Raw genomic sequence first — 64915 nt, forward strand, 5'->3', positions numbered from 1 at the left:
GTCATTGCACAGGCTGGGGCGGGGAGTGTTGGGCAGGAGGATCAGGATGAAGGCTCTACGTCGTCCTGGTGGGGGCTCCTCACTGGCAGGTGAGCCAGTAGGATAACAGCAGTGATAAAAATGTGTGTGGGAGGAATTAACAACAACATTGGGGAGAAAAATGGGGTAAACTAATTATTGGCTACTCGAAGAGAAGAAAGCAGACCTGTCCCAGAAAACCTGAGAATTCTGGATGGTTCATGATGTATTGAAGGCTATCACTTGATCAGAAATGTAATAGGGCCCAAACCACATCATGGTTGGTAAACCAGCAACAATAAAATAATATTTTAAATCAATTATTATTTGACAGATAGGCCTATATAGGACCACTGTATGCCTCTATTACTGTAAATTAGATACAAAGATGATGATCTAATTTTTCTTTATTCCACAGTATTGCATTTGGTATTTCTCTCTTAGCATCATACAAAAATGAGAATTGTATTTCCTTGACACAGTTCCAATTATTATTTTCTCCATAAAGTAGTAACATGTAGTGTAGTGTGTGTGTGTGTGTGTGTGTGTGTGTGTGTGTGTGTGTGTGTGTGTGTGTGTGTGTGTGTGTGTGTGTGTGTCACTACTATATTTTTATTTGATCAGATAATAATCTGCTTCCTTTTTTTTTTCCCTGCGTGCGAGTGACGTCATCGCGTGTGTACTGCCCCAGCCAAGATGGCTGACAGCATCCCGTTGAACCCGGTGCGGAAGAGCTCGAAAAGAACCCCGTATTACAACTCTTCGAGGCTTTCAAGGTAGGCAGGAGCGAGCCCGAGTCTTCGGAGAAACACTTTAGGTTCGTGTGTTCAATGTTTGAATGTCGCAGGGCTCGGTGACTTGATGAGAGTGGCTTTTTGATGCACAGTTTACCTGGAACCGTTAGCGCTAGCTTGCTGTTGTTGTCATCGACACTGAGGCCCGATACTTCGTCGCCGACGGTGTCTCGCGCTGAAAATAGCGGATCCACAAGCTCACGCTGGGTCGCGACGCGATGCGGTGTGAGCTTGTAGATCTGCTATTATCGGCCGGACTGCCTGACAGTCAGCCTGACAGGTCCCCTTTCTTGTTTCACTTCGTATTTTCTCTCCCTCAACAATGTTGAAGCCACGATTTTAATGTCACGTCTGTCTTTATTGCTTTTGTCGTATTATTATTTTTTTATCTTATTCGTGACGTGTAAAATATAGTAAATTGTCACAAAGGCTTTTTCTAAAGTCACATGACATTCCTTAGCCCCATTTTTGGACTGTTTATGCCTAGTTAGATATATGGGTTATTTTATTTTTTCATCATCATATCCCAGCAGAGAGCAGAGTCATGCATTTGTCAGATGAGACCAAAGAGCACATGACTCTGGCAAAGCTCCGAGTTGTAAATACCAAACAAGTTAATTGCAGTTATCGCATGACCACTTTCTTCTTGGCCAATAACTACACCCACACCAATAACTTGAAAGAACAGCAGCTGTCACTGTTATACACTGTGTAAATGTCTTCCCTTTTGACCACCCACAACTAATGGCTTTACCAAACTCTCATGACATCACATTGGCAGTACTTGGGTGTGTACAGACCTTTTCCACTGTTGTTGATGAAGTTCACACCCACGCACTGCACGTCTTTGTTGGAGCCACCTCAGGGCAGACATTGTATGTAACTACTGCTCACCTGACCTGAATTATACCACCAGTGGTTTTCAGATTCAGACACTGCAGAATAGACAGTCCTCTCCTCAAGTTACAGGAACTGCTCTAGAACTCTAGAAACACTTGAGTTGTGAGTAAACGCTGTGCGTATGCCTTGAGAGAAGCACTAATGTGTTATATTTTGGGGGCTTTTTATGCATTTATTGATAAGTATATACAGTCGGTTGACGGGAAATGGGGAGAGAGAGAGGGGGGGGGGGGGGGGGGGTGACACACAGCAAAGGTCGTCGGAATCGGGACTCGAACCCGCGAACCGCTGTCAGGCTGGTTTACCAGCCTAGAAGCCTTGAGCACTATGCCAGTGGCCCAGGCCATGAGAAGCACTTGTCATTGTTTTTGTGTCAATCAGGGCACTGTCTGTCTGTAGTGTGAGCCTGTTTGATATTGTGATGTGCTGCCAAAATAGATTTATCATCTAAACAGTCCAAGTCACCCAGCTCAACCTCAGTTCTTGGTAAGTTGAGAGTACACTTAGAATCCCTTCAGTGGCCAAGTACAATGAATCCCAGGAAGTTATCTCAGCGCCACTCAGGCTAAGCCATATGGACAACTTGTAGGGTCTGATTGCAAGGAATGACTCCGTTTTAGCGAGCATGTTGTTGTTGTGTGACTGTGACTCAGTGCCTCCAGAATCACTGGCGTATTATTAGCTGCCAAACAAACGTTGTTGTGTTGTAGGAACTCTATTGTTTGTTCAAGTTACTCAATTCAAACTACAATGTTAGGCATTCAGCTGATATTTCTATACAGCATAACATGTATAAAGTTGGTTGATCACCGTTTTCCTCAAGAACATGAGATTTAGCTGTTGATGGACACACTTTACGTTGGCTGAGATCAAACCTGGTCTGGGACGTTCCATTACAGTCTCTGTACCTCTACAATTTGCTGCCTGTTGACTTCAGCACAACAAAATATCAGTCAGAATCATTGTGAAAGGATGGTCCGTCTTGGTCTCTTAAGCTCGCAATCCCCTTAAAGATAGTTTTATGTTTGTTAATAATCACATGTCCATGTTGTTTTGTGTGAGTGCAAGACACGCTGGTTAATTTGTATAGTGATCTGTTAGATATAAAGTACTTAATTATCAATTTAGAGGTGGAAAATAGGTGGAAAGGCATTGAGTATGTTTGGTTAAGTTTCAGTCCAGTCAGTCAACTGTCTGTGACACTTACAGTACAATCTGCAATATATTAGTATTACTAGCCCTTACCCGTTCAAAGATATGAGCTCTGAAATGATGTGCAGTGTGTGGGTTATGGGGTGCACTCTGGGTACACAGTATATGAAGGATGGAAGGTAACTTTAACTGGTGCTTACATGATAATATGTAGGAGCATCAATGTAAGAAATACCCGTTTCGTTTGGCTATAGAGATACTGTGTACTACTACTGATCTGCATGATTTTTGGACAACATCTGTAACAGGGCCATGACACTCCCCCCCACCCCCCCGCCTGCACACACACACACACACACACACACACACACACACACACACACACACACACACACACACACACACACACACACACACACACACACACACACACACACACAGCTGGTTAAACATGTTGCCTCATGCTAGATGCAGAATAGATAGGCCTCATGCTAGATGCAGAATAGATAGTAGATGCACCATAAAAATGCTAATATACAGCATACGATTTGTGAAAGTGACAAACGGGCTTCACAGTTAAGTTAGGTGTGTTCATATGCTAATGGTGATGCGATTTCAGATCAATTGCTCCAGCCACTGAGGAGAAACGCTGTTTCAGACAGGCACTCAGACAGACAGACAGACAGACAGACAGACAGACAGACAGACAGACAGACATTTGGAAAATTATATGTTTGATATCAGTGATATTATGATATTGTCTGAGATTTTAGATCGTAATATGGATCATAATATTGTGATATGGCATAGCCTAAGTGTCTTCCTCGTTATAAAGGCTGCATTACAGCCTCACAATATTAATATCACTCTATATTGTCAAATATATTGTGACAGATTTGATTGTGTCCATATCACCCAGCCCTACTGCATAAAAGTTTGGAGAACCTAGACAAGCGCTTGGCCCATGCAAATCCAGTCAAGAATGTGTGACCAGAGGAGAAGCTGCTCTCCTTATAGTGAGTCTAATTCTGATATCTCCCAGGGAGTCCGTTTATTGTGCTTGGGGCTGACAGCACAGCCTATATATCTACTGTATCACAGTTTAGCTGCCAATGCTTTGGGGGGGCCTGCAGAGTGCAGACTCTTCCTGCATACTACTGTATGAACAATACAATTTAGCCACTTAAATGACGACTTCACCACTTTTCAACCTATCTTCATATAACTGGTCCTCACTAATGTTCATGATAGAATAGCAAAAATAAATCTACTCTGTCTCTCACAGGAGGGATGTGGGCAGTTCAGAAACCTGTCTGCCAGTGACATCATCAATGGTGAATCCAAGCTAGAATCCAGGCTATTTATTCCTGAAAAGTTGCAATGTTATAATGGAAGCCATTGTTCATGTGATCAAAAAAATTTAATTATATATATTTTAAATTGTTTAAATGTAACTGATCTGCCTAACGATGATGTCACTGGCAGACAGGTTTTTGAACTACCCACAGCTCTCCTAAGAGATAGAGTAGAAAAAGAGTGTGCTATTTTATCTTGAACATTAGTGAGGACCAATTGAAAAGTGGTGAAGCCGTCCTTTAATAAGCCTGATTTGACAATTATCGCCTATAATGAGTAATGACATGACCAAAATTGGGACCCCAGGCTGATAATGAATTAGTTTATGCTTATTTGTGTTGTATTTATCTTGGTGAGTTTTTCTACTCTGGGTGAGTGCTTTACCTCTAAAGACCTGTTCTCTTCCTCAGCAGGACTTCATGAATAAGACATTACATGCTCAAGATTGTTTGCCAAATTGCCATCTGCCTTTTAAAGCTGTCTCACTGATGTGAATGGAGGATGTAGGCTTCTCAATCTCTACTACAGTACTTGCTGACACCCCACACTGAGTCCACCCCACATTAAAAAAAATGTTTGTACCCTCTGTGCTTTATTTCATTTTGGATTAAAACATCTAACAAATGTAACATTTTAAATGTTACATTGTTGTTATTATTTGTATTTGTTGTTATTTAAATATTCTATTGCTCTGTATTATACATGTTGTACCTACTACTATATACTATATCATGTAACATTGCCATTATGTTTGTTCTTTGCTCACAGATACTCCCTAGAGGATGAGCCCTCCAACTTGGATGAGATGCCCTTGATGATGTCGGAGGAAGCCTTTGAGAACGACGAGAGTGACTACCAGACCCTGCCCAGGGCCCGGGTCCACCAGAGACACAGAGGACTGGGCTGGTTCCTCTGTGGAGGCTGGAAAGTACTCTGTGGCAGGTATGTGGCGATACACTTCATTATTCATGTGTTTTTAATCATTCATAATGTTGTAGGGACAGCACTTAGGTTGTACGACCCATGTGCACAGGTATTGATATCATAAATGAACTTGGATCAATTAACTTGAAGTCATGCAGACATGATGAAAACCTTTATCTTTCACCATTACATAAATAAAAGATCCAATGATGATATATGACTATTGTTATTAATTTGGACCCATTTTCTTTTGTGTATTCAAAAAAACAGAAAATGTTTTATATAATTGAAACTTGTACATTGATAATTTGTTCTGGTTTCCCATACTTGTGAGAGTTGCTTACAGTTGGGAAGGATATTCTAGATACATTGCGCATGCAGTGAAATATTAAAACACTTTTTTTTAATGGCATACAGCTCATGAAAATCAAAAAAGCCATATATCAAAATATTACAATATTACACGCTCAAAACAAGTATTTATAATACAGAAATCTGAGAAATGTCAACCTTCTGAAGTCAGAGTTGCTTGAAGTACAGTGTGAAGTGTTCGCAGTCGGTGATGCTATGGCCTTTTGCTGCTTTTTTACAAAATATTCAAATTTTTTGAGAGGGATCTGTATATACATGTGTGTTTGTGTGTGCATGCATGGTGTAGATTGTTAGCAAGTATTGCCAATGATGCTTAGTTTGGATTTCAAACGCACCGGCAGCTGTGCGTGAAGTGCAAAGAGAGGATAAGGGCACGTTGTTTGGTCGAGTTCCTCGACGCGCACCAACAGTCCAAAAAGATTTTTAAGGTCAAACAAAATGGCATGGTTTATCCAGCTAATGATTCATTTGACAGGTTTTGCCCTCTAACAACGACCATTTTGGCTACATGTGAGCGAGGACTATTTGTTAATGCCAGCACAATGGAGTGTAATAACATTTGTAAACAAATGTTTGTGGGGCATTTCATTACCCAAAAAGTAGCCTTTTGTTTGTGGATGATTTTCATAGAATATTACGTTTTCAGTGTCGTTTGGTTATCGGTGATGCATCTCCTCCCTCCAAGCCGCATATTGATTTTTTTTACCCCCACTAATGAACAAATCGGATTTTTCACAGCTGACCAGTTTGATGCTTTCCAGTAATTTTATGTGTGCTTAGCCTAGGATTATAAAACGCAAATAATTCACGTTGAATAAGCCCTGCCTATTCAAATGGCTTATTATTTGAATAGCATTCATTTGCGCAAATAATCGCTCTTATGAATCAGGAATTCGGGAGCGCAGAGACAGAGAACGCCATGGCCAACACAAACACGTCTTTTAGTGGATTTATGTTGTTTTGCCAACTTGCTTACAGGGTGGAAAAGCCAAAGCGAGCAGCATGACGGCATACATGAAAACCAGGCCAGGCTATGTTCCCTTTTGTTCCCCACTGGTGCCAGTTTAGTGCCTGTTCATACCGAGCAGCTCTGAATTGACCCCTACACTACTACTCGAATGTTTGAGTTTGTCAGATAAGATAAAACCCTCCACTTGCCCATTTCCAGGTTGATAGAATCTCAATTGCTCTTTCTGGAGTTTCTAGTGGAGGTGCAAAACTGTGAATTTATTCACAAACCACTCAACTCTATTAGAACTTTCACACAATATTATTGGAGGGGAAAGACAATATTGTCCTTGTCTGGGTTCACAGAATGCAGTCTATCTCTAAACTAACAGGTAATTACATAGACAATTGTACGCTGTAAAATACTCAGAATTAATTTATCCATTTGTAACTGGATGACGTTGCAAATGTAACCAAATTGTGCACTCTCTGAGTTAAATTAACACCAGACTGTGTATCTAACTAACACTGATACTAAACAGTATTGCCAACGTGGTAACAGCCACCTGCTGAAACAATGCCAAAATCTGGAGATGAGTAACAGCCACATGCTGAAACAATATCCAAATTTGGAGATGAGCATACTGACATCACTGATACTAAACCGTGTCTCTGCAATGGTATCTAACTATTATTCCGTTCATGTATGGGCATAAAGATCTTCCCAACAGGCGCTCCAACATATAACAGCATGATATATGGGCATAAAGATTTGCCCAACGGGCAGTGTCGGGCACTCAAATATTACTTCTGAGACTCCTACATACTGTTCACACCCCAGGCTCAAGGACATCATAGTACGGACGTCCCATACTGGCCTGAACACGGAACACCATACATGGCAAAGGACACGGAACACCATATATGGGCATAAACGGTACCCAACATTGCCCACATTTCTGACATCAATGATTCCGCCGCCTGTACTGTGCATGCATCGCTGCCATGGTAACATCCGCGTGCTGAAACAATGCCCAAATATGGATATTTTTGGGCATATCACTGATATGTCTGGGATCTCCAACATTACTTCTGAGACTCCAACATTCAATCCCTCATATACTGTAATGTGCGCACCCACCGGGCACTGGACTAGTTGTATATTATTACATGAATGTACATACTCCATGCAGAAACACTGTGTGGGTCTTTTAGTTGAGCTGACCTCATCTCTGAATGTGACTTCTCACGTCAACGACAGTTGCATGGGAATGCCACTCCTGAAGTGCTACTACCATTTCAGCTTCTTTCAAGTGCTAGAAGAGCCTCTTTTATAAAATGGTGTCAAAAGAAACCTAGCAGATCTAATTAACTCTGACAGGACCCTGGAATTAATTAGCTATGTAGGATGGAGCCGAGAGATTTTATATTCTTATGTGACACTTAACTGTATGCATTTGACTGACATTCTCATTCAGAACAACTTGCATAGAGAATATGGCTGTAGCCTTGATCAAAGCTTTGACTTCTCAGTTTGACCGGTTGATCTGCTGAACCACTGGGCTAACCTGCTGCCAGTATAATCAGAGAGATCTCATCTGCACCCTGTGTTACTGTTTATACACTTTGAGTATCTTCATTTATGTTCTCAACTGTATTCTCTCACAGAGGTCCGTTCTAACGTTCTGTCTAGTGGGCAATGTGACTGATACAGTAAATCCCACAAATATTTACCGCCAATAAGAATGTACAGTAGAATAGAGCCTCCAAATAATGTCTGGTCTGCCAAAGTAGTTGCTCAGGTAGGCTGACTAACCGGACAGAATCTTAGAGTTGCTGCTGGTGGACTTTATCAAACATATCATGTCTGTTCCTCCCACTTAGTTGCTGTGATTGCTTGCTCCGTACTTGTCGGAGAAAGAAGGAACTGAAGGCCCGGACAGTATGGCTTGGCTGCCCCGAGAAGTGTGATGAGAAGTACCCCAAGAATGCCATCAAAAACCAGAAGTACAACTTTATCACCTTTGTGCCTGGGGTGAGCTTGCTTTCAGAATTATCAATATTAGCCTCCCATGTACCGTAATTGCTGGACTATAAGCTGCACCTGAATATAAGCCGCACAAGCTAAATTTAGAACAAAAAACAAATGTTTACATATATAAGCCACACCTGACTATAAGCCGCAGGTGTCCTTCCTGCTTCTCGCTAAAGTGCCCCTGGTGGCCGTTAGCTGTAAAAATCTATATTAACATCCTTGTTAACACATCGGATGCCCACGTGGTGTCTACAAGTCAATTTCTTTGATGTCGCTGGAGGCCCACGACGCATTTGACGCGTTGTACAGTAAACTATACTGTACTGTAGCTACTGCACTTGGCTACCGCGGTGATGAAACAAACTCCATTTCCCAACATGCAGCGCGCAATTACGTCACCCGGACGTGCTGTGTGTCTCGTTGACTTCCTGTTTAGCGGCTGCACAAAAATGCTGTTTTCTCCGGATTCTCTTCCTTTTTTAATTTTTTTCTCAAAACGGCAGCCTCTTCTACATGCCGTAACACAAACACTGTGGCTTAGAAATGATAAAAAACGGTCCTGACTGAAAGAAAAGATTTTCGCGAAATAAACAGGACATACTCGGATTACTTTTCTCGACAGTACTCTCGCCGGTAGGTAAAATGACGCGTTGCCATGGGCACCAGCAAATTAAGACGTCAAAACCACGTGGGCGTCCGATGTGTTAAAGACCATTGTAAAACAAACTAACTGGCCGTTAGCTGTAAAAATCGATATATAATCCGCACAGTTGTATAAGCCGCAGGGTTCAAACCATGGGAAAAAAGCCGCGGCTTATAGTCCGGCAATTACGGGTAGTTGTTGCTTTGTTCACTGTATACTTAGTGCTCTGTATGTAATTACAAGGGCAGGAAACAAATATTTTCACCTCCTTCCCACAGTGGATGACGGATTCCAAAATACACAAATGCTTTTGACTATTGTATTCACGCCAATGTAATTTTTGGAATGGATATATACTTCAATATAAGATTGTAGGTTACCTGTCAAAGTGGATGGTAAAGTTGACAAACATTACTAGCCTTTGTACAAAATATATACCTGTATTTGACTGTTCTAACCTTTTCACTGCCTAGTGCATACAGTACATGCACTAGGCAATTGCACAGATAGCCATGGTGGAGGCTATTGTGCCAGCACACATTAGAGTGATCCTATGTGTTAATTGTACCTCTCAATTACTAAGGTGAGGGTTCACTCCTGTAGGGATCACTTGAGATCCATCACAGTTCCTTATTAAAAACCAAATGGCTCCATGATTAAGAAGACGCTCATTTGGCCAAGCTATAAAATGTCAACTGTCTCTCAGACACATAGATATTCTCATCGATAGCGGGCCAAACACCTCTGTTTTTCTCCTTCCACCTTGAATTATTAAATACTCACAGATTGAGTTTAGCTGTGTGCATTTTTCCCTAAAGGTCAGAGGGTTCATTAACTATAGAGCATCGCCCATCGATCCCATTGTCTCTGATAATCTGTGACTTAGACGCTAGACTCTCATTATTGCGATCATTATTCAAAATCTGAGCAGAGATGAATAGCCTGTTGCTTTCTGCTAAAGGTCTCTCTGAAGTAGGAGCAGCAGCACAGAAACCCAACAACAAATCTCTATAGAACGCTTTTTCTATCACTCCTTGATAGAGAGGATGTGTTAGTGAAGGGCTTTTGATAACATCTCACATGAAGACACTGGTAAATTCAACTTTATAGTCATACTGCACAATTCAAATCCTTTCTTTGCAAGCTTTCTAAAATTATTAAAATAATAAGTTAAAATAGGGAAAAAGAGAATGGAGAAGAAAGGAACACAGAACACAACAAATAACAGTAAAGCACAGTCAAATCACAACAAATAAGGCACAGTCAAATAGAAATTACAAAGTCCAATATATACAGTACATAACATGCATGATTAAACATAGCAATGGAAAATAAATAGCAACGCTTTGATAACCTCTTTAGCCCTATTGAAAAATCTTACACCCCTGCTACCTTTTGACCATTTCTGAAAATGTATGAAAATTACAATAGAGATCTACTATTCTTTGAAACATTTCAAAGAACTTTGACTTGCCCAAAATAGGGACACCAGGTTGAAGTCATGCTCTAATCCAGCGTGACTTGCAATGAAATATGTGCTTATCTTTAACAACAATACTTTGTCAGTACGCCGAGGTACTAGGAACCAGACCTGTAATCTTCCAATTATGGGTCAGTCTGGCTAGTCTCTATAGGTATGTTTTTAAGACTGAAAATGGTTCTTTCAAAGACTTGAGACATTTCCTCTGCTGCTGTTTAGTTCATTAATGCAGTCATCCGTGTTGAGTATCTTATTTTATTTTTCAATTTTCAGAATAAGTCTGTAATGCTCAGGAAACTGCTGGCCTTCATCGGACACTGTAACAAGTGTCCATGCCAAGTGAAATCTGTACCCTGCGAACGTCATTAGAAAGACAACTTTAAAAAAAAAAAGCAGCCGGGTTTCCATTAGGTTAATGTAAAGGTAACAGCATTAAGATGTATCTTTTTTCACCTCGTGCCGTGTAACCCATCCTTGCCCGTGCGTCGTTATGACTGCTTGCTAGCGCTCTGGCAGTCTTCCTCAGCGGATGTCGTAGTCGTCTTCGTCTCACCTTGCTGACATATTCAATCACCGTGCAGAATCATTGTCTCTTCTTTTACCCCTCTCAGGTTCTCTACCAGCAGTTCAAGTTCTTCCTCAACCTCTACTTTCTTGTGGTGGCCTGCTCCCAGTTCGTGCCATCTCTAAAAATCGGCTATCTGTACACTTACTGGGCACCTCTGGTAAATGCTCTTAACATTTTAAGGTTAAGAATAACCTTCTCTGTTGGCAGGCCCCGTCATCATGTGATCATATCACCATCTATCTGTCTGTCTGTCTGTCTGTCTGTCTGTCTGTCTGTCTGTCTGTCTGTCTGTCTGTCTGTCTGTCTGACTGGCTCTAATTGTCTGTCTTTCTGTCTGTCTGTCTGCCTCTGTCTATCAACCATATCATATACTTTTATACAGAACTTGCAACAAAAAATGTTAAAAAGTGTACTTTGTGTTGCATATGCTGTGTCGCCCAGGGCTTTGTGTTGGCTGTGACGATGGTGCGAGAAGCTGTGGACGAGGTGCGCCGTTACCAGCGCGACAAAGAGATGAACTCTCAGCTCTACGGCAAGCTCACAGTGCGAGGTTAGGAAGAATCACCCTAGCTGTGCTCTCTCCCTTATGACTGTAACCCCTTGCTGACATTACGGTAACAGATATTCAAGTGTACAGTCAAGCTTTTCCCCATGCAATTAAGGGACGACACTCAAATGGATCTACACTTGTAACAAAAGTCATTCCTCTTGCTGTAATTGCATTGATTTTGTTTCCCTGTCTCCGATTTCTCAAGACTGTATGATCTAAGATCCATCCCTCTGTTGAATGTGTGGCCAATTCCCAAGCGTAATATCTGTAACAGTGGCGGCGAGGGATGTAACTTTCACACTACGTGTGTCTGCATGTGCCTGTGCATGCGTGTGCATACATCATTTGTGTGGACGCACGTTATAGAACTCTGCATTCATGCATGTATTCTGCTGCATTCTTACAACTTTGCATTCATGCATGTACAGTATGCTCCATTAGTTCTACTTGGCTACATTGTAGAGAAGATGATATAGATAAAAGTATGATCTCATATCACTCCAACCAGCTAGATAACCAAAACATTCCATGTAACTTAATTTCCTCTGCAGAGTGAAATCACAGCATTAATTCAAGCATACTAGCCATAGCCATTTTACAGCAGCTATGTCTTTAGAGCATATTGAGCTGATATAATTGAGTGTGACCCTATGTTCCGTTGTTTTAGTCCACGCCTCAGAGCGGGGATCAAAACAGAAGGGTATTACATTTGCATGGGCGAGGTACTGTAACTGATCTCTCTGAAACTGGAGGGAGAAAGAGAAGAACGATATGAAAACAAGGTTGTGGTTTTAAGAGTCAGCGTCATTTTCAAGGACCAGGGATCAATAGCTGCGTTTCATTTCACCACCGTTTAAACATTCAGAGCACATCTTATGAGGTAGTCAATCTGCTTGGAATGTGTCTTCTAAGGGAACTTAAGATTATTGACCTTTTTGTTTCAGTCTCCTCTCCCACATGTGTCTCTGTCATTTGTGAGGAATAATGCTCTCTTGTTTTCCTCCCCAGGTAAAATTCAAGTGAAGAGTTCCGATATACAAGTTGGAGACCTCATCATTGTGGAGAAGGTGGGGCTCCGTGTCCATGTTTTAATGAACAAGGTTCCAGCCAAAGTTCTTTCATAGCCTAGATGAAGTAATGCTGTTATAGTCCTTTATCTGTCTGGACTGTAGTCACCAGAGATTAAAAAAAGACGAAAAAACTCATAAGTACCTTGCACATTGCTGTGTTTTTTTTCAGGCCAATGACCATAGCTGAGAGAGAGAGAGAGCCAGTGGCAACAGCTGCGAAAAACTGAAAAAAGTGTATTTTACGTGCTCCGAAATTTGCACCGATATTCGGCCGAAAAAACGCAGCAATGTGCAAGGACCTTTATATTGCTTTTCCCATTAAAAGTCATAATGTCATTATTTAAAATGAAAAATACAATACTGAATATATAATATTGTTTTCTTTAGACATTAATGTAGGCTGTAGCCTTTGAGGTAGAAGGGTTAATGGGGCTAGATGCCCCCACATCTATCTATTATTAGAAATCTATCCCATGCATTCATTGCATCCTAGCAGGCCCTGACCTGGTTAATCATCAGTGCTTAGTAAATAGATGCACGTGTTAACCCTTATCAATGAAGAGTTACCTGTCTCCTTTTTATATTTTTTCTTCATGGAGTTGGTATGCTCAATATCATCATCAACATGTTTTCTAAAAGATTGAAGTTGCACTTACAGTCACTGTTCTGTCAAGTGATGCTTCATATACAGTACGACATAATATTAGATACTCTATGCTACCAAGAGGATTTGAAATAGGCAATCGTCAATCTTTAGGAGAACACATATTGGCCAAGCAAGCACTTGGGCTAAAGTTAGCTTGTAAAGGGCTTTCCACAGTGAAACCGAGAATACACTTATGCAGTTTGCTTCTCAGCTGTCTGGCTGGTGATCTTTAACTTCAACTCAGACGATGTGAAATCTTGTCACCGGTGGCAGTGGGACAAGTTAACCCATTTAGGCCTAACCTATTAGAATAGGGCTAAATCAGAAATTAGCCTACAAAACAAATATGTTGCTACATACTGTACATGTACTGTAAGCCCCTCCCAAACAGCAAAATGTGTTCCCGGCCTGAATGGGTTAAATTTCCATCACTGTGTCTTCCAAAGGCTTGAGATAACTGACTCTCCTTCACTCTCTGGATGAGGTGGTGACCTTGTTCAATTATGCAGGAGGATTCTAAGGGTTGTTGCTACTGTGCTCAATAGCATTGTGTCTGTGAAATTTGTGCAGGGTGTAAATAATTTTGTTTTTTGTTTTGTGCAGAATCAGAGGATTCCTGCCGACATGATTTTCCTGAGAACGTCTGAAAAAAATGGTGAGTACTTAGGCAATGAATGTGCAGCTGCTGTGTAGAAAAATATATGGATCATAGAATTAGAGCCCAACTAATGCCAGATTTTTGCTTCCAATGACAATCCCTGTTTGGAGAGTCCTAGACTACCAATGTTTAGACTGACTTGATTAAAGTTTATTTTTAATTTTTCATTATAAAATATTAGTTTTTGGCTTTTCTGCCTTTATTGATGGATCAAGTGAAGATGGACAGGAAAGCGGGAGAGAGACACAGGGAAAGACATGCAGCAGAGGTCGTCGGGAGCGGAATTCGAACCCGTGATGCGCTGTCGGCATTAGAGCCTATGTGGTATGCGTCTGGACCACAAGGCCAGCGGGTGCCCCAAATATTTTATTAAGTTATATATTAAGAGCATTTAGCTTTAATTATACAATGAACAAGCAAATAATGATATCAAATATACTTAAACTGGACTTTATTCATTTAAAAAACATTAAGAAATTGAGGATAAAGGTACACATAAAAGTAAAATTGGCTCCTCAGACATTGCAGCAGAGTGGAAAAAAGAACAAGCATCTATACTCGCATTATTTAATAGTTTTAAAAGGTTAAACACTTTTGCTGAAATATGTAATGGCTGATACCGATGTCAACAAAAAATTCAAATTATTTCTCAATTTCAGAATATCCAAAATAGGGCTTTAAAAAAAACATGCATAGCACAGACTAGAAACCACCTGACCAGATACTTTCAGTGACTAATGATGTGAATGTAGTCAATGAAACTCGTTAGATTGACGCACCTTTTTCTAAGGGGCACGAGGAAATGCTCATCCATCTCTTATCTGTCAATATGCATGGCAGACCGCTGATGATGTCTTCATGAGTTGAATGTGCACGTACGCAGGCACGCGCACACACAGACATTCACAATTTATTATGATTAATTTATACACCAACAACACCTTTTTTATTTGAAAATATTGTCAACCGGTTCAATCGATCCTTTTCTTCCTCTCTGTCAGTCTCACACACGCACATGCACACACAAACACAAACACTGGAGACACACATCTCGGCGAGGAGGAGAGGACCTGTCATCTGCAGCGGAAGGAAACCATGAATCATCCTCCTTGTGATAATGTTTTCCATCATACTTAACTCTCTGGGGACCATTTATGCCTGCCCTTTGACCTCTCTCTGTCAAATAGTCACTCTCATCCATCAGTTTCATATGGAATATTACCTCAGATCAATACGGGTCACGACTGCTGAGCATTTATTGGGCTCTTGTGTGCGCCTCGGGTGGCCCTCTCACGGCCACAGGCTTTATGTACTGTGATATGACCCTATGACAATTAACTACAGTAACATTTCCATATTTGTGTCTGGTACATGTGTTTTACTATGTAGCGTATGATTATATGTCATACTTGGGCAGCTCAATTGGTGTATGATTGCATGTTGCAATTCTAGTTTTTATAGCTGATAATATAATATTGACATACCAGCAATATTGAAAAACCATTTCATTTACAATGGTCTGCAAATGATAAATACTCTGTATTTCTACATCGCCTTTATAAATATCTCAATGTGTGTTACAATCACACATTTTTACACAGAGGGAGGAGGTAACCATGCAAGGCACCAACCTGCTGGTCAGTCTTCAACAGGGGGTCTGGGACCCCTAGGTGGTCCTCAGAGTTTCTACATCTTTGTGTGACTTTTTTTCTCAATTTCTATATTAACCACTTGAAACCTAGCGTCCATATACACATATAAAAAAGATGAACCTTCATATATGTGTTTCTATTCAAAAATGCCCCCAAAAGCGTAAAATAATCATTTTGGCCATTGTCAGGCCGACTTTGTTTACATTTGAAGATTCTAAGATTGAAGTCCAGTTGAAAATGATTTACTGTTTCCTAAACACAATAAGTTTACATCTCTTAGTGATATTTTGCAGGTAAAATATACAGGAAAGCACTTAACTTTGAGTGTAACTGGGGCAGTCACAGTGCACAGTGCTAGACATACAATTACTGAACAGTGTTTGTCTTTTGTCTTTTTTTGTGCTTTTTTCCAGGGTCGTGTTTCATCAGAACAGATCAACTGGATGGCGAAACAGACTGGAAACTGAAAGTTGCTGTTGTCTGTACGCAACGCCTTCCAGCACTAGGGGTAGGAATACAGTAATAATAGCTGAAAGGGCTATTCTATCTATACGTTTTTGTGTGTGTGTGTTTGTGTTTTTCCATCAATTGTACTCAATTCATCAGTAACACACAATGATACATACAATACTATAACACTTCGGTAAAAGACTTAGTAGCATCAAAGGCTATATTTATGCAGAAAGGCTGGGTTTAGGATGCTACTACCAAGGTGTTGAAAGGTGTTAAACTAAGCCCAAATGACAATGGGTACGAGTACCCTGACAACAAATACAATGGTTATTGCATAACCGGGTGAGACTTGTGAGGGTGAGATGATATATCCTTTGAGACCCATTTTTTCAGGGGCCATCAAGGGATCGCTAGCAGGTTATTATAAGAACTGATGCAGTTGGAAATTGGAATGAGGCCCAGCCCAAGTAAAGCTGTTGTACGATTACACAATGTCATTACACAATACATCATATAATGTAAAGAAGTCGAAAATAGAAAGATTTTCCCGTTTCCTTGATTGAACCTTATGAACCCCAAGCTAATCATGTATTTTTTGGCAGTCTCCTGCTCATTCCCAAGTTTAATACAAAAACATCTGCCCATCTGTCTGACCTTGGCCTTAATTGTGACCTTAATCTTTGAGGTTTCCAACCCCAAAATCATCTTTTTAGGGCAGCCTACAGATAATTCTCACCATGTGAGAGAAAAATCTAATTAGGCCTATTTAACAAACAGACAGACAAATGGATTGAGACAATAACATAACCTAACTGGTGGAGGTGAAAAAATAAATTGCTAACTAGCTCCTCACCACAAGGTCTGGCATAGCAGTACAGGTAGGTATTAGGTAAGGCTAGCCATGCTTTATTGGGAACTAGCAATATGATTGCTATGTCTGGCATCAGTCAGATTTCCCTATGTAATTACTCTTTGTAATGAACAGTTACAAAGACTGAAATTACGAATACTGTCAAATGACTCAAAAACCACAAACAATGTCTGAATAGTGAATACCAAAACCATGTGGATGAATAGCAAGTTGATGTTGCTTTATCTCTAAAAGCATCAGTCGTCAGAGTGCAGTCAGCTCTGAGCTGTAATGGAAACCCAGCCAGCAGTGACAGACAGCAGGAACAACCTAGACATTGACCGTAGCTTCCTTTTAACTGGAGGTGATACTCAACACTTTAAGATTTAAGATTTCTTTTTTCCGTTCCCACTTAATGTGATCACACAATTAAAGTTTAAGTAAGTCATTTGATGATTGAGGACTATCATCCCTATAAGGTTTCTAGTGGCTTAATGATAGCGATGGATGTGTTTCTGTTGGTCTTCATTCAAACCCGACACGTGCTATGTTATCATCCTTTCAACCAGGGCTGCTCTGATATCCATAGTGGTATCACATATCAGCCTAATCCCTGGTTTTGAATAGGGTGTTGGCATTTGAGATTTCCCCCCAATACGAATGTCTGCTAACAAGACCCACTTATGTCATGTCGGATATCAAAGCAAAAGGTTTTAGGTTCTGTGTGGTGTTATGTCTTGGCAAGACCTACAATAAGTGTAATACACTGCACCAGTATCAGCAGTGAAATAGCCTTGTGATAGTGTCTTCCTGGAAGCGATACAAATTTAAACAAGGCTATGAGTTCATTGTGATATCCAGGAAAATAATAACATCCATGTTGGATCCATACAGTTGTTAACCATAGCTTGCAAATTTTGAATTATTATGTTGAAATTAGTTTTGTGACATGGAAGACTAAAGGCTACTGCATACAGTTTTTGTATTCATTGTCAAAACCGAACATGTTCTCTGTATATAGTATAGTTTTATGCTTGATGTGGCTCTGATTCGAGTGCTGAATAATTGGGGGCGGTGATAACTGAATGGGTAGAGAGCCCGCCTGTGAAGCAGAAGGTCCCAGGTTTGATTCTGACCCCGGTAATGTGTTGAGGTGTTCCTGAGCAAGATGTTTTAGAACATAACTGTGGAGCTATAGACAGTCGCAGTTTAAGCCTGGCCCTGTCCTGACTCTGGTGCCAGAAGCGATTTCCCCATTCACATAAAGTATTTATTTAAACTTATTTTAAGCCTCTGATAAAGCCAACCCGGGTGCTGACGAATCAAGCAATCACTCACTGCAATGCCTTATAATGAACTGGTGTGGGGTTTCTAGTACTACATAGATTTGGAACATAGAGAAAATACACACATAACACAACTTGTAACGCCTGTTTGCTAATTTGTAAAATGAATACAGGGATAATCAATACTGTCACAATACCAAGTTAAGCCCAAAAGAAGCACCAGTGAAACAGAAACCGTCAAATCTCTGTCCATGTCTCTGCACCTTGACACGGTTCCATCATGTCTTTTTATGCTGTCATCAGTAAGGGTTTGGACTGGAGCAACCTTATTCTCCATTGGGGGCCCAGAAAAATAATCCGCCCCACTACACCTCTAAACCACTTTGCCCATGTTCTCACCAGCACTACACTATCTGAGCATGGCTGAGGGCCGCCTGGTGCTGCAGAGGCTGCCTGCCTGGCTGAATAATTTAATATTTACAATCAATTTTTGTTGTGCCACTTGGGAGTGAGGGCCGGTGTTAGGTGTTCGCTGCTCGGCAGGTTTATAGCTGCAGTCTGCCACATTCTGATAACAGGAGGAACAAGAGGATGGTTGAGTGATGTCATATTTCTCTTGTGTTTGTATTGGCTAATGGCTAATGGGATTGTTTTGATATTGCTGTGTTTCCCCTCTAATTCAAACCCATCTCCTTTGGCATGGAGATGCCAAAGGAGATGCATATTCACCTACAAAAACCTACTTTGCCAAATATTATACTGTAAGCAACAAACACAGACTTGGGTGCAAGTCCACTGCTAAGGTGAATGTTTGAATTTATCTCCTGTTGCCAACTTGTGAATTGTAGAACTCATGGATGTCTATTGTTTACTTCTGCTTTGACTGATCAGTGATCGCTATTGAACGCTTATCTCTTATCTCTCGTTGTCCCTTAGGACCTCTTCTCCATCAGTGCCTACGTCTACGCCCAGAAGCCCCAGCTGGACATCCACAGCTTCGAGGGAAACTTCACCAGGGTAGAGTCACTCACTGATATGTTGATCTCCTCACCACGAAACATGTTTTTAAAACGTGTGAATTTAAGTTTTCTTCATAAAATTAGAAATTGACACGACTGATGTGTATCACCGCAATGTGTTGATGAACGGCAACAATGAGGGCTGTGTGTGTGTCCGTCTCTCTTTGTCGGGTTTCCGCTATCTCCAGCAGGCCTGCCTCTTACATCACAGGCAGGTCCCTTCCAGCTCCGTCGCTCCATCCATCCCTTCTCTTTGCTCAGTGAATTTTCTTTTCTTTTCTTTTTTTTTTATTAATAGCAGATTAGCGTGGCCCCCACGGAGAGGAGAGCCCCGGTACAAAGACATGCTTTGTGGCTGGTCTTCACTCTTGGCCACACACCAGGCTTAGTGAGCGAGCACTTCCTCCTTCTCATTCATCCTCCGCGGCCTTCTTTTTGCATAACGTGTGCTTTTAGTCCGGGGAGGACGGGGGTTGGGGTGGGGATGAGATGTGGGGGGGGGGGGGGGGGGTCCTAGGTTCCCACAGACCCGCAGCAAATGAACATACCTTTTTATGAGGATTTATTTTTCGTGTTGTTTTTTGTCCTTATTCCTTCCTTGAGATGGATCTAGCCAGTTGTGCATCTTTGCTCCCTGATGCCTCCCTCCCGCTCTGCATTCAGCAGTTATGAGGACCTTGTACAATGCAAATGTCGGGGCGGTCAAGCTTTCTGCAAACCTGCCATTTATTCCTCATGCTCCTCTTCCCATGTTTTAGTGGGATTGACAGGATGTGGGTGCTTAGGTATCATAATTATCATATCGGGCAGGCAATTTGAGACGAAACTGGAACCTGTAACTCTGCAGTCTTGACTCGAGCCATTTTCAGCATTCACCTTTATTTAAGAGAGGAATGGAGCGGGTTGGTTAAGTGCGTGTGTAGCGGGGGGTGAAACAAGATGCTCTCCAGGGGTTTATTTATCACTGAAATCTCTGCTCACTCTTCTTCTTTATGCTGTTTTTAAAAAGGCAGGCTGTATCTCCACCCAGAATCTGGTGGGAGTTGCATTGATAAAGGTGGTACCACATTGCTACTTATAGTGTCAGGTGCTTGTTCTGGATATTAATGATACACAAAAGGTTGCAAGTGCTCAAGCTCCATGCTTGCCCCAAACCCAACCAATCAGTATTGATATACTACCCCCAAATTGATATACATTTGTCCGTGGAACCTTATCTGAAAAGGTTTTGTGGCAGGGACCCCCAGAAGAGAAGATTCATGTTAAGAAAATTCCAAATTATATATTCTTTTAAAACCATTTTCAAAAATAGCAGATAAGCTCGTAACACACATGGATAAAGTGATTAAAATGATTGTGTTGCTATCTTTTTCTGGGGATCCTTCCATCATCGAAAATAAGAAACTTTTTCTATTTTCTGCAGGAGGACAGTGACCCTCAGGTCCACGAGAGCCTAAGTATTGAGAACACCCTTTGGGCCAGCACAGTTGTTGCATCTGGTAAGTAAATGATAATTGAATTGGTCCATATATGTGGACTCTGGCACCCAGGAAGCTTCATAAAATGTAAAGCAAGGCAAGGCAGGCAGGGAGTACATTTCAAGTAAAAAAAAGTAAGCCTTGCCGAGCCATGAGGCCCATATGGCTCGGCCGAGCCATGAGGCCCATCGGGCAGGAACCTATCTCCTGTTTCTGTAGCATGAGGCAGCTTGATGTAGTCCCATTTTTCTCAGTCTTTGGTATGACCCGATCGGGGATCGAACCCCAACCTCCCATTCTCAGGGCGGACACTCTTAGCCACTGAGCTGGCTGCACATTTAAACACAAGACAATTAAAAGTGCTTTGCGCAAAACATCAAGCATCAAGACAGCAAAAGTCCACAACACTTTGCATTGCGACGCCGTTGGTACTTATTAGATCGTCATCGTCGACTTTCACTTTTTGTTGTACAGCAACGTATATAGGGCGTAAGTGGTCAAGTTGCTTATTCAATATTGTTCAATCATAAAACTGGTAAGAATTTCACTGCAACTTTATTTTAGTCATCCAGCGTACGTTGATTACCCCTTATTTTCCTTTCCCTCCCTTTTTGTGCCATGGGTGAATATGTAATGTGGACCTGAAGGCAAGCTTCACACCAATCTCACCAAACCATTTATTGCACTGATTGACTGGCGATTAAAATGATTGTGACTCCCGACTGCGACATTCAAGCTGCGTTGATACCCTTTACTGTCCAGTCCCATGACATTAAACCGTTGATGGAGGTTGGCCCTGAAACGACTATCCGCACTTTGGAAAAAACTCTTCCAAAATGTACGGCTGAGGTAATCCTCCTCTTTTAACTACCGCTAAGCGATTCCCCACAGAACGCTTGTGTCAGTTGAGAGTGTGTGACACTCACAGCGATGGCCACACCATTGATTTGCGGTGTCCCACTCCACCCTGGCCTGACCTTGACCAACACATGCACACACACACACACACACACACACACACACACACACACACACACACACACACACACACACACACACACACACACACACACACACACATACACACACACAATACTCTCTCTCTCTCTCTCTCTCTCTCTCTCTCTCTCTCTCTCTCTCTGGCACTCATACACACACTTTCAATCGCTCTCTATATGTTACACACAAACTCTGAGTCTGACTTGAACGCCTGACATCATCCTTTGGTTGAGAGTGTCATTGTCCTCTGCAACGTGTCCCCTTGAAGGACACCTGATAATGTTCACAGTGGTGTTCTGTGCCCATTACTCTGAATGGTCTGGATCGCTATTGGATTCATTCTCTTATGAACCGTGTGCGTCCAGCTGTGACAAGAGGCTAGATTGTCCGCATGTTTAAATGAAAAGGTTTCTCCATGCTGGGACACAGGCCATTTGTCACATGTTTTCATTTTTTTTTAAATTATTTTTTTCCCCCCAAGATGGAAGTCAAGAGATTACTGATTACTTTGTAGTTACTTTGAAATTATTCTCTTCTCTTCTCTTCTCTTCTCTTCTCTTCTCTTCTCTTCTCTTCTCTTCTCTTCTCTTCTCTTCTCCAGGGTCTGTATTTATGTTTATTAGTACCCTTACTCCCCCCATTAAGCTTGTTTAATATTAATGACTCATTAATCCTTTTGTAATAAGGCCACCTTAATGAATCGGAAAATAAAGGTAGTAGCATATTGATCTGGTTTTATGAGCTTCCATGGGATGGGTTGAAGGTCTGGGAGCCTAAACGTATTAAAGTTGTGCCTGACTGTTGGGTTGAGTGGCTATGAAGGAGAGCTGCCTCAGCCTTATTGTGTTTCTTCTCATGCAGTTCATCTTAATTGACTGAGCTGACAGTGTGTGTGTGCATGCTTGTGTGCAATGCGTGTACATGTATGTTTCTGTTTGTGTGTGTGTGTGGGGGTGTGTGTGTGTGTGTGTGGTCCAGTTAATGAGCAGCATTACTTTCCTTGTCTCTGTCCTTGGCAGGCACAGTGATAGGGGTGGTGATCTACACAGGCAAAGAGACCAGAAGTGTACTGAACACGTCCTCCGCCAAGAACAAGGTGAAGACCTTCTTCTTTTCTTTTCTTTTTTTTTTTTTTTTTTGGGGGGGGGGGGGGGGGGGGGGGGGGGGGTATATAGACAAATAGAACCTTCTGTGATTCCATGAGCATTGTTCACGAATACAATTAATGAAAGACGGACAGAATATTTTGTCATGATTAACCAAGGATGTGATTACAAACAACAGAAAAGGGTATTACAAATTAGGAGAACTTCTAATCACCTCTCAAACTGATCTACAGTATACCTAGTGTACAAGAACAGCTGCACTACACAGTGTTCTTTTGGATTGGATTTGATGTGTAAGAAACATGACACTAAAGGCATGATACCATGGTATTTGCCTAAATCTAAATGCCTCTGAAATGCAACTGAAGCTACGGTATTATGCTTACATAAAACACTAAGTGTTAATGTATCCATGTGTAACTCTGGCAGTGTACAAATGTAAGCAAACATTTGGTACACTCTCAGAGTTAAATTAACACTGAAGATTTTTTTTTGTAGCAAGGTAGCACACTCAAAAGTTTTCTCGCCTCTTTTTCCCCATCTCTCCCTCTCTCTTTCCCTTCCCTTGTCTCTAATCACTAATCAATCACTTTGGTGAGGTGGTTTTTTAACCTTGACTTTCCAGATAAAGTTGGACCTGTCAATGCAAAAGGTCGCCGGCAGACGCTAATTAACCAAGAGGGAAATTAACTGACCGAGGATTTAAATGACATTTTCAGTCCGAAAGTTAATCCCGCAGAATCCCCATCGAGCGTTTTGTCCCCCAGATTGCAAGAAGATTAATGAAAATGTGCTTCTACGTAAATATAAGATTTTACGTGGAAGATCACCAGTTCAGATAGATACAGGTCATCTGATGGAGTAGGGTGGAGGGGAGGATGTGTTCGAGATCTGGTGGCACTGTTTTGACGATGTTGTAAGACTATCCCTGCCATACTATGACATTCATAAAGTTTTTCATGTACCTTGTCTGTTGTTCCAACGCTCTTGCGTTGTGCAGTGACACAGACTCGTGACTGCAGTTGCATTACTACCGTATTTACTATTACTATTTATTTATTTATTTATCTATTTTGTCTTGACACAAGTGTCTTTTAATAAGAATGCTGATGTGGCCGGTCGAACGGCAGGGGGTTGTGGGGGTGGGGTTTGGGGGGCAGCAGCGTTTTGTATAAGCTCCATGGCTGAGAGGAATTCAATATTTCAAGGAGATGATGTCAGAAGTGCCAATACGGCGACTGGAGATTGTGGGGAGAAAGTCAATACAGTGCGGCTAAAGTCACAAGAATGTTTTGGCCTCATATAATCTGTTGTGACACCGGCCAGGACAATGCCTGCACTTGATCTATCCTACGGGGCGTCAGGAATAGATTCACTCTTTGTCTCAATATTGTTAGACAGACCGCCTTCAAAGTAAAGAGACAGGACAATGTTATTTGGCCAGAAGCTATTCTCAAGCATAGATTGACCGTTTGAAGTTTGACTTTGTTATAATTCTGATCTCCTCAGATTTTCGTCACATTCTTGCAACACTTTGAATCAATAAGAGTTTATTTCACAGACTTTCTTGATTCTCCCTCAAAAGGGTTTTACTCTCTGAAGTCCCGATCCTCTTAGATTTGAACTTGATGAATATTCATGGCCCAGGGCAGTGATTCATCACATTTCACACACATGCAAAAATACAAGCAGTGCGGGAAGATTGACTCATTCCTTTCACTTTTAATGAGTCCTGGGATAAATGGGCTAAAATATGCACTTTCATTCATTGATAGCATCTTTAGGTTGAGGTAATTGAGTCCTTTTTTTCCTCCTCCTTGACTGAATGAATAATGACTTCATCTGATCCTCGGCAAGCCTAGGAAAATTTGGACCGGCCATTGTTCATGCAAAAAGGGGATCCCTCTGTTTCACTCGGTCTTAATTTTTCTTCATTTTAATCCTAGCAAACCCCCTATTTTTCTCAATACCTCAAGCATGAACCATGTTAGCGAGACACCCGGATGGGGAGAGGTGCCCTCCCAACTCCATCTCTTACTCTCCACCCCCCTTCCCCCCTTTGCTCTGCTACTGAGTGAGTTTGAACAGCGACTGATAAATCAGTCACTCTCCCAGCTCTCTGGGGAACGTTGGGGGGCCGGCCGGCCGGGGCTACAGGCAGCACAGGAATTCTCCTTTCTGCTTTTGATACGTGTTCACTCTCCCCTCCCCTCCTTTTCAGAGACGTTCCTTTTATTTAGCAGTGGGGGGAGATGTTATGTTTTGGTGTTTTCGTAAGCGTGGTGTGTCAGATGAAAGGCTCTCTGTGTTTGGGGCTTCGCTGCGAACAGTTCCAAGGCGAGGGGAAGCGCTCCTCTTTGCCTTGACATTATTTTCCCACATCCTTCATTGGATGGGAGATGTACTCGAAAAACTGAGAAGAAAACTCTGACCCTGTTACTTTTTTTTTTTTTAAGAGGGTTATCTCAATATGGGAACTTTTCCACATTCAAGCCCTTTTGACCAGCTGTTGGTGTTCAAGGAGTGTTGTGACAGTGATTTAGTCTGTGGTTTTTACCAGTAGAAAGAACCATAATAAACAAATGTCGTTCACGCTTTGCTGCAGAGAAAAACATTTGTACATTTGTGTAGTCTTTCCCTAGCAATGTAAGTTTATTAACTTTGACGGAAAAGACAACTGTTGTTAAACAGTTGGATCATGCAATGAATCAAACATTTACTCATCGTGTGTCCACAGATGATATGTAGAGTTACCCCTTCCTGACCCGGGATTGAATCTCTGCGCTTGTTCAACTCCCCTACAAGCTGTTAGAAAGTTGGGTGTGTTGGAAGCTCTACGCCAGGGGTCTTCAACGTTTTCAGGCCAAGGACCCCTTAGTTGAGATAGAGATGAAGCAGGGACCCCAACAACCTCTTCATGAATTTCATATAGTTTCATCGTTTGACAGCACGATCATCAGTGTATTTTGGATTCATGTCAATTTGTGTTTTCAGATATTTAACCACTTGAACCGTTGATGCTTAATAAACTTGACCTTTCACTCTGTACTTAGTCTGCTCTTTTTCTCCTCTACTCCAAACCTCTTGCCGAAAATAGCCGATCTACAAGCTCACAACGCCTCGCAGTGTGGGGCATTGTGAGCTTGTAGATCTGTTATTTTTTGCTAATGTTCTCAGAATATCGATGCTAGGGTTCAAGTGGTTAATATAAAAAGGGGGAAAAAAGGTTTCTATTTCACAAAGATTTGGAGGACCCCCTGTAGTAACTCTGAGGACCCCCTAGGGGTCCCGGAGGGGTCCCGGACCCCCTGTTGAAGACCTCTGCTCTACGCGTCCTGACGTCTGACCTCTCATCCCTTCAGGTTGGACTGCTGGACTTGGAGTTGAACCGACTCACCAAGGCCCTGTTCCTGGCCCAGGTGGTCTTGTCTGTTGTCATGGTAGCAGTGCAGGGGTTTGTGGGACCCTGGTTCCGGAATCTGTTCCGATTTGTCGTACTGTTCTCCTACATCATCCCTATCAGGTATTACGTTATGTGACTGTTAAGTTATTCTTTCTTCTTCAATGTTTTGAAATTCAATTTCGGCTCATTCAACTGTCCTGTCACCATCGGCCAATTTTCATGGCCGTAATTATTTTTAAAGAAAGGTAAAAAGAAAGGAAATCATGCTTTACAAACATTAATTGGAAATATGCATGAATACATTTGCCAAGAAATTGAATTAGCCAAATTAACACGTTTACTCTTAATGCAGAATATGCATCCACAGGGCACTGTGTGAATACAGTATGGTCAATAATGTTGATGGTTCTTAATTCCATGACCACAACCACTACATTACATTTTAGTTTTAGGTTTAAAGTAAGCTTATCACTTGTCACTTCGTGCCTCCAGCCTGCGTGTCAACCTGGACATGGGGAAGTCTGCCTATGGCTGGATGATCATGAAGGACGAGAACATCCCTGGTACCGTCGTTCGGACCAGCACCATCCCTGAAGAACTGGGACGACTAGTCTACCTGCTAACGGACAAAACGGGTAGGAGCTCACAGAATCAACAGATTTACACTCAGTTCATTCTTAGAGAGCAGATTATGTAGAGGGACTTAAAATATACTGCTATTGACAAAGTGAAAATTCAGAGATTTCTATTATTTCGGACCAATGTTCCATAAAACCAAATACGAGTACTTGTTGGATGTTGCTGTGTAAAATTACATATTGTTTGGGTTCCCATTGGTGCAGGCGTAAAGATCCTGCCCACTGCCGTGGAGGCTGGGCTGGGGACTGGGGTTTGATTCCTCCATGGTGCCTCTGGCTTGGCCAGGCTTTCCAATTGACACAAATTGCCAGGTTTGAGGGTGAAAAGCCAGTTGGGTATAGGGCGATCTCTAGTGACTCCCACAGGTTGGTCTGTTCAGCAGGGACCAGAACTGGGAAAGATTTCTCCCTTAAGTCAATAATGACTTATTTGGGAGAAAAATACAAAGTTATAATTCACAAATTGTTTTTGGAAAAAACATTTGAAGGTTTCAACAGCAGACCTAACTTACAATGTTATTCTGAAATGGGCTTATACGGTACAAGTAACAGATATATTCCTCCGTCCATCGTCTATGACGTGTAACATTTCCAAAACCCCAAAGAATTAACGTGGCATTCAGGCCCACCCTCCACTTGGCTTTCACTTGATGACCTGATTCGCAGGTAACAAACGAGCATTCCTTACCCTAATGCCAGACATTGTATCGCTGTGATAAACTCCCATAGTGGTCTCGGCATGCTTCTTTGTCTCGGCCCGGCGTGATCTAGGTGGGGAATAGATTGGCTTCAGAGCCTATTTATCCAAGTTGATAGTTAAAGCACATGGAAAAGAGGAACAAACAATCAATCCATTAGAATTGGATAACCCCGTGGCTGTAATGTTATTGGAAGGTAGATGCCCTCTAATCAGGTTTACGCTCTATCAATACACATTCTGGCAACCGACATCCATTAAACGAGGCCATTGGCCCCATTTTCAATCGCAATCCTTTTTTGGTTCTTTTTCTTTTCGCTAGTATAGTCTGAGCGCTCACTCAGTCTCTTTGTATGCAGTGATGCGTCTTGTCGTTTAGTTAGAGAGAACGGGGAACCCATATGGGTAATTAGATTAGGTCAATGAGACAGCAGTCACACCCCCCCCTTGCGTGTCTCATGATACATCTAGACCAGGGGTATTTAACGTTTTCAGGCCAAGGACCCCTTAGCTGAGAAAGAGATGAAGCAACCTGTTCATAGATTCCATAGTTTCATCGTTTGACAGCACAATTTGGATTCATGTCAATTTGTGTTTTCAGATATTTAAAATGCACTTGAACCGTCACAACGTAATAAACTTGACCCTTCACTCTGTACTTAGTCTGCTCTTTTTCCCCTCTACACCAAAGCTCTTTGCTAAAAAATAGCCGATCCCTGATCTAGACATTCTGCTTCTGTTTTGAGCTTTTTGTGTGTCTTTGTGCACCGTAGAATCTTAAGTGTTAGTTCAACTCTGGGAATGTACAAATTGACCCTTATAAGTTACTCAGGCCAGGGAGTTTATAAATGTAACATTTGGTTACATTTATACACGCCCGGAGTTACTTAGAAATTGATCAATTGATACTGAGGATTTTACCGGGTGGGTGGGTGGGTCAGTCGGTGTCTGTATACACGTACGTAGCTGTATGCAGGTGTTTTTGCAATGCAGGTGTTTTTGCAGTAGTAGTATACATTCCGACTTTTAATTTAACTTGACATTTAAATGAACAATCTGGAATCTGCAATTATCTTTGCAATAATTAAGATATTCTCTATAAAATAAGTGCCATCAACTCAGATATTTAATAGGATATTTTTTTATGATGTTATGATGACATTCCACACAATCGAATTAAACGTTGACAGGTTGATATTTGAAGTACAGTTGTTCAACTTAAATGAAAGCAGTGAAGTGGCACTGTATATATTTTCCCAATTGCAATAACGTACGTATAGCCATGAAAAGTATCAAGTATTAGATAAATACATTAATTTTTGATGCATTTTGTCAGCACCTTTGGAATTGTTTTCCTTTTTTAAAAGTTTCTGTCAGTTTGTGCTTGTGTGTTTATGTGTGTGGTGCTTTCCTGCTCTGCAGGCACTCTAACGCAGAACGAGATGATCTTCAAGCGGCTGCACCTGGGAACCGTATCATACGGAACTGACACCATGGATGAGATACAGAGTCACATCATCCAGTCGTACGCACAGGTGATGAAAGATATTTTCACCCATGATCTAAAACAGGGGTTCCCAAACTTTTTTGTCTCAGGGCACCCCATGAATATTTTTTTCATCCGAGGCACCCCTACATTTGCCGTTGTCGGGTGGAAACCTTCCAAAACCTTTTATTTTTGTGTTAGTATTTTAAAAAACAATTTAAAATTGTGAAAATTTAGGGCTTTTATTTGACCAAAAAACATACACATTTGAAACTTGGAGATACAAGGTTTTTGCCTGACAGTGACGATATTGATCGTTTTCACTCCCAGCACCTTATATTTATTGCATATTTTAGCCATTATTTGTGAGGAAAACATTGAGATAGCAGCCATTTTGGAACTGACTGAAAATAACTTTGTACTTAAAATGATACTAAATATATTTTTAAATCTCCAAATAAATTCCAAATATCAAATTATCTCGCGGCACCCCTGGACTGCCATCACGGCACCCCAGGGTGCCCCGTCACCCACTTTGAAAACCCCTGATCTAAAAACATGTGGCTTGCCATGGATGAAAATCTTTGTGCAAGGAACAAATATTCCCTGCAAACTATATTAGCCCTTCCCTCTGTTCCCCATCTCTCAGTTTGATCAATATCCACTACTCCAATATTGGTCAATGGATAATATCTTCCAGGAAAGAAGGCCTATATTGTTCATTCATCAAATTGTGTCCCTGAGCTGAGTTGTACGCCTGGGTATTCCTCTCTGGGTGGCTCTGATCAGGCTGGAAGTTTTGACAGAATCATATTGTTCAGACTCTGCTTGCTCCAAACAGCTGGTTGAAACCATCTGCCTGCACTCACGTTTCGAGGCACAGCTAATGAAAGATGACTAGTGTGTTTTAGCATCACCCTGCTTTTGCAAGGCAGGTCATTATAGAGAGTAGATGTATTTTCTTTAGTTAGCCACGTGAACCCTAGCATTTCTATTCTGGGCATGTCATAAAAGGTTAACATTTGGCAAAAATAGTAGATATAAGTTGATTAGTTGGATGACATTGCCTGTAGTTTCCTGGTTAAATCCCTGGTGTTGGTGGTGCCATATAATATGCCCCTAATCAAGAGAATCAAACTTCTACATCTAGATGTCTAGTAACTTGCTCAAAGGACGACAGCAGTGGTGGAAAAAGTACTCATGTTTTGTAAATGTATCAATAATGCAGTACAAGTCTGGAACTTACTTGAGTAAAAGAACAAAGGTATTGGTAGCAAAATGTACTTAGAGTAGAAAGTACTCATTATGCAGAATATCCCATTTAAAATTTTAAATGTATTAAATGTGTCAAAATCTTTTGAGAATAGCAGATCTACAAGCTCACAATGCGTCATCGGCTATTTTTAGATGGCCGAAATGTATATAGGGCTGAAGTGGTTAATGTACTGTATGTTTTGCATTATAATAATCAAAATGTACAAAGTATAATAATCAAAATCTACAAAGTGACTAGTAACTAAAGTTTTCAAATAATTATAGTGGAGTAAAAGTACAATATTTGCCTCTTAAGATGTAGTGGAGTAGAAGTACCTGTAAGTACAGAAAATTGGTAATCAAGTGTCATGTCCTATAAGTTTGTTAATGGAAAAAACAATAGACAAATTGTAAAAAAAAAGAAATACCTCAAAATTGTAGTTAAGTACAGTTTCTTTACACCACTGAAGGACAGAAACAGGAAACTGGCTACTATGATCTAAAAATACCAAAACGCTAAATCAACCGTGCTGCTTATACAGAACCTATCCATATTGTTATACATCTGTCCCTAAAAATAAACCATACAGTACGTAGTCATGTGGACCCTGCTGTGTAAACACACTGTATGACACGCCATTGCAAGCCCGCGGTAACATGTCTGACAGCCTCACCCACTGATCTCTCCAGTAAAACACACAATTGCTTTCCGTGAAGCCTTGTCATCTCACATCCTCGTAGGAGTTCCCCCGTTCGCTCGCTCTGCCCTGGCAGCACTGAAGGTTAATAATAAGCCAAATTCATGTGCTCCACTGGAGCACATCAGCCCCTGTCAAACCCAGCTGGCACTGTGGGCCGCCTGCCTGCTACGCGCACCGACACAGAGCTAAATTGATGGGAGTTGTCGGAGGAGGGGGAGGGGGCATAAAAGACACTCAAACCAGATATGACATGATAAAGATGGTGATGCAGCGTTTTTCCTGTATCATTTAGCTTGTAAAGGGCTGTCAAAATGAATTGGCCCTCAATGTGGGGTTTAATCCAGGATTCATAACTCTGACTCTAACTCAGAGGGAGCGCTCCATTTTATATTCGATGTTTTTTATTTATTTACAAGTTACGATATCTTACTTACACAACACGTCCCTCCAACCGTTTCAGTGGGGGGGAGGTTTGCACACAGACGCACACTTTGCGATTGTATGCTGGCACCGATGTTAGAGCAGTTGAGAGTTGATCATCATGGTCACAATACTTTTTCAATAAGTCCAGATAGATTTTTATTCTCTGTGATTATGAACCAGCAACCTTCCAGTGACATGTCCACTACTTGAACCTTTAGGCGACAATGTTTTTGTTTCCTAAATTTTCTTTTCTTTTCATTTTTTTTATAGTAAGTGAATGGACTCAAACATGAACCCCCTGAATTTACCTTGATCCACTAAATATATAATTCACAATTTTTAATATGTTATTTGGATGACCCTAAGGATCATAAAAAACCTTGAACCATTACTATTGCAATTTCTTTTGGGTCAAACCTTAGATTGACTAGCCTATGATGTATATTCACCTCCGCCAGGCCCACGCAGCTATTCTTGTATTCAACTAGGCCAATTAGCATCATATTTCTCATGCTTGCTGACATGCTGATTAATATAATTGCAGAGCAATTGTCCCTCTAGACTATGGGATAAGCGTTCTGCCAGTCTATGGACTGGAACAAGCCAATTGCATGTTGCTGTGTGAACACAAGTATACCCTGCACCCTCTAATCTCAAGTCATTACATCAAGTAGAGTTTCAGCATTTATGTTCAACTATGGTTTACAATTAGTCTTATTTGAAACCGATATAACAGATAATGCTTGTAATGCTGCCTCTGTTGCTCTATGTACTGTAGCTGTAATATAAATGAGATTGCATCTAATCACATCTAATGCTGTCAATTTCCAACAAGAAGAACTTTGTTCGGCTGCGTATGTAGGTACCGTAGGTATGTAGGTAGGTAGTTAGGTAGCTGTGTGTTTAAGCCCGTAGCCCAATCAGGGACCAGCATTTCTGTCAACGTCATCATTAACAGCCAATGAGCGACCAGCATTCCTGGCGATACCAGTGGTGATGTCACTAGCATCGCCAATGGTGATGCCGGTGGTGAGCTCATCTCATGGCGTGCTCTGCTGGCTCACAAGTAGGCCGGCCATACAAGTTGGCACCTTGACAGAGTGCAATTCTAGTTCTTTTCTGCATTTACCAAACTTTGTACAATATGTGATATCCCTCTGCATGGGTAGGTGGCCCCCCAGCCATCCAACGGCAGCGCCAGCAACACCAGCACCACGCCGTCACGGAAGTCCCAGGCGACCGGCCCGAAGGTCCGCAAGAGCGTCGTCAGCCGCGTCAACGAGGCGGTGAAGGCCATCGCCTTGTGTCACAACGTCACGCCTGTGTACGAGTCGCATGCCGCCGTCAATGGGGAGCCGGAATCCGCCGAGGCTGACCAGGACTTCAGTGACGACAACCGCACATACCAGGCCTCCAGCCCTGACGAGGTACATTTGAACCACCGTGGATAATCTTCCTCAACATTTGTTTAGGAAAACTACATTTATTGACACATCAAAGTTGCTAGACTAATAGTCTTGTGTAGCCAGGCAACTATTCCACAATATCCGACTGCTATACGTAGAGTCTTGAACTACACCTCCTGAAATCCGAGTAACGAAGCTGGCATTTCGGTTCACGAACATACATATTAAAATCTCATTTCTGCTAAGCAGCAAGCTAAATATGCATAGATGGTTTTGATTTATATTAGGATGAATGTGCGCGACTTGTTAAAACAAAACGGAAGTGGGAAGGAGGCTTTACTTCTGTTTATTGCTTACTCATGATCAGAGCTTCTGTTCCCCAGACTGTATGATGGGAGCATTTGCAAATTGTGGGAGGCAACATTCTGGCCACGCGAGAGTTCTAGACTAACAACTTGATTGCTGGTCTGATCCCCTGATACAACAGGCTGGTGCTGATTGGAGGATCATGGCATCCATGGGTGCCTATCCTTGTTACTGATGTGCCATGAGTCTGACACAGTACACATTTCTGGGGTTTATACGGAAATAAAATAAATATATATATATTACCTTGTGTTAACTAAAATAATTTGATAATCTACAAAGAAAAGGCTTACGCTTACAAGACTAAATGGAAACCCGTTTCCTTCCGTCTTCGCCTCCTAACACCCTTAATACTTTAATCGTTGCCACTATAACCCCCCTTTGTCATAATGGTCATTTCATGGACTGTGGGTCAAAGGTTATGAACTCCTGTTAGAGGGGTTAAGCTATTTAATCAGCTGCATCGTTTTCCTGAGGATTTACTGCTCTAATTGAAGGAAGAATCCAGCGTGATAACGACCTTTAAGACATTCCCTGTAGCTTCCCTTCCTTTTAACTGTCTCTCTGTGTAACTCTAGAGCCTGGGCCTCTGCGACTAGTAGGGTGTGTCACTAGAGTTGTTATTTAAGGCTCTGTAATGGTAATATGAACAATACTATTGCCACTCCCAAGAAGAGTCCTTGATTAATATTGAATAGCTTGAACAGGGGTCTTCAACATTTTCAGACCAAGCTAAGGACCATTTAGTTTAGAGAGAGATGAAGCAGGGACCCCCACAACCTTTTCATAGATTCCATATCGTTTCATTGTTTGGCAGCACAATCATCAGTGTTTCAATTTGTGTTTTAAAATTTTTAACCACTTGAACTGTCAATACTTAATAAACTTCACCTTTCAGTCTGTACTTAGTCTGCTCATTTTCCCCTCTACACCAAAGCTCTTTGCCGAAAATAACCGATCTACAAGCTCACAATGCCTTGCGGTGCGAGGCGTTGTGCGCTTGTAGATCTGCTATTTTTGGCTAAAGTCCTCAGAATATGGACGCTAGGGTTCAAGTGGTTAATATAAAAAAGGAGAAAAAAAAGGTTTCTATCACTCAAAGATTTGGAGAACCCCCTGTAGTAACTCTGGGGACCCCATGTTGAAGACCCCTGATCTAGAATATGAGACAAAAACAAAGCAAACGAAAAATGCGTTTTGAGGATTATTTGATGTACTTGCGCTCATGCCGTGGTGGGATTCGGTCAAAGCCTTTTGTGAGAGTCGAGTAGCAGCAGCACACCTTTTGTGCTACAACCCCGACCCCCACCTATGGCAGTCAAAATGAAGATAAAAAAGCTAGCGAAAGATAAATCCCTGTTTCCCCATTTAGACTGCTCTTGGATTGCCTGTCGGTCCTTCCCCCTGATTTGATGTATATATTTATTTATTTCCCCACGCTCTCTGCTCTATCTCTCCCTGCTCCATTGTCTCGCACTGCTCAGAGTGATCAATATTTAATTTTCTCTGAGAGACGATGAGAGGGTGGTCTGTGGTTGTTCATGGAGATACCCCCCCCCCCCCCCCACACACACACACACACACACACACACACACACACCATCACCTCTACCATATTCCTTCTTGTCTCTCTATCCCTTTATTTCCTCCTTGTCTCTCCATCTACAGATAGATGGCTATCTAACATTTATTTCCCGCTGTCTCTCTTTTCACTCTAGCCCTTTTACTTTCTACCGTTCTCTCCGTTTGTACCTTTTTCTTCATTTATTTTTCTTCACACTCTCTCTCTGTCCCTCTCTCTCACCAGTCTCACTGACCATGTCTACACAGCCTGGTCACCAGACTTCTGCAGGGTCCATATATTCCTGTTCAGAGAGCAGCCTCTCTAATGTAATGAGTCCATATTAAGGAGATGAAGCAGGCTGCCCCCCCCCCCCCCCCCTTAGGTCAAAACAGGGGTCATCTGACCTGCTGGTCAGCCCGCTGTGAACAGACCCCTCCTCTGACACTTGACCCCTGCAATATTGGCCCGAGAACATTTGACTGTGGCCTCTAATGGCTGCAGAGTCTCATGAACCAGCCGTTTATCATTTTCAATTGCAGGTAATTGGATATTGTTATCTCGGCGTGAGTACAATGTCTGTAGTTACTATTGGAAGGGAATGACTTGAATGTGCAAGTCGTTGATTATCCCTCACAGGCAGCATTTTCAATTTTTGAAAGACGGAAGCTGAATTTATCGACTATGGAACATTTTATTTATTTATTTTCCCAGTCCAGCTCACATCTGGAATCTACTATTGCCCTGTATTTAGATGCACCCCAACAAGCTTCAGTCTATTGTAAAAACATCCCAAACCATCCCAAAATGAATTCAACCCTGAGAATGTGGCCCTCATATTGCAGATGACATTAAGGGGGGGAGAATTTAACTATTAGGGATCCATTTTCATCATGAGATGCTTTAGGTGCTGTTAATTTTAAAGTCAGTGCTGCCATGTTGATATAGATGATCGCCGGGACGTCCAGAACGCTATTGAAATGATTGATTGGGTTGTTTAAACTGCTCTGCCACTGTCGTAAAGTAGTCACGGCCAGTCTCCTCTGTTACTGTTGTAATGCCCTGATTCACATACAGTTTGTATTGAAGTTGACACAGCTTTAAATAGTTCCCGTGGAGCTGATAAAGTAGATTGAAGAGCTGGGTTTTTAGATCCTGTGTGCGTGCGTGTGTGTGCGTGCGTGTGTGCGTGCGTGCACGCGCATTGGTGTGGTGTGTGTGTGCGTGTGTTTGTGTGTCTCTGCCTCGCATTCTGTTAGTATTTTTGTGTGGAGAAATGCATCAGTGTGCTTGGATGTGTGTGTGTGCAGGCACGTGCACACATTGACATCAAAGGGGGCTTGAGCCCCTGCCCTTTTATCCGTCTGTAAAAAGTGCCCTCTCCAGACCATGAATGCAGTTTTCACTATGGTGAAAGAAGTGCAAATGCCCTCTTTCCATGCCATACCTGAAGACAGTTCAGTGTGGTGTCAAGTACCGAAAATAGCCGACCTCCAAGAATGCTATTTTCGATATTTTCACCAAAAGACACTTTTAGAAATGTCAGCCCCTGCCTCTCTAACATTCTCTGCACGTCCCTGTGTGTGTGTGTGTGTGTGTGTGTGTGTGTGTGTGTGTGTGTGTGTGTGTGTGTGTGTGAGAGAGAGAGAGAGAGCGAGAGGATGTGTCTCAGTGTGCTGCCATCTATGTGTGCAGCCACATACGCACGGAGGATAATGACACACAGATGTGTGTTAAGCAAATATAGGCAGCCCTTTTACAGAGAGCTCAAAGGGGGAGCGGGAGAAATGATGGGGTATTAGCAGGAAGTTCCAATTTGTAGGTCAGAGTATAATAACAACCTTTGAGTGAGCAAATTGAAAATGAACCCATTGAGAATGGAGTCGTGTGCAGCTGAACGCGCACTCGGGGGGCCACAGTTCCTGCTGAGGAGAAGGAGCAAGCGGTGGGGGAAAGGCAACAAAAAAACACTCATCTGGAACTGAATGGGAAGAGCTAAAACCTGATTTATGCTTGTCGTACGACGGCGTCGCGCATCGGAAATTGCCAATCTACAAGCTCACCATGCGTCGCGGATGTGACGCGTTGTGAGTCGGTAGATCGGCTTAATTTTTTTATTACTTCATCGGTACGGCATCATACGACATACAGTAGCGTACACTGCACTCATGACTTCTTTCATGCAATCGCAACACAACACAGTAATGAGTTTAGCTTGTAGGTCCACACCAGTGAGCTTTTTTATTCTTTTTTAAATCCTGTGGATTAGGCTTTTGATTGTTTTAAGTTCATGATCTTGGCAAAAAAAATATGTCTGAACTCAAAGCAACATTTTATACAAATATTTTTGCAATTATGTTTCTACTAAGGGAAAGTTTCATTGGCTAAGTAAGTACATTTGCACATACAGTTTCTGGAATCTGGCCTCTGCATTAAAACCATCCTAGCCATTAGCAGTGTTTAAATATTACTGGTAGAAACTCTCTCCTACCGTGACAGCTGTTGAGATGCTGTTGAGCAAGGCAGTTGACCTCACATATTTCTACAGTGAATGGTCAACAATAGAATACTTTGATTTCAACAGGATGACAGAGAAACAGGGAGGATTAGAGAAACAGGGAGGATTTCTGGAAGATCTAAATGATGCTCAGCAAGCCATGTCTGGTTAAATAAAATGTTTAACAATAACACACAACAGAGTCTCTCGATTGTGACTCATTCAATTCCCCTTCAGGTGTGAGCAGCAGTACAATGGACAAGTCATTTTTATGCTCTTCATTTCCTCCTCCGTTGGGGTAGGGAGATATTCAGGAAGTTGAGTCGTTATGAATACACACTTGTTTCATTCTACCACCCTCTGTATTAGACCTTAACTGGCCCTCACTGGGAAAAGAACGTCTTGCATTGACGTTTACAAGGCAAGTGACTTGACACGGTACCTGAGCAACAGAATAATATCAAATTCCTAAATTGACCAAATTGAAGGGTGGGTATTTCATTGTAACAAATGAGTATACCTGGTATGTCTATGGGACACATCTGTGACGTTAAAGGCTTCACTGTTCCGGTTAATTAAAAGTTGTGCTCCACACATCCCTCTAATGCAACATGCTGTTTGGTGATTATTGCGACCGTCAGGTCGCAGTTACTATCAAAACCTCCACCGGCTGTCAGTCAGTCAGTCTGTCTGTCTGTCCGCCACGTCACGTCACGTCACGTCACGTCACATCACATCACATCACATCACATCACACTTTTACCCTACTCTTATCTCTGTCACCGTTGGCCCAATTGATGCCAAACTTTGCACACACACTCCTTGGAAGGCAAATCACAACCTCCGCCCCTAATTTCTCAATTGGCCCTCCTCTAGCGCCACCATCAGGCCCGTTTTTGCAAAACACATTTTTGGACACAGGTCATCAACATGGATCTGTCCCATTTCCCATATTCCCTCCTGATTCGCTACGATTGCCTTCTAAAGTTTGTGTATGCGACGTGACGGTCGCTTATCTACGATTAGGGATTTTTAGGGCTTTGGTGTGTGTATATACAGTACGTGGTCCGGGTGTATCTAACCTGTGGCTTTCTAAGCACAAGGCCACCCACCGTATTGTCACTTGAAACACACAGTATGGAATTTTCATCTTGCACTTGTATTAGCAAATAATATTAGCATTAATATTCATAAGATGCAACATTTCTTTCTAGCTGTAGACAGCCAACAACAGCACACTTCCAATGACCATATCTTTTGGGGGGCTATTTTCGCTATTTGTTGTACAACAAAGTATACACTGTACTGTACATGATGGGGCTTACTGTAAGTTGTTATAGAGAGCAATAGTAAAGAGCTCAAAGGTTGAATCCTTTGTCTGTAAACTAATGCTTGTGCAATGTGCATTTATGTGTGTGTTGTGGTCATGGATACATTGTACTGTATGTACATTTGCATGTACTCTGCATGTGTTTTTACTGTATGTGTGTCTGTACATGTGTACCCTGTCAGGTAGCCTTGGTGCAGTGGACAGAGAGCGTTGGTCTGACCCTGGTGAACCGAGACCTGACCTCACTGCAGCTGAGGACTCCATCTGGACAAGTCCTCACCTTCTACATCCTGCAGATCTTCCCCTTCACCTCAGAAAGCAAGAGGATGGGTATCATTGTCAGGGTAGGATTCTTTTGACAGCCATGTGAGGTCCCTTTGTCCCCAACTCAGGGCTTTTAAACTGTTTATCACTGCACCAGTTTGACTGTGTGTTTTTTTTTGTAATATGAGGTTAACCGCTTGAACCCTGGCACGAGTAGCATCCCTCTACTGGGCATGTCTTAATAGGTGAACATTCAGCGAAAATAGTAGATCTACAAGCTCACAATACTAACCTTGCAATGCGTTTTGAGTTCGGGAATTTTGAAAGAGATTTGATGTAGAGGGGGAAAAGAAGGGGGCCAAGGAAGGACAGACCCTTGGAGGACCCCGTTCAACGAGTATATGGGCTTTAAGTGGTTAAAGGTATAGTTCACCCCCAAAATGACTTTTTTTTTAATTTATTTTCTTGTTTTTTCGCATTCCCAAGCCAATAATTGTATGACCCTTTATGTCTCCTTAGGGAACCACTGTCAGTCATTAATTTATTGGCTTCGGAATGTGCCAAAAACAAAATAATATCCATGAATAAGTCTCCATGGGGTCAGTGTTTGATAGGAAATGTGTTATTTTTTGTGTGAACTATCCCTTTTTAAAGGGATTACTTAACAAGTACATCAAAGTACCATCGATTCATGCATTTGTACCATATGTGCGGGAAGTGAACCTTGGCACCATGTGATTTTGGGTATAGAAACCTTCCGCATTACAATAATTATATAGTAAAGAAGATTGTATACATGAATGTATTGGTTTATGAAAGTATCTGATTTTGGATGTTTCTTATTTGATTCAGGAGGAGTCAACTGGAGACATCACATTTTACATGAAGGGTGCTGATGTTGCCATGGCGAGCATTGTGCAGTATAATGACTGGTTGGAAGAGGAGGTAGGGACTCCACACGCTCAACAGCATCAACACTGTGCCCAATCTGGGAACGCACTCGGTTAAAAAGGAAAACAAATATATTTTGTTTTTGCCTCTGGGAGCACCACCTCCTTTTTTGTGTAGAAACAGGAAGTTGGTTTGTCTCCTCCTCTTTCTTAGTCCACTTCCTCCCGGGTGCTTGTGTGTTTATTCCTACTAACAAACAACATTGCATGTTTAGGGTAGTGGTGCTGACAGATTATGCTGACTGATTGTTCAGTAATTTAACATAAATCTGACCAATCACCATCAAAGAAATCTCTGCTGTTAACAGCGCCGGGAAAACGTGTTAGAAAGAAATGCGCTAGGGTAACGCAACTAGTTTGTTTTTCCAGTTCGGTAACGCAATCTGAATGGGCATGTTGTTACTTGTTACTTTATGTGAATATAGCCGACAACTTCAGAGTTTTTGTTTTTGGGCTTTTATGCCTTTATTGGATTGGACAGTAGACTGACAGGAAATGGGGAGAGATGGGAAGTGACACACGGCAAAGGTCGTCCGGATCGGGAATCGAACCGGCGCCGCTACCAGGCATCCATGCCTATGTGGCAATGCCTAAACGGTATGCGCCTGGACCAGTAGGCCGGCGGGCGCCCCGACTTCAGAGGGTTAAAGGTTTTATTATGATCAGACTTCTACAACCTCTGTAACCTCCCCGCTCCATACACAGCTGCAGATGTGGAGCAGCGGGACTACTCGCTCCCGCCGAAGTGCTGTTGTTAAGATAGGGCTGAGAAAGGACAATAGGCTCCTCAATTCTCACCCTTTTCTGTATGGTCCCATGGACCCATAAGGGTCATGTCATGATCTATTCATTTAATTTAATTAACACTGAGGAATTTACAGTGTAGATTGGGGTCCCAGTGATAAATATTGTATCAAATGGCAGTCTGTGACCTAATTCAATCCAGTATCAAACTGGCGGTCGTTGACAATAAAAAAAGGTTGAGAATAACTGCTATAGTGTACAGTAATATCGACAACGTTCAGAGATGAAATAATGAACAAACCCGAGAGCATATTCAATTATGGCAGTCGTTACTCTCGCCACGTCCAATAATCTCAGTAACTAATCAAGAGATCAACAGGCCATGGCCAACCACCGGGTTTGGTGGTCGAAGGTCTAGTGTGCGTGTATGTTCATAATTATATTGGCATTATCGAGTCAATTACCACCCGGGGGCAGCTTTTGATTTAATTACTGACCTAGATAAAGTTGAGGTAATTACAGTATGTCATATTAACGAACAATGGCGCTAATGATGGACCATTGGCTGTAATAACCCCGCTGTCACGTTAGCCACCGCTGCAGCAGCAGCCAGCCACGCTTGTCAATAACCAATCAGCACGGCCGTTTCAACCCCTATTGGCTTTTCATATCAAAAATAAACCTCCGTCCATCCCTGCATTTTTATCGTGTCCCCCGAACATTGCCAGAGGCCACGTCATTCGCCATTGATTTGTCTTGGTGTTGATTTGACAATGTACAGTGCTGCTATGGATGACACTGTACTGTCCCATATTTCGGCCTCAATTTAAACTTTGACATTTTAATCAAAGCTTATTATAATTAGGCATTTGGTTGTTCTGAATTTGAATGATTTCATCTATCATAATAATGAAGTGTATTAGCTACGACTTCAGTTCAGTTCATTTTGTTAATTTCATTGTCATTGCAGGTGCAAAGGATTTACAATAACTTTTGTAAATTACATCTGCTGTATAACCATGCTTGATGCTTTGACTAATGCCAGATGTGTTACTTAGTAGCCAAAATACGGCTCATCTGCAAGCTCACAATTTTAAGTGTGTGACAACTGCACACAACTAAGTATAAAGCAGGCTGTACCTTTGTAATGTTTTCTTATCCTGCCTCTCAGTGTGGGAACATGGCCAGGGAAGGTCTGAGGACGCTGGTGGTGGCTAAGAAATCTCTGTCTGAAGAGCAGTATCAAGATTTTGAGGTACCGAATTAACTTTTTTAACTTTGATATAATGAAAATAAATTCCTTTCTCCTCTCTTCTGCTTTATATTTTCCTTTACATTCCTGTTGGTTGTCCCCTCATACATACGGGCACACGCTTGATGAGATCAATGAGTATGTCGAGCAACACTTCAGTGGCGACAGTGCAAAATGTGCTAGTGTGAACACAGTGGTGCTACTTGGAGAGGTGAACGGTAGATGTCTGTATACTGTATACACTGAGGCCTAACGTGTATGGGATGGCCTCTTTGACCATCTCCCCTGTTCTCTTCCTCTGTGCGTTACAGAACAGATACAACCAGGCAAAGCTGAGCATCCACGACCGGACCCTGAAGGTGGCAGCGGTGGTGGAGAGTCTGGAGAGGGAGATGGAGCTGCTGTGTCTAACGGGAGTGGAAGACCAGCTGCAGGCTGACGTCAGGCCCACCCTAGAGCTGCTCAGGAACGCTGGCATCAAGGTACGCCAGTCCAACGACAGCCTCTTACTTACGGTTCATTAATGCAGTGGTTCTCAACCTTTTCATGCCGCGACCCCCAAAATAATCATATTTTAACTGGTGACCCCCCCCCCACCCTGACGAGCACTAAGAGTTACGTGTTGTATAACACGGTTCTCTTGGGAAAATAGCAGATCTACATGCGCACAATGCCTCGCGTTGCGTGGCGTTTTGAGCATGTAGATCGTCTATTTTCACAATTTCTGCCTCTAATTTTAGACAATTTGGCCAATGTTTAATTTGTCATTTTAGAGGTACTAGAAGCTGGGCCGCCCTTCGGGCGGCCCAGCGTCTAGTCGGCGACCTGGCCAACTCGGGAACGATGTAAATAGAGAATGAATGCCCCGCCCTTTAATGCAAACCCCATTATACCTGTTGTCATAGGACCCGTTTTGACCATCTGTTTGCCTGTGTCCATTTATGCCCATATATGGAGATATCTGTATCTGTCTGTCTGTCGGCGTCCATTTTATGTCCATATATGGAGATCACTGCAGATATAGTTCTGGGTCCATTTTATGCCCATATGCCCATATATGGAGATATCTGTCTATTTGCGTCCATTTTATGCCTGCCCCACCCTTTAATGCAAACCCCAATATACCTGTTGTCATAGGACCCGTTTTGACCATCTGTTAGCCTTTGTCCCCACCCTTTAATGCAAACCCCAATATACCTGTTGTCATAGGACCCGTTTTGACCATCTGTTTGCCTTCTGTTAGCCTTTGTCCCCACCCTTTAATGCAAACCCCAATATACCTGTTGTCATGTTGTCATAGGACCCGTTTTGACCATCTGTTTGCCTTCTGTTAGCCTTTGTCCCCACCCTTTAATGCAAACCCCAATATATGGAGATCTCTGCACACACAGTACCGGTTGCGGAAAACTCTGATGTCAGACATCAGCTCCGCATTCGGGGATTAATTTTATGCCCATATCTGGAGAACGCGCGTGCCGGTGGGAAGAACGGTTCTCGAGATTCACATACATACATACACATTCACAGAGATTTTTTGTTGACTCCTGGCGTACGTGATGTCAGAGCCTTTTATGAAGTGATGTCACAATGAGTCAGCGATTGTGCCGATTTCCTCAGGAACAGCCTGATGTTAACAATCAGCTCCGCGTAAGGAGATTCCGAACGTTTCGCGCCGCTTCGGGAAAACCGCATGCCGAGTCGGGCCGAGGCCCGGCACTGCACTCCGCGCCGCAGCGGGGAACGCGCGTGCCGAATCTGAAGCCGGTGGGACGAACGGTTCTCGAGATACGCGGATTACAAACAAACAAACAAACAAACAAACAGACAGAGATTTGTCGCATTTATAGATAGATTAAAAAGTCCTTAAATTGTCACTTTAGAAATGTGCAGATACCCTCTATGCACTTAAACGTTATGTTGGTTTGTTTTCTGTTGAGTGAGAAAACAATGTTCCACATTAAGTTCATCATCATCTGGGGACCCCCCAAAATAATTTGACCCGACCCACAGGTTGAGAACCACTGTATTAATGCATAATTATGTTCCAAATATAATAATGCTTTACCCTGTGGCAGCGCGAGTATAATTATACTTAGACGCTGCTGTTGTTGAGAGTGATTCTCACAAATGAGTTTTTATGTTCTCCCCGTGTTTGTGTTGGGTTTCTGCCGAGTACTCTAGTTTACTCCCACACCAAAAGACATGCAATCCTGCTAGTGCCCTTGACCAAGATACTGGTATTACTACTGCAGTTGGTCCCGAGCATCCTTAGGATGGGCTGAATGCAGAGGACAAATTATCAGAGGCGACAATAAAGTAATATCACAAATCAACAGGTTGGGATGCTTTTGTACAGTGAGGTCCTCTTGTATTGAGGTTGGTAGGTATACTGGTATTCCTGAGGAGCAGCGTTTGTGTGTTCTTTGTGATTTGGGAGTTGTGGAGGATGAGTTAAATTGAGTTTTTCACTGTCCACTGTATCATGACCTAAGAAATTCCTTATTTGAAAAAATGCAAGCCAAACATCCAGATTTGCTTTGGATGTCTGAATGTTCTATGTTACGCTGGTTGTTTAATAAGGACGTTTTTGTTCTGGCAAAATTCATAGAGAAGGCATGGCAGTTGCGTTGGAGAACATTGTACCCTTAAATAGCAGCATGGACTATCAATGGACTGTCCATGTGTTCTTGTTAAGCATTTTTGTCTGTGGTGTATCTTGGTGTATGTATGTATTATGTTTGTGAGTGTCTTGTAAGCCTGTGTGGGTTGGGCATCATTTGGTGCAGGACACTTCTCTGTCTGTCTGTCTGTCTGTCTGTCTGTCTGTCTGTCTGTCTGTCTGTCTGTCTGTCAGTCTGTACATTGTGTCATAAGTTTATAACTCTAATATGCTGTTCCTATTTGTATTCTGCCAAGATCTGGATGCTGACGGGGGATAAGCTGGAGACGGCCACCTGCATCGCTAAGAGCTCACATTTGGTGTCCAGAAATCAAGACATCCATGTCTTCAAACCGGTACGCCTCATCCAGATTGTCCACCAAACGTTTTCAGCTTGTGACCCTAAATAGAAATTTTTCCCAAGGACCCCAAAATAAATGTATTAATCACTACTACCATTGACGAGATCTGACAGATTTATTTTATAAGCCCCCAATACCTTTGACGAGATCTCACAGATTATTGTTTTATCGCCGTTTAATCGAGTCCCTGCTCTTGTCCTGCTTCTGAAACACTGTATCTGGTTCCCGGCCGCTAGCCCAGATCCGTCTATTTCCGTATCCGGAGATTTTTACATAAATCAGTGTTGTTGACGTCTGCAAAATATCAATTATCTCTTGAGTTTTTGCTGTAAACAAGCCGCATTCATACAAGCCTAGCAATGGAGTGGACTATCCCAGTCACTTTGTTCTTCTCCCAGAGTTATAAAATGAATGTATTCCTCGTAGTGAATGAGTTAAGCCCTATTTCAATAATTATGAAACTAGCAACATATACAAGCTCACAAGCATTGCAAATGTATTCATTTTAATTGTGAAAGAAATTATCAGGAAAGATTCAAAAACAGGATATTACTTGGCTCCTATTTTGGGTCACGATTCTTTGTTTGGGAAACACTGTAATACACCATTATTCACATGATTGCCATTTTGCTCTTACTGTATGATCTCATGTTCAGGGGGTGGTTCGTAGTAAGATAACAAGTCCTGTCCTATGATTCTGATGGATGATTGTTTCACATGGCTCTTGGGCAGGTCTCCAACAGAGGAGAGGCCCATCTGGAGCTCAACGCCTTCAGAAGGAAACATGACTGTGCTCTGGTCGTCTCTGGAGACTCCTTAGAGGTACTCCCAACACAACACAACACAACACAACACAACACAACACAACACACAGTGCTGATACTTAGAGAAGCAGATGAGAAGCAAAGAGAATAAAATGTATTGTGCTCCGTGCATTGCCAAAAATAATAATGAAGTTCAACCAAGGCCTTAATGTAACGGGGAAACAAAGGCGCACAAAACACATAAGGTATTATTCGACATGTACTGTAGGAGTTCAGACCAACTTTGTTTCAATTGCATTGTATTCCTTCACCTGCTCTCTGAAATGTGTGTGTGTGTGTGTGTGTGTGTGTGTGTGTGTGTGTGTGTGTGTGTGTGTGTGTGTGTGTGTGTGTGTGTGTGTGTGTGTGTGTGTGTGTGTGTGTGTGTGTGTGTGTGTGTGTGTGTGTGTGTGTGTTAAAACCAAACATAAGCTGTCTGTTGGACGTTGACCACTGTTGTTTGTGACATTGCGTGAACAATAATTTTGTCAGTTTTTTGTGCTTGTCTTTTCGTCAAAGGGTGTTCTCTCATGACAGTAACTGCACGGTGTTAACGCTGTGTCCTGACAGGTGTGCTTGCGGTACTATGAACATGAGTTTGTGGAGCTGGCGTGTCAGTGTCCTGCAGTGGTGTGCTGTCGTTGCTCCCCGACTCAGAAGGCCCAGATCGTCAAGCTACTCCAACAACACACAGCCAACAGAACATGCGCCATAGGTAGGCTCTCTGGTGTCTCTCTCTCTCACTCTCTCACTCTCACTCATAAGCAAACAAGAACACTGTTGAAGAGAATAGTGGAGACAGTATTACCAGGGTTCCCACGGTCATGAAATTCCTGGAAATATTTTGAAATTTGAAAAATATTTTTCTAGTACTGGAAAAGGGTCCTGGAAGGTCCTGGAAAAAATAGCTATGCATTGTCATTGGTTATTGATTTTGTTAATACCTCTGAAATGACAAATTAAACATTGGCCAAATTGTCAAATATTAGAGGCATAAATTGTGAAAATAGCAGATCTACATGCTCACGTGAGTATGTAGATCAGCTATTTTCACAATAAAATTCTTAGTGCTCGTCAGGGTGCCGGGTCCCCAGTTCAAATATGATTATTTCGGGGATCACGGCCTGAAAAGGTTGAGAACCCCTGGCATACACTACTTGTCTTTGGGCATTGCGCATACGAGTAAGCGACTCGTTATTGAGCTGAATTATTGTTATATAGTCCTGGAAATCGCGTTAAATATTCTGGAAAGGTTTTGGAAATTAATTGGTAAAGATGTGTGGGAACCCTGTATTACCTTTTGTGTCCACATGATGGCAATCAAAGCTCACATGTTAGATGCTGTTACTTTCAGAAGCTGTGATGCAGCATTTAGTTAGCGTTTGTCTGACCTGCTCCTTCTCTGTTCGGTGACAGGTGATGGAGGAAATGATGTCAGTATGATCCAGGCTGCAGACTGTGGTATTGGAATAGAGGGAAAGGTAACAGCTGATATGTAATCTATCTATAAATTCACAGAATGTCTGTCTGACCTTTATCTGTGTATTTCTGAGGACCTTTTTGAGTGTGAAGTCTATTCAATGTGCAGTTCTCGAGAACGGGGCAAGCAGCACTTCCGGGTGCCAAGCAGCCAGCCTGCTCCTAATGAATGCTCCTAATGAATGGCTGATGGTCACACGGTCTGAACGGGCACTGCATTAAAAATAATATTGTCGCTGTCAGTTGGAAACCAATGTAGTTATTATTTAGTCACAAGCTCTTGTTAATACCTTTCATTGGTTAAATGTTCATCAGATCACCAGCTGATGTGACATGTGAGTTTGTAGGTCGGCTATTTTAGCTACTTTTGTTTGTTGAAGTTGGGCATTCATTTACAAAAAAGTCGAAAGGTGCTTAGATGGAGAAACAAGGTTTCTGTCCGACATCAACAATATTTTAATTATATGGCTGCCAGGATTAAATAAATAATACAACATAAAATGTAAAATGATTTAGATAGATAACGTAGAAATAAATAAAGCCATTACTCAGCATTCAGCAGTCAAACCTCAGATACATCTCATAAAGTAACTTTTTGTTTTGCTTATGAAAAAATGTCATGAATGACTGCAGCAGCATCGATGCATCTGTAATCCTAACTACAGGAGGGGAAGCAGGCATCGCTGGCTGCAGACTTCTCCATCACTCAGTTCAAGCACATCGGCCGACTGCTCATGGTCCACGGCAGGAACAGCTACAAGCGCTCTGCTGCACTGGGCCAGTTTGTCATGCACAGAGGCATGATCATCTCCACCATGCAGGTACCACACCCAGCCACTAACCAGTGCAAATGCTGAACAAATTCTTCATAAAGACTTGAGAGTACTAGGTTTGTTGAGTGCTAGGTTTGTTGAGGGTCGATTAAACATTAGTTTTCTGTGAATGATCGAATTCATCACTGTTCTTTTTTCTCCCCCAGGCGGTATTCTCCTCTATTTTCTACTTTGCCTCTGTTCCTTTGTACCAGGGCTTCCTGATGGTTGGGTAGGTGTGCCTTACTGAACATAGCATACTGTAGAATTAGCCCAAGAATGTGGAAGTGCTTTTGTGATTGAAATATTTTAGATACACTCATACAGTACATGTGCTTATGGAATAATTGATAAAAGTTTATTTTAACTAGTTTAAATCATTTTAAAATAATAAATACAAAACGAACAGTTTTGTACATACAAGGTTTTCACCCAACAACGACAATATGGACCCAGGCATTCCCTGTGTCTCAATACATAATTTATTTCTCTACAGGTACGCCACCATCTATACCATGTTCCCAGTGTTCTCCTTGGTTCTGGACCAGGATGTGAAACCAGAGATGGCTCTGCTCTACCCTGAGCTTTATAAAGACCTTACCAAGGTAGTATAATAATAAATAAATATGATAACCACCGTATGAACTACATTATACTTTACATATAGTACCAGCTCAATGGCCTTGTGGTTAGAGATTGGGAGGTATGGGGTTCAATCCCTGACCGAGTCATGCCAAAGACTTTAAAAAAAAGGGGGGAAAAGATAAGAAAACCGGTACCCAATGTGTCCCTGCTTGGCACACGCATCAGTGTTAAATTGGGGGCAAGGAACTGTGACATAGTAGTATCATGTCTATGTGGTGTACTTGTACATCATGTTACCTCGTGCTAAGAAAACAAGAGATGGGCTCCTGACGTACTGTATTTCTATAGTGTATAGTAAGCAGCCATTATACACACATATAGTAGTAGTTGTATAGACCGTTATGCTGTATATTACTACTATAGTAGAAAACGTTATATTAAACTTGACTTGTACAGTATATAATGGAATACAAAAGGTATTTAATATAAAGAAAACTAAAGAATTAAAAGCAATCTGGTAAAATCCCCGGCTCCTCCTGGCTGACGTTGGACAAGAAATGTAGCACCTAAATGCTCCCGATGAGCAGGTTGGTGCCTCGCATGGTTTCCTCTGGTGTCCCTAAGGGTCAGAAAAACTAGAAAGGCGCTATATACATATATGCAGTCCATTTACCATGTACAAACATTTGTATATTAAGAAAAGATGAAAATGATTAAAATATTATGAGAATAAAATTAAATAAATATAATCTCCATATGAACAGCCATAGACAATTGTAACACTTTTTTTTTTAAGGTTTAAGATTTGATCATCAGCTCAGTATGTCATTGATAGTTCAAATGTAATAACAATCTTCCTTTTTTTTTATAGGGACGGTCGTTATCTTTCAAGACTTTCCTCATTTGGGTGTTGATCAGTATCTATCAAGGTAACAAAGTATGCTTATTTAAGGCATTTATTTAATGTATGCTGTTCCTTAGACTTGTTTAGACTGGGTCCAATGATAGAATAGGTTTACAGTAAATTCAAACACACACACACACACACACATCACAGAGAACTTCAAAGGGTGTACAATAGCACACAGTTTGTTTATGCTGGATTGTGTTATAGAAATTAGGCTGTAACAGGTGTCAGCCAGGTGCACATAAAGTCCTCAGGATTGTAAGCAACCTCAGCCCTGTCCTGTCCTGTGTTTTGAACAGGCTGAGAAATGAGCCCTGTATAGCCACTGGCCAAAAGCTGGTACATTTTGACCATATCTGGCTAACTTCTCAAGTCTATCAGCCAGTTTGGCAGGTAACTGGGCCTTGTTCAGGGGGTCTATTCTAAAATGAAATCCTACTTGGGTGGTAAAGTAGTGACTGGTGGATGATGAACTCTACCAACCACCATGACTGGCCAGATGAACACGTTTCCACACCTGGTTTTGAAGCATTGTTTAACCTTCACAAAATCAACCTGAGAGATTATGATGGTAGTGTAGCCTAAATTCAGCTCCTCCAGCTAGCATTTCTTCATATTTTACTACTCTTAATACCAGAGTACCCCCTGGCCCCCTGCAAAATTCCCAGACGGTCCTTTTCTCAGTAGCTTGGGTTTCCGAGCGTCATCCGCTGTTACATGCGGGCTTTTGTCCGTCCAGTAAATCGATATTTCTGTAATCGCTAAGCCATGCAGCGTGTGTGAAAGATCTATGTTCCTGCTCAAGCATGACTTCCTGACAGCTCTAGTTTTTTTAATTAAAAACTAATACCACGTCCAATGAAAAAAAAGAAGAAAACGAAGAAAACTGGGAGAAGATATGAGAGTGAGAGAATGACAGCGACCGCATAGGAAGAGGAGGAAAATATTAGCCCCCCCTCCCGCCACCCCACACACCATGATCCACTTTAATTTATTACAGAGTTTAACTCTCAGGAATGCACTGTGTATGAAGGCTTTATGAAAAGCCAATTATGTGATCAGTTATAGGCTATTAAGCTCAATTTGTGTGGCGTTATGACTAAATGAAGGGGCCTATCAAAATACAGTAGGCGCCCCCCAGATGAGTGAGTGCCCGGCTTTCATGGGACGTCTCCAGGGTCGGGACCACACTGAGACGCATTGTGTCGTCTGTCTTTTACCCTCATAAATGTTATTGAATCAATCCTTATCTCCAGACAGGCATTCATCCTTATTCTAAGATCCAAGTCAGCTGTCTGTACATTGTAGAGTAGACTGGGGCCAAACCTTTTAATGCGGCTTCTTACTTTTTTTTCTCTCCTCTCTTATGCAGTGATTAGGAATATGCTTCTAAACTGTCCAGAAGGTTTTGACAATTATATATATATATATATATATATATATATATATATATATATATATATATATATATATATATATATATATATATATATATATATATATGCATTTTATTTCAAATTGCCTGAAATTTAATACACTTTTCTCTGTGGTTAAGAAAGGATTTGCTACCTTTGGAATTCCTGAAGCCTTGAAACCCCCACCCAAGTGGCACTTAGAGCAGATCATAACAAAAAGCTGAGAATTATTATGTGGCCCTTGTTTGACACCTATGTCTAGTCTTAACCAAAACTCCATGCAATATAAAAATATATCTTCCGGGCAATTACCCAAACGCAGACATAACAGTTAGTGAATTCATGCTGGGTTTAATCATTTCTCCTTCCCGGCCTTTAAGCAAATAAAACACATTTCGGTCTTTGTTTGTTTTTGTGTGGCTGACGCACACTTCCTCTGGCGCCACCAGGTGGTATCCTCATGTACGGCGCGCTGGTGCTGTTCGAGTCGGAGTTTGTGCACGTGGTGGCCATCTCCTTCACGGCGCTCATCGTGACGGAGCTGCTCATGGTGGCGCTGACCATCCGGACCTGGCACTGGCTCATGGTCCTGGCCGAGGTCTTCAGCCTGAGCTCCTATGTGGCCTCCCTCGCTTTCCTCAACGAGTACTTTGGTAAGAGTGTCCACATGTCTTCTCATGCACCGTTTCACAAATAGTGGGTCGGAAACCCATTTGTGGGTCCTGGGCCAATTTTTTTTCCTACAACAAAAGAAAGAAAGAAAACTATGTATATATAAAAAAAAGGTTCCCCTCCCAAATCAAATCATTTTATTTTTAGAAATAAAACATAGCATTGAGAATTTTATACATTTTCAAACAAAAACAAACGCATCTAAGAAATTCCATAAATAAAATATAATAGTAATTAAGAAGTAGTGAAAATAGCCGATCTACAAGCTCTCAACGCGACGCGAAGTGACGCGTTGTGAGCTTGTAGATCTCCTGTTTTCATCAGTTTGGGTCACTGGCTGATGGGTAATAGAAAATAGCAGATCGGCTATTTTCAAATGGCTGAAAGGTATAGGGCTGAAGTGGTTATGTGGTATGTTTTGTAATAATAATCGATCTACAAAGTAACTAGTAACTAAAGTTTTCAAATACATGTAGTGGATTAAAAGTACAATATTTGGATGTAGTGGGGATAGTTGTAGTTGAAAGGATGTGTGCCATATTGTTCCTGATGTTGAACGGCTGGTTACTTTTAAACCTCCTGGAAGATGAGTGTCACACTTTGCACCACACCTGTTTTGTGTTTAAATTCCATGTACTTGGCACTTAATTTCTCAACAATTTTACTAGAACCCTCAGACACCTGCTTTTGCTAGTGCTCCCCTCCCTTGTCTCTTTTCTCTCTCTCTCTCTCTCTCTCTCTCTCTCTCTCTCTCTCTCTCTCTCTCTCTCTCTCTCTCTCTCTCTTTCGCACTATACTTACTCTCTTTTTGCTATACTTGTTCTTTTGCTTCTGTATGTTTCCTTGGCAAAAGGCATAGGCAGGGTGTCCCTTGGAGCGTTCTTGGGTAGGTGTGCATCAATGCGGATCTAACAATATCTTCAAATCCCCACCTATACACACAACCCTTTTCACTCCTTCCTTCATGTTTGCATTCCCTTTTTTCTCCCTCTGTCTTTCTCTTATCGCTCTGTCTCTCTGCCTCTGTCTCTCCCCATTACTGCTTGCTGTGTTGTGCCACAATGTGATGCGTTGTCAATGTCAATATGTTTGTTGTGCGTATTTGTTTTGGGTTTCATCATTGTAGCATGATATTTCACTGACGTCTCATATTCCAGTCTTGAAGTTCATGACCTGTACACTAACTCACATTTTTATCACAATGTATATTAATACTGGAAGATAAAATAGGAATTGAATGAATTATATGCATGTTATGTTTGTGGAAAATACATCAAGCATCTGAAATAATGATCTCAATATTCAATTTGACACAGAATGTCTTCCTGTGGTTGGATTTTATCATTAAATACAAAAATATAAACGTTGCATAATTGTGGTACAATTTGCAATGTGGCTGTAGATGTCTAACTCTGGCCACTGTTGCTTTTCAGACTTGTCATTCATCACAACTAAGGCCTTCCTTTGGAAAGTGTCTGCAATCACACTGGTCAGCTGTCTTCCTCTGTACATCATCAAGTACCTGAAGCGTAAATTCTCACCGCCAAGCTACTCCAAGCTGTCTTCATGAGCCAAACTGGACACCGTAGATTTGCCTATTTCTATTTGTTTTGTACTTTCTGGGCTTCTCTGACATTTGTTTTTCTTTGCACTTTCTTTTTTGTATTCACTGATCTCCGGCAATGGACAGGGGACCAGTAGAGTTCAGTCGACCACTGGAACTGTTTAAAAAGAAGAAAGATTTCTTTGGATTTATGTCACTGGAATTTTGAATTTGTCACTGGAACAAAGCACATTATGCCATTTTGGAATACTTGAAAAATATGGAGCACATACTGAAGACTTAAAAGATTGACTTTGTTGAGCAGGGGAGAAGAGTTAAGGATAGAAGAGATAAGTGGTGTAACAGACTCACTGCACCGGGAAGGCTCAGAACTATTGAACTCTTGTCCTCAAACAGTCCTGGTCAATTTGCCTTCCATGGGCTTTAGTGCATTTTGAACCAGTCAGTTCCAAATGTAATTTTATAACAACTCACTTACTTTCAGCATTTACATTTTTGTATGTGGAGCTATGGATTTTTTATGTGTTTTTTAAGAACAGAAATTAGTTATTGTGTTTTGTTTTGCCAGGGAGAAAAAGCGGATTGTTATAATATATTCCTTTTTTCCGTCGCACTTTTTCATGGTCTGTCGCATGGCGTTACCATTGGTGACCTGTATACATTGGCAACCACGAAGACATTCTGTGATACAATGTCTGTAGACCTCTGTTGTGACTATCTGCGCCGTATTGCAATTCCAGCTCCTAATTATTAATAAGCCTTTTATTTTTAACTATTACTGCAAACCTCACTGTTTAACTCTGCTTACCTTTATACAGAGTATTAATACATTAACCAAAAAAGTTATCATACACAATGTATGTAAAAATATTCCTTCTCGGATTATCGTTTTACACAGTAAGATTTGAAGCATTAACTCTTGAGAGGGCACAGTTTGACTGGTAAAGGTTAATTTAAATCTTGAGACACTCCAGATTTTACTGTGTAGGGCTGACTTCAACACTTTGTATGTTTGTTGACATGTATGGCATATCTATCATCCATCCTTGATAATTCCTCCTTGTATGAAACCAGCACTCCATAGTCTACATGTTATACAATGCTACAGTATTGTTCACATTTTGGCCTTGATGATTGTATTGTATAATGAGAGATCTGACAGAACCAGACAATATTCATTGCAGCTAATGTGCCTCGGTATTACCATTATTGTATTGTATGTAAATGTATTTTAAGGTAGCGTAAGTGATATTTTTTGGTTAAAAGAAAAGTGTTTTGTTAAGAGATTAAAGTACTATATTCTGATAATAATCATTGCTAGTATAGAGTGTTTGTTCCGTAACAGGAGTTGTCTTTCCAGATCTTTAATAAACAGAAAATACATGTTCAGGTACTAGGTGGCAACATTTCAGCCAATCAGGAGAGGATACCCATTTAACAGCTTCATGTTTATAGTGTTCCAGTTCCAATTTTGTCTGCTCATTTCTTTGTGACATCACTTCCAATTTCACTTGTTTAATCTATATCCTGTATGGGTTTATCCTGTATGGTTTCTCTCTCCTTATTGGATCAAATTAGTATCCTGACCTGAAAATGCGTTTTCTGTTTGACATTGGTGACTCCTGTTACTGAACAAACACTCGATAGCAATGAGTACTATCAGAATATAGAAATATTTAACACTTATTTTAACCAAAGAAAATCACTTGCCCTACCTTTAATCACTTAAGCCAAAATTTCAAACAAATTCCAAACCTCACACAGCTTTAGATGTCAATCATTCAGTCAATCAATCAATCATAGGTTTTCTGTAAGCCCTGCCCCTATTTCCTGCTCTGACAGATCTTCTCTTCTCGAGAGCCTCGTTATACCAATCTGTGTGATTGTTCTTTTCACAAAATGACAATGCTATTCCATGAAACCTGATTTATATATTTATTTATTTCCTTTTTTGATTTTCAGTGAGTGACACCATTGTATGTTGGAGGAAAGGGGCCGTCCACAACAAGCACTATTATGTACAGCTCTGTCTAAAAAAAGGAAAAAGAATATTGTAGAAAAGTTAATTATTTCTGTAATTCCATATAAATAAATGTTTTAATTGCATACAGCTTATGAAAATCAAAAGTCCATATCTCAAAATATTACAATATTACATGAGACCACTCAAAACAATTAGAGAAATGTCAACCTTCTGAAGTCAGAGTTGCTTGAAGTCCAGTGTGAGGTTTTCGCAGTAAGTGATGATTTGGGATGCTATGGCATCTGCTGCTTCCAGTGCTTTTTTACACAATATTCAAATCTTTTGAGACAGCTGTATAACTATACTATACTTTACATCAATATTCACCACTGTTGTCCTTAGTTGTGTGTGGACGCCATCCAGTTGAGTTGGAACGATTTCTAAAACTATTACAGTTTTAAATAACTGTGTCGTTTATAGTTATAATGCTTGATATGGACATACCTTATTTTTTTGGCGTCTCAACACGGGGCACCAAATCACTGAAAAGCTATATATTTGTTAGGCCTTTACTGTTAAAACCATATGACCGCCCGGGTTTATATGTCACTTTGGCCTGATGTGGATGTTGATAATTGTTATGGAGGAATGAGTTTTATCATTTATTCCATGGACGCTAGGGTTAAGTTGGACATCATATATTAGACTCGGAAGGTGGACTCAGAAGGTAAAAGTTGTTCAAGTGAACATCGTAGAATAAACATTTCTGCATTTAATGTTTCTGCATTAACACGGTGCAGTAAATGGGGTAGTACAGCAATGATTGTCTATAGGTTGGTTTTGATTTCCTTCAGTTCAGTATCTTATTTGAGGTCAAACTCAGGTAAATAATTCCTAAATATAACCTGTTTGGGTTAATTGTGGCAACCGTGCTGTGAATTGGTAGCAACACTTAAAACATTTTTAAAGAAATGGAAAAAAAAAATGATGTACAGTAGTTGTTGTGGAAGGATTTAAGAAAGTATGGCAATGTCACTTTGATGTCAATTATTTTTCGGTGTGGAGGTTGAAATTTGAGTTTCTTTATTCCTGTGTTGTCTGTTGAGACGTGAGTCGTGTGTATGGTATTGTAGAAACTATTCTTTGTTTGTGGTTTTGCTTTCCATGTCCTACACTGTTATTTCTAACAGAACAACCGTTATTTATAATATTGCTATTGATTTCCGAGCAATAAAAACCAGGAAGTTGAAATTCTAAAGTTTTGTACATTTTATGTCCTAGCCACAAGGGGGAAAGAAAACCCATCTGGCCATAAGATGGAGACAAAGACCTGACATATAGCCAGGACAAGACATAGAGAATTACTACAATCCTCTCACCATGCCAGTGAAGTCCAAGGTAAAAACTAATTATGTTTCAAATTGTATGTTCATCTATTGCCGTCTTACAGCTTCAATCTGGTATGGTATGAAGTTATCTAAATTCCTAAAATATTTTTTGCATAGTACTGGTCTCTGCTGTTTTGATGGAACATTTCCAAGGTAAAGAAAGCTTTCCTAATCAAATATTAAGCCGAGTTCAAAATTGCTGTTTTGGTGGTCCCATGATGCAATAATGATCAGGCCTTTTAAATTTATATAAGCTGGAGACATTTTATGTGCTGTTTCCAGAACACATACAATAGGAAGATTTAATAAACATAAAAATTTGATATTGTGTCTATTGTCCTTGCCGGGTGGAAACCTCATAATGTACTTTTCAGGATTCAAAAAATGGCAAAAGAAGCAGACCTACAAGCTTGCAGATCTGTTATGTTTTATGCTTTTTTATGACACTAGTGTGATCAAGCAGGGCATTCATTTACAAAAAAACAAGAGAATATGGAGATTGAGAGGTTTCTGCCCGACAGCAACGATATACTGTATTTAGCAGGCAGGGAAACCTGAGCTACTTATGATTCAGCAGGGAGACAATGTGTTATCAATTTCACTGCATGGAGCAGGAAGTACTTTGTCTACGGTGGATGACCCAGTGATGAATGTGATGGTCCAATGGCTCTAACATGTGAAGAAACATTTACTTTCATCTCCTAGTTTTCACTTGGTATCTTAACGTTCCCAAGAAGAAAAGAGGTACTGTACTGCTCTGTGAGTGGGCTAGTACTTATGTCTTCCCATGTGCATATACATGGAAGACCATTTTGGCCTGTTTTCTAGAACAGTTACAGTCGAGCACGGTATTGTGAAATTAGCCTGACATTCAAGTTTAAATCTGAAAATATGGCTATTATTCAGAGTCAGTATTTAGACAGTCAAATATGTATTACATCCTATATTAGAAATGCCTAGAGGGTGGGTGGACGGTGGAGGCCATAAACGTAATATGCAGACTTGCGAGTCACACCGTACCTCAGATACACACGAAACTTGGCACAAACACTGATCAGCGGCCATCACAATAGCATACCATGTGGCACAGGTGCACTGTTGTTCCAATCGGCAAAAACACTGGTTGGTTAGGGGTCTGGCATGACAATAGTCCATACCAGGGGCCATGTGTGATCCGTTATTACTTTGGCCCACGTTAGGGGGCCACAGGCATGACGCAGATCTGCACCAAACTTGCGAACTTGCCACAAACACTCTTCAGGGGTCTGAACCAAAAGAAAAAAGAAAAAGAAATGCACACATATGGGGCGCTACAGTAGTGTTTAAAGGGGTATTTCACTTTCAAAAAAACTTTTGGTAATTTTATCATCCAATCAGGCTTTTATGAACACCTGAACAGTTTTTAATTTGCTTGATTAAATGTTACCAGGCCCTCCTCCTCCATGGACTTCTCCCCATACACACCCATTATAACTTCTAACTCCATTTTAACCATGATAGATTAATCAAAAACATCAATTATTTCTTTCTGGTGACGCATACTACCCTCCTAAAACGTGATCAGGCCGTGTTTTTTCGATAACCTTTTTCATTTATTTTTAATCATTTTTTATTGTATTTAATTTTTTCCATTTTCCCAAAGAATTATTAAAAATAAATGAAAAAAGTTATTGAAAAAAACACGGCCTGCTCACGTATTAGGAGGGTAATATGAGTCACCAGAAATAATAATGGGTGTTTTTAATGAATCTATCATGGTTAAAATTGAGTTTGAAGTTACAATGGTTGTGTATGGGGAGAGGCCCTGGGTCTGGAGGGCCTGATAACATTTACATCAAATATCTAAATATTGAATCAAGCAAATTAAAAACTTTTCTGAGTGTTCATAAAAGCCTGATTAGACGATAAAATTACCAAAAGTTTTTTTGAAAGTGAAATATCCCTTTAACACAGCATTAAGTAAGTAAAATGGCCATAACTCGGTGACCACAGCTCTGATTAGCGCAATATAGAGCTGGATTTGAAGGCAGCGGCCTGAATATCTAGTATGTAAAATGTACATGAGAGTTCAAGTACATTGCTTACTATTTATGATGCTATATTCCCAGAATGGAATGTATGAGTGAAAGAACTTGCTTGATGGGCATTTGTAATGTAGTGTCTTAGCTGTTTTTCACCCGAAATTGCCCACCAAAGATGCCTCTATAAAATAAATGTCAACCCTTCAGAATTTGGTCTAGCCCATGTAGAATAAAGTGTGTGTGTGTGTTATATATATATATATATATATATATATATATATATATACACATATATATACACACACACGCGCACACGCACACACGCACATACATACATACATACATACACATAATGGTTTTATTTTATTTTTGTATATGCTGCTTTCACTTGGGAGCCCTACCATTAAGCTATCCTGTTAGCAAATGTCTAGATGGTTCTCCATCTGAGCTGGTTTGTTAAAAAGGATTCCATGGCACCCTGTTTGAATTAAGAAGCAGTAACCAGCACAGATAAAGTTACCAGCAATGATATGCCTTGACTGGCTTCATGCTGGAGAGCAGTTCAGAGGTGTTAACTTGCAGGCCCCAATACCCGATGTGAAGTTTTCTGCATGTAGATTGCAGTAGGTTGCAGTAAAGGCAGCAATATGTGTAAAATTGAGTAAAATTCATTTTTTTCTGCAACTTTTGTGTGTTTAAGTTTATAAATACAGTATTCCTGTGCCATTGTTGAATCCCTGTCCTCCAAATCAAGTTGCATACTGCAAAAAAATATTTCATTTTATCCACAAAATCATATAAGCCTGTTGTTGGTCAGTGTCTGGGTCTGGCCTAGCCCTGATAAGTATATGCCTCCAGCTGTTCCAGGGACTGTTGGAGGGAGAATGTGAGAACTCAGAATCTGGAGCGAGCGGCTCCCTGCGCTCCCCCCTCCCCTCTCCACTACACTGGAGACCGGCTGCCGTAACCTGGCAACAGCCATGCACAACAGGAAACAGACTGGGGGATTCCGTCACAGCGCGCCGGAGAGAAAAAAGGAGAACATTGATGGGAGACAGGAAGGCTGACTGTTAGGGGAGGGGAGTGGGTACCTCTCTCTACCCTGCCCCTCCTTTGCCAGCCTCCCCCCCACACACACCAGCACCCACTGAACCCATGTTAAAATAACATGCTGTTTGAGGCCAGTTTTGCAGTCGTTGTACTGTGACAGTGCAGTTCGATGGCGGAGATTAATTTATTATATTTTGTGACTCTGCATGAATTAATATGTTACAGTGGGCACGTGAAGAGGGATCCCTCGGTATGATGTGTAAACCAAACAACAAAACAAAGAGCTACTGTTCTTTTTTCCAGTTTCTTTCCAGCTCATTTTCCCAAAACAAACAGGTGATTCAGCAAATGGGCAAGCCAAACATTTGGGTTGGTCATGTCACTGTTTTTCTTTTGTGAATAACTTTCAATATTGTCCTATGTTCCATCATGTTTTTTCGTTCAGACACAAATAAAGCCATGCATCCGATTCGGGGGGGTAAGAGCCGTGGAAAGAAAAGCGAGCCGAGGTCTTTTCCACCGCACAGTGGCCAAACCACGTCATCCCAAGAATTTTACCATCAATACTCGGTGGCGGCCACATATGGACAACCGGACGAGGTGAGTAGGACCCCCCCCTCCCAAAAGGGTGATGATGATGCACAACATTCATGATACACCCCAAAGACGTTCATGTATCCTGTGATTAAGTCAAAATCAGTTTTAGGACAACTTCTTGGGAAACGATGCCCAAAAAAAGCTGCTCTGCGTGTTTGGGCTTTAACTGGGTCCAGCCTGTGGCAGGCAGCTAGAGAGAGGGATGATTACATGGATTATGATAAGGCCTGAGAACATGGTACCGTTGTCTCAGGCTGTAATGGAGTTGATTCACCAGTCCTGTATATAGCACAGTACATGGCACGCACGTTGGCGTTAGAGGCTCAATTTTCACTGGGATTGCCTCCATACTCCACACCAAAAATATGCGTACGTGCGTACATAGTCCTGTATGAAGCTTTGGATAAAGTGAACAGCATGGCATCTGTTAAGACACTGAGCTTTACTCTTGACCCAGTGAAGTCACAGGGGAGACGTTACACGTTGGCACATTATTAAGAAGGTACCATTCCCTCCATACATCTGATGAATGCACTTACCCTGACACACATTAGATTTATCATTCCTCATGTGAACAGTGAGGCAGGAAAGACCACCTCCACCTTTCACGCTGTGGATAAATGGAATTCTCTGGTCCGTTTCGTCTCCATGAGACATTTATGATGCTTCTTGAGGATGCATTACATTTGGACTGCACATTTACTGTATCTGCATCCGTTATTTGTGGTTTTAAAAGTTCATATACTGTATTGTTGTTGTTTTGAATGATGGAGATAAACATTTGAGAAAGAAAATGCTGCAAATGTTAAGATTCAAGGCCAGAGCTTACATGTGTACCCATTTCACCAGCCTCTGGTGATTTATGTCCTTTATGTCCTGTCTGGTGTTTACATTATCAACACAGGACACTGGCATTGTTTCTCATTATCTGCAGCACTCTTCTTTTGGTTGTGCTTCCGGAACCATCCTCCAGCTGTAGTGGACTGTTACCACGGTTACCAAGGTGTCCACTAATCAACAACAGACCCGGGGTGGAAAAACTATGGAGCCCAAGTGCTGGCCCTGACGTAGAAGGGGGCCGAGCGTCAATCAACAACAGCAGTGCTATTTATTAACTGCAGACGAGGGGGAAGTGTTTACTGCAGCACATGTTTCAGTTACACATAGCTGCAGAGAGCAGCAATGCCCCCCCTTCACCCGGCACCCCCCCACCCCCCCGTAGCCCCCAAGTGACAGATTTCCATGAGGTCAAAGAAATGAGTGTGGCTCTTTAAAAGAATGGGGTGTCTGCTGCGCCCCATGATGAAGCAGACAGCTAGGGTTTCACAAGTGCCATCGCTGTGTTGAAAAGAGATCCAGACGGGAGAAGAGGAAGTATTGCATTGGATGTGGAGCTCCACACCACATTGTCCGACAATGGAGAGTGGAACCCTAAATGATTATCCTTGCTTTACATCACTGAAACTGTCCCAAAGAGAGACTGCAAATATTTGGAAACCCAAGTTATGGCTTTTTTGTATGAATTGTTATTTATATAAGATATAAGAAACCTCTTGCCATTATTTAAATCTTTTATAGGTACCATAATGACTTTTATACTGACTTGCTACGCTTTTTTTTCAATTGAGAGTTGTGTATCTTAAAACAAGACGGGTCTAATAACGGCGTGGCTGTCATGAGGCCAGTCTATGACATCAGTAGTATGAAGTCAGTCATCTTCATATTTGGGCAAAGTTTCCGACAATCCAACTGCCTTTGACTTTTAAAACGTAAAATATTTATATAAAAAGGGTTGGGGAGTTACTTGGCCTACTGGCATCAAGCACAAGAAATGTGGCGCGGATTGGTCAAGTCAGTGGCGTGTGTGTGCGTTCAAATAAAAAGTATCAAAAGTAGCAGATCCACACACACACACACACACACACACACACACACACACACACACACACACACGGATTGATTGATTGATTGTTTGTATAGGAAAAGGTAGTTTCATGACAGTACAGGTTTTTTTACCGTACAGACAAAAAAAGCTTTTGGGCTTGTTTCAATTAATAGACAGACATACATGCACACACACACACACACACACACACACACACACACACACACACACACACACACACACACACACACACACACACACACACACACACACACACACACACACACACACACACAGACCCTCTTCTTGCCACGCTGAAACATTAAGCTTGGCTAGCAAGTGAGAGCTATTGTACAGCAGCAAGTATTATCTTTTTAACCTGGGAAAAACACAAATACTGTACATGTTTTCTGGAAACGCATCACTGTTGATACATGACCCAAAAAAGTGGTCCAAGCAGTGACATCGGTCACATGATAAGCTTACAACATTAACAAGCAGTTGGATCTTTGAACACATGTCAGAGATCTCCATTGAGGCTGACTGTGGCCTGGCACTTCAGCACCACTTGGGAAGGGGTGTGGGGGGACAGATAAGATGCCATAGTGTTGTAGTGCAGATTCCTCCCACCTCCATGGATGGACACACTTCCAGAGAGATCCACCATGTGACTGCTGTCATCACAGAAACCACAGCCTCGCTGTTGGGCGCCGGCACCCAAATGTCCAGGACGGCCAAAGATAGCAGCGATGGCCCTGCCTCGGATTTGTATACGCTGAGGGGGCACGAGACATGGATGCCACCGCAGCGAGAAGCCTATATGGAAAAGCCCTATGAAGATTCTCAGTTCACCGTGTCAAATGACTGGGTATAGGACTTTACTTTTATAGAGCCCTCCTATGCATTTATGGATAATTATGTGTTCTGTTGCCCAGGCACAGACATGCAGACTGTCAAAGGGAAGTGGAAAGGCAATTATTTGCAATAATTTGAAATCCTGCGGAACGCCCTTTATGAACATCTGAGAGAAATGCATCAGTTTTTTTTTTTTTTAATGTTTTAGGATGCATTATCCATATTTATCCAGGTTGTGAAGGCTGACATATACTAATATGTTGTGACATGTTTGGTGTCAGGGGCCAGGGCACCTGTCAGGGGTCATCAATATAGTCTGTACATGGACAGATGTGTCCGTGGCAAAGACTTGGCCTATAGTGGCATATTTTACACACCATTATAATGTTCTTATTTTGATCAAAATACCCAATTACTGATTTTCTTCAGAACATGTTTGACACTGATTTACGGCACATTATGAGTCCACTAGAACTAGTGGTTCTCAAACTTTTACTTGCAAGGACCCCATAACTCTTGTGTACAAAGGTCCCATTTCGGGACAACATTTGGTCCCATTTCTACACTCTCAGAGTTACAGACCTAGACTAGCTCTTTATGTGTTTCTGGTAATATTATTGTCCACTCATTTTGTTTGTCCGTGGCAAAAATTGAATTTTGACAAAACTGTCCACCACAAGCCAAGATGGTGATGACCCCTGGCACCTGTTCTTTGGTCTCTTGCTTTGTTGCCACAAAAGTACAACGGCTCAGGCAGTAGCCTGTAGCCATTATGCAGAAAAACCATCTGTTGTAATTAGCCGACAATGTTTGCATCAAAGGCTCGCAAGGATTAGTCTTGTCGAAAATCTTGATCTAGGAGATTCTTCTTGCAGTATTGTTATGCTGCGTTCTGTCATGCAATGACAGCTTTGGCCTTGTGCGCAGAGCCAGAGCGAGCAGATACATGAAGGGTGTGGAGAGAATTGATTAATGTAGAACAGACTTCAAGAGATTTGAATTGCAGACGTGGTTGTTATTGTTACGATTTGTTATCTGACTTCTATGCTTTACAAGCGGTGTCATCCTAATGTGCTGTTCTGCTATTTATAAAGTTTATATAGCCTAGAATAAGAAATCCTTCCAGCTGAATGCTGATACTTTCCTGCTGCGTAAATATGCTTTTCCGTTGCACTTGACCTTGATTCTCCTGTGGCAATGATGACTTTTATGCATGCATTGCATGTTGTAGCCTAGCCCATTGTTCCCAAACTTTTTATGTCGAGAGTCGAGACCCAAAAGAAAGCAGATCTGGGCGCCAGCAGATTTGGGCGCCAGCAGATCTGGGCGCCCGCTGGTCACATATAGGCATGGATGCCTGGCGGCGTCGCCGGTTCGATTCCCGATCCGGACGACCTTTGCCGCATGTCTTGTCACTCCCCATCTCTCCCCCCATTTCCTGTCAGTCTACTGTCCTATCAATAAAGGCATAAAAGCCCCAAAACAAATCTTTAAAAAAAGAAAATAGCAGATCTAAAAGCGCACAATGCGTTCCAAAAGCGACACATTGTGTGCTTGTAGATCGGCTATTTTAATTACTTCTGATTATAGTTTTTTGTTTATGGAATTTCTTACATTTGTTTGTTAGTTTGTTTATTTTAAAACTAAATATATATTTAAAAAACTCTTTTGATATAGGCTATAATATTTTTTTAAATGAAGGAAAAGAAATGGGATTTTTGCTTGAGTGGTGGACCCATAAAAAGTGGTCTTTGACCCGACCCAGTGTTTGGGAAACAGCCTACAGGCTTGTCTACAACAGCTGGAAACCCCAGTGAGTGAGATGAGAGTCTCAGAGAGAATCTCCATTTAGCACATCTGCTTGTAGGCTGCAGTAGGACGTGGAGGAGCGCGTCATCGCTGGAGGGGCGGCGCTACTGGGGTGATCCCCGGGTTTATAAGCGCAGAAGTCCTCGCTGTGTCGAAGCAG

General features: G+C 41.5%; 1 protein-coding gene across 1 annotated transcript; it reads left to right on the top strand.

Annotated features, from left to right (window-relative positions):
* The first annotated feature begins 709 nt into the window (after positions 1–709).
* atp9b (ATPase phospholipid transporting 9B) lies at positions 710–56330 on the top strand. Its single transcript, XM_080734772.1, has 29 exons — positions 710–794; positions 4989–5162; positions 8349–8499; positions 11234–11347; positions 11632–11740; positions 12749–12807; positions 14060–14111; positions 16180–16274; positions 19292–19372; positions 20798–20873; positions 22871–22947; positions 26320–26480; positions 26853–26995; positions 29118–29230; positions 32729–32986; positions 38902–39063; positions 39836–39928; positions 41849–41932; positions 42241–42411; positions 44846–44944; positions 45683–45772; positions 46324–46468; positions 47170–47234; positions 47898–48053; positions 48212–48276; positions 48541–48649; positions 49501–49558; positions 51401–51604; positions 53057–56330. Exons 1-29 carry the CDS (start codon positions 715–717, stop codon positions 53191–53193), a joined length of 3381 nt encoding a protein of 1126 aa, XP_080590898.1. The 5' UTR covers positions 710–714; the 3' UTR covers positions 53194–56330.
* The last annotated feature ends 8585 nt before the right edge of the window (positions 56331–64915 follow it).

Source organism: Nannobrachium achirus, assembly GCF_963921795.1.
Source record: "Nannobrachium achirus genome assembly, chromosome: 10".
NCBI classification, from domain to species: domain Eukaryota; kingdom Metazoa; phylum Chordata; class Actinopteri; order Myctophiformes; family Myctophidae; genus Nannobrachium; species Nannobrachium achirus.

Excerpts from the sequence above, each read along its gene's own strand:
- atp9b (XM_080734772.1), top strand. The coding sequence starts at position 715 with ATGGCTGACAGCATCCCGTTGAACCCGGTGCGGAAGAGCTCGAAAAGA. Across the intron at positions 47,235-47,897 it reads GTATTGGAATAGAGGGAAAG|GAGGGGAAGCAGGCATCGCT; the intron begins GTAACAGCTGAT and ends TCCTAACTACAG. Across the intron at positions 48,650-49,500 it reads TTTATAAAGACCTTACCAAG|GGACGGTCGTTATCTTTCAA; the intron begins GTAGTATAATAA and ends TTTTTTTTATAG.